Source organism: Oncorhynchus mykiss, chromosome 14 (genome assembly GCF_057628025.1).
Source record: "Oncorhynchus mykiss isolate SJ-2025 chromosome 14, ASM5762802v1, whole genome shotgun sequence".
NCBI lineage: Eukaryota > Metazoa > Chordata > Actinopteri > Salmoniformes > Salmonidae > Oncorhynchus > Oncorhynchus mykiss.
In genome coordinates, this window is record NC_143035.1 from 32509710 (window position 1) to 32580828 (window position 71119).

Below are 71119 nucleotides of genomic sequence, written 5' to 3' on the forward strand. Positions count from 1 at the left end.
TCTCCTTACTGAGCATCGGGCAGAAGTAGCCTATCCTTCTCCTTACTGAGCATTGGGCAGAAGTAGCCTATCCTTCTCCTTACTGAGCATCGGGCAGAAGTAGCCTATCCTTCTCCTTACTGAGCATCGGGCAGAAGTAGCCTATCCTTCTCCTTACTGAGCATTGGGCAGAAGTAGTCTATCCTTCTCCTTACTGAGCATCGGGCAGAAGTAGCCTATCCTTCTCCTTACTGAGCATTGGGCAGAAGTAGCCTATCCTTCTCCTTACTGAGCATCGGGCAGAAGTAGCCTATCCTTCTCCTTACTGAGCATTGATCAGAAGTAGTCTATCCTGCTCCTCTTACTGAGCATTGGGCAGAAGTAGTCTATCCTTCTCCTTACTGAGCATTGGGCAGAAGTAGTCTATCCTTCTCCTTACTGAGCATTGGGCAGAAGTAGCCTATCCTTCTCCTTACTGAGCATCGGGCAGAAGTAGCCTATCCTTCTCCTTACTGAGCATCGAGCAGAAGTAGTCTATCCTTCTCCTTACTGAGCATTGGGCAGAAGTAGTCTATCCTTCTCCTTACTGAGCATCGGGCAGAAGTAGTCTATCCTTCTCCTTACTGAGCATTGGGCAGAAGTAGCCTATCCTCCTCCTTACTGAGCATCGGGCAGAAGTAGTCTATCCTTCTCCTTACTGAGCATTGGGCAGAAGTAGCCTATCCTTCTCCTTACTGAGCGTTGGGCAGAAGTAGCCTATCCTTCTCCTTACTGAGCATTGGGCAGAAGTAGCCTATCCTGCTCCTTACTGAGCGTTGGGCAGAAGTAGCCTATCCTGCTCCTTACTGAGCGTTGGGCAGAAGTAGCCTATCCTGCTCCTTACTGAGCATTGGGCAGAAGTAGCCTATCCTGCTCCTTACTGAGCATTGGGCAGAAGTAGCCTATCCTGCTCCTTACTGAGCGTTGGGCAGAAGTAGCCTATCCTGCTCCTTACTGAGCATTGGGCAGAAGTAGCCTATCCTTCTCCTTACTGAGCATCGGGCAGAAGTAGCCTATCCTGCTCCTTACTGAGCATTGGGCAGAAGTAGCCTATCCTTCTCCTTACTGAGCATCGGGCAGAAGTAGCCTATCCTGCTCCTTACTGAGCATTGGGCAGAAGTAGCCTATCCTTCTCCTTACTGAGCATTGGGCAGAAGTAGCCTATCCTGCTCCTTACTGAGCATTGGGCAGAAGTAGCCTATCCTGCTCCTTACTGAGCATTGGGCAGAAGTAGCCTATCCTTCTCCTTACTGAGCATTGGGCAGAAGTAGCCTATCCTGCTCCTTACTGAGCGTTGGGCAGAAGTAGCCTATCCTGCTCCTTACTGAGCATTGGGCAGAAGTAGCCTATCCTTCTCCTTACTGAGCATCGGGCAGAAGTAGCCTATCCTTCTCCTTACTGAGCATTGGGCAGAAGTAGCCTATCCTTCTCCTTACTGAGCATTGGGCAGAAGTAGCCTATCCTGCTCCTTACTGAGCATTGGGCAGAAGTAGCCTATCCTTCTCCTTACTGAGCATCGGGCAGAAGTAGCCTATCCTGCTCCTTACTGAGCATTGGGCAGAAGTAGCCTATCCTTCTCCTTACTGAGCATCGGGCAGAAGTAGCCTATCCTTCTCCTTACTGAGCATTGGGCAGAAGTAGCCTATCCTTCTCCTTACTGAGCATCGGGCAGAAGTAGCCTATCCTGCTCCTCTTACTGAGCATTGGGCAGAAGTAGCCTATCCTTCTCCTTACTGAGCATCGGGCAGAAGTAGCCTATCCTTCTCCTTACTGAGCATCGGGCAGAAGTAGCCTATCCTTCTCCTTACTGAGCGTTGGGCAGAAGTAGCCTATCCTTCTCCTTACTGAGCATTGGGCAGAAGTAGCCTATCCTTCTCCTTACTGAGCATTGGGCAGAAGTAGCCTATCCTGCTCCTTACTGAGCGTTGGGCAGAAGTAGCCTATCCTTCTCCTTACTGAGCGTTGGGCAGAAGTAGCCTATCCTTCTCCTTACTGAGCGTTGGGCAGAAGTAGCCTATCCTTCTCCTTACTGAGCATTGGGCAGAAGTAGTCTATCCTTCTCCTTACTGAGCATTGGGCAGAAGTAGCCTATCCTTCTCCTTACTGAGCATCGGGCAGAAGTAGCCTATCCTTCTCCTTACTGAGCATTGGGCAGAAGTAGTCTATCCTTCTCCTTACTGAGCATCGGGCAGAAGTAGTCTATCCTTCTCCTTACTGAGCATCGGGCAGAAGTAGCCTATCCTTCTCCTTACTGAGCATCGGGCAGAAGTAGTCTATCCTTCTCCTTACTGAGCATCGGGCAGAAGTAGCCTATCCTTCTCCTTACTGAGCATCGGGCAGAAGTAGTCTATCCTTCTCCTTACTGAGCATCGGGCAGAAGTAGCCTATCCTTCTCCTTACTGAGCATTGGGCAGAAGTAGCCTATCCTTCTCCTTACTGAGCATCGGGCAGAAGTAGCCTATCCTTCTCCTTACTGAGCATTGGGCAGAAGTAGTCTATCCTTCTCCTTACTGAGCATTGGGCAGAAGTAGCCTATCCTTCTCCTTACTGAGCATTGGGCAGAAGTAGTCTATCTTTCTCCTTACTGAGCGTTGGGCAGAAGTAGCCTATCCTTCTCCTTACTGAGCATTGGGCAGAAGTAGTCTATCCTTCTCCTTACTGAGCATTGGGCAGAAGTAGCCTATCCTTCTCCTTACTGAGCATTGGGCAGAAGTAGCCTATCCTTCTCCTTACTGAGCATTGGGCAGAAGTAGCCTATCCTTCTCCTTACTGAGCATCGGGCAGAAGTAGCCTATCCTGCTCCTTACTGAGCGTTGGGCAGAAGTAGCCTATCCTTCTCCTTACTGAGCATTGGGCAGAAGTAGCCTATCCTTCTCCTTACTGAGCATCGGGCAGAAGTAGCCTATCCTTCTCCTTACTGAGCATCGGGCAGAAGTAGTCTATCCTTCTCCTTACTGAGCATCGGGCAGAAGTAGTCTATCCTTCTCCTTACTGAGCATTTGGCAGAAGTAGCCTATCCTTCTCCTTACTGAGCATCGGGCAGAAGTAGCCTATCCTTCTCCTTACTGAGCATCGGGCAGAAGTAGTCTATCCTTCTCCTTACTGAGCATTGGGCAGAAGTAGCCTATCCTTCTCCTTACTGAGCATTGGGCAGAAGTAGCCTATCCTTCTCCTTACTGAGCATTGGGCAGAAGTAGCCTATCCTTCTCCTTACTGAGCATTGGGCAGAAGTAGCCTATCCTTCTCCTTACTGAGCATTGGGCAGAAGTAGCCTATCCTCCTCCTTACTGAGCATCGGGCAGAAGTAGTCTATCCTTCTCCTTACTGAGCATTGGGCAGAAGTAGCCTATCCTTCTCCTTACTGAGCATTGGGCAGAAGTAGCCTATCCTTCTCCTTACTGAGCATCGGGCAGAAGTAGCCTATCCTTCTCCTTACTGAGCATTGGGCAGAAGTAGCCTATCCTGCTCCTTACTGAACGTTGGGCAGAAGTAGCCTATCCTGCTCCTTACTGAGCATTGGGCAGAAGTAGCCTATCCTGCTCCTTACTGAGCATTGGGCAGAAGTAGCCTATCCTTCTCCTTACTGAGCATCGGGCAGAAGTAGCCTATCCTTCTCCTTACTGAGCATTGGGCAGAAGTAGCCTATCCTGCTCCTTACTGAGCGTTGGGCAGAAGTAGCCTATCCTTCTCCTTACTGAGCATTGGGCAGAAGTAGCCTATCCTGCTCCTTACTGAGCATTGGGCAGAAGTAGCCTATCCTTCTCCTTACTGAGCATCGGGCAGAAGTAGCCTATCCTTCTACAAATCCACGTTGTCCTACTCCAAACTTCTGGCCTAGATTACTGCGGCCTCTATTGTCGGTCAGCAATCAGAGAGAATGTTAATTAGTCATTTAAGCACATCACTTCAAAACCTTGAAGGCTATTTTATGTCAACACAAACTTCACTCTTGTTGCCAACACATTACTGCAGAGAACATGGCATAATATGAACCATGTAAACATTAAACTCCTCCGCATAGGCTGCTGTTCAGCCATAATCAGGATATTTTCGACAAAACTTTACTTGCCGATACTTTCTTCGTTCTGGATTCGGGAAAATATTGTCTCTTATAAACGTCTGTGTGCAGTTGCAGGTGGTACTGCAAAAAAAAAAAAACGGAGAATGTTCTGAAAAATATTAAATACACTTTTTATATCGAGTGAAAAATGCTTCTTGCATCTTCTCAGATTTTTGGAGTACCACCTGCAACTGCACACAAACATGTATGAGACACGTTTCTTCCGAATTGAGAACAAAGAAAGTATTGCCAAGTAAAGGTTGTTGAAACAGTCCTACTGGTGCTTTGCACTAGCTACAACTAGCTAAGTACTCTTAAGGAGCATGCGGTTACTCCTCAAGGTCAAAGGACCTAATATGTTACTGAACTGACATGCTGTCCACCTAATCAAAGGATCAGATAATAAACTAGAGCTAGCTAGCACTGCAGTGCATTCATTTGGTGAGCAGTCGACTCAAAAACAGAGAGAAAGATGATAGTTGAACAGTTTTGTACAAATGTATTTATTTATTTAAAGCATGGGAGTGTGAGAGAGGGCTAGCTATATATATATATATATATATATATATATATATATATATATATATATATTTAAAAAATGTTCACTTTCAATTTGCTAGCGATTGCAGCTAGCTAGTCTACTCAGACGCCAGGCTCAAACAGAGGGATGCTTTGTTACCTAGCTGGCTATGGATATGCAACACTGGAACTCTTCCAAGTTGAGGTAAGCTTTAGGTTTTATACATTTATTGCCACAGGGGCCTGCCGGTGTAACTACTAAACTGCTTGCTGTTCACAATTGCTTGATTGTAGAGGGTTTACTAACGTGTTAGTTCTAGTAGCTATGTTGACTAGCTATGACGTTAGCTAGTACTTTTAACGATGTAGGCTGGGTGTGGCAGTTAGTGTTTATGATATGAAGGTTTGGCTTGGAAAGGTTTTTTCACCTGGTCAGAGACAGCTGATGTGTTGTGCGCTGAAGTCCACAAGTCAAGGGAAATGGTGAGAGGAGGAGAGTGCGTGGATGCGAGAAGGAATTCTACAATGAGAAAAATGATCATGCTGTGTGTATGTGTCTGCTATGAAAGTCTACTGTGTTTGTGTGTGACCAGGGGTGTATTCATTCCGCTGATTCTGTTGAAAAACCTTTCTTAAACGGAAGCAAATGTAACAAATCAAAAAAATTGATAAACATACTTCAATTTGTTGAATAGAAGCTCTCGTTTGCAACTTTTTACTAATGATTACATCCTAGATCAGCTAGATGCAGGCAAGAGAGTGCAAGGCGATATTGAATGTGTCACTGTCTATCACCTCATCTTAAACATCACCTACCACCACTGCTGTCTACTGTTTTAACCAGGCCTTATCACAGTTGCAGCTGACAGTATTTTTCAGTGACAACACGTTTCTGGCGGCCTTCAAACACACAGGTGTTCAGTGGGATGCTAGATAGCTACTTAGCGCAGGTGGTCCCTCTGTTGCTGTAACATGTAGATATGGCCGTTTGGGAAAACTAAACCTATAAAAGTGTATCAATTTAACCTTTAGTTTATTATTATTATTTTTTCTCCCCGACTTATGCTTCTAAAACAGTATTGCCAACGTTGCGTGTTAATGTTCAGACCGGGTGTCGGGGCAAAACAAAGACTCTTCTTACACTAGTCGCATTCGCATATCACGTTACAATATGTAGCTAGCATAACAAACAAAATTCAGGCTAGTTGTAAACCTAAATTGAAGTTGAAAACATATCAACAGCACATTCATTACCTTTAATCAATAGATTATCATGTAAGGATGAAGATGAAAGGACCACTATTTTTTATTTATACCTTTAGGCAAGTCAGTTAAGAACAAATTCTTATTTTCAATGACGGCCTAGGAACAGGGGCAGAACGACAGATTTGTACCTTGTCAGCTCGGAGATTTGATCTTGCAACCTTCCGGTTACTAGTCCAGCGCTCTAACCACTACCACCACTGCTGTCTACTGTTTTAACCAGGCCTTATCACAGTTGCAGCTGACAGTATTTTTCAGTGACAACACGTTTCTGACATCTACTTCATTTTGGTTATTTAGCAGTCGTTCTTACGCATAGAGACATTTCCAGTTTTCTTCATTAGTATACTGTACTGATGGGTTGTTCATGAAATAACGTATTTTTTTTAACGTCTCTTTTCGGTGAACATCGAGAATCGCCGAATCACATATGCGAAAGAGACGTTAATTTGGCTCCCTGATTTGCATACTGTTACTGTTATTGCTTTTTGAGCGCCGTACATCGATTATCTGCAGACACAAAATTATCTGAAGATGGTAATCCTCAGTGCCGGAACGATATAGTGAGGAGAGACTCATTCTGGTCCACGCTCCTTTTCTCAGTGTGTTTATTATAAATGCTTTCAGGTCTAATAATTTGGTCAGGTTAAAGTATATTTGAACTCACATATCTTGAACGACTGCTATCTGACATGCATGTAGGCAACGTTTTAGGCTTCAAATTAGAGATGGACAATTTGTTGATGGGTTTTCAATATCTAAGCCTTATGGTACAAAGAGCCATTTGGGAGCCAAATGAATAGCTATTTTAGGTGAACTGAGTCAAATGATCGGGTTCACAGAAAATACTCGGACTGCCGATCACCAGTATTCTGGTTTGTCACAGGGCTTGTGCATTCAACTAAGTATACTGATCAACAAGATAAATGCAACATGCAACAATTTCAATGATATTACTGAGTTACAGTTCATATAAGGAAATCAGTCAATTAAAATAAATTCATTAGGCCTTAATCTATGGATTTCACATGACTGGGCATAGGCCCACCCACTTGGGAGCCATGCGCAGCCAATCAAAATGAGTTTTCCCCCACAAAAGGCCTTTATTACAGACAGAAATACTCCTCTGTTTCATCAGCTGTCCAGGTGGCTGGTCTCAGACGATCCCGCAGGTGAAGAAGCTGTATGTGGAGGTCCTGGGCTGGCGTGGTTACACGTGGTCTGCAGTTGTGAGGCCGGTTGGACGTAATTCTATAAAATGACATTGGTAGAGAATGGTAGAGAAATAAACTTTTAATTTTCTGGAAACAGCTCTGGTGGACATTCCTGCAATCCGCATGCCAATTGCACGCTCCCTCAAAACTTGAGACATCTGTGGCATTGTGTTGTGTGACAAATCTGCAATTTTTTTGTCCCCAGCACAGTGTAATGATCATGCTGTTTAATCCGCCTGTTACTATGCCACACCTGTCAGATGGATGGATTATTTTGGCAAAGGAGAAATGCTCACTAACAGGGATGTAAACAAATTTGTGAACAAAATTTGAGAGAAATAAGTTTTTTGTGCTTATCTGGGATCTTTTATTTCAGATCATGAAACATGGGACCAACACTTTACATGTTGCATTAATATTTTTGTTCAGTATATGTATATAGGTATGAAGGATGTCCTCGTCATGTGAAGTGGGCGGTGTATTGTTGATGCCACCAGGGACAAGAGGCCAACCAGTGATATATGTTTCAGTAAGGTTGGCTTCTTAGCATTCATTACAATGAATGTCAAACATACTGCAGAAATAGAATGGAAATCACGGAACATAGATGTTGTGGTGGCAGCTGCAGAGAAGTGTTTGGGTGTATGAGATTTGACTTCAGAAGAGTTACAGGGTGTTTTGATTGGTGGTGTCCCGTCCTCCCAAACCATTGGCATGGTGGTGCTGGCTGGGCTGGGCTGGCTGGGCTGGGCTGGGCTGGCTGGGCTGGCTGGGCTGGGCTGGCTGGGCTGGCTGGGCTAGGCTGGCTGGGCTGGGCTGGCTGGGCTGGGCTGGGCTGGGCTGGCTGGGCTGGGCTGGCTGGGCTGGCTGGGCTGGGCTGGCTGGGCTGGCTGGGCTGGGCTGGGCTGGACTGGGCTGGGCTGGCTGGCTGGAGGAGCAGATAGGGTCAAAGTAGTGGAATGGGGTAGTGGATTTTTAAACAGTGAAGGGTTAGTTGGAAGGTTTGTTTGTTGTTCCTTTTCCCATTTTGTATCACGAAGTTTAATGGATCTATATTATAGCCCAGTTGGTGGCGGTAATGCAATATATTGGATGCCAACCTCCGTTTAACCCCAAAGAAGAAGAAGACCAGGAAAAGGCGCATGCGTGAAGAAGGGAACGATGGTGGACAGGTAGGCAACGCATCAAGCTTGATGATATCTATCGACTAGCGATCGATTTCCAACAGTTCACTAGAACTAATAGATCGTATATCACTTATTTGCAGCTACTAGCATTGTAGCTAGCTTCCGTAGAACGAAGCCCTGGAACATACAAAAATGCCGAACATTAAGATATTCAGCGGTAGCTCGCATCGGGAACTGTCTCACAAAATTGCTGACCGTCTTGGGATGGAACTCGGGAAGGTTGTCACCAAGAAATTCAGCAATCAAGAAACATGGTCAGTGTAAACTTTTAATGTATAGAAAGCTGATCTGTTTAAATCTTATGTTCGAGAAATATGTTAAAGAAACGTTATGTTTAGCGTGCTGCTTTTGATGCTGCCTCGCAAAGGTGCTTGGAACTTGTAGTTTAAGTCACGCATAACTGGAGTTTATTTTGGCGCTCAGTTTGTTGCGTATTGGGCGAACTTCTCTTCCCCATACATTTCAACTCATTTCTGAATATTGGGAGAGCTGACAACCCCTACAGGCGAGCAAAAGTGAAACAATTGTTTATTGTAACTTCTTGTGTAACACTGATGCATCAAGCTGTATACTTCTCATTCTGTGCTGTTCTTTGCTCATACAGTAATTATCACTGCATTTAGCCTACTGTGAAATATTATCTTGTCACTGCACTTATAAGTCCCCTAGCCCTAAACACCTGTAGGCTGTGTTTTCAATGTGTCATGATGAATATCCCTCACCATTAGTGCTGTGTTAGCAGAGAGTGTTGTTTACCCCATCCTCCCCTGGGCCATAACAGTGTTGAGATCGGGGAGAGTGTCCGTGGAGAGGATGTCTACATCGTACAGAGCGGCTGTGGGGAGATCAATGATAATCTGATGGAGCTGCTGATTATGATCAATGCGTGTAAGATCGCCTCGGCCTCCCGGGTCACAGCCGTCATCCCCTGCTTCCCCTACGCACGGCAGGACAAGAAGGACAAGGTGGGGGTGAGGGACAGACATCTAGTTACTCTACTGTCACACCGCCGACCGTTATACCGCATCACCAGAGTTGGGTTCAATTACAGTCAATTCAGAAATTAAACCAAATTCCAATTCCAAATGTTTTTAATTCAAAAGCATTGGAATTTCAATGTACTTCCTGAATTTAAATTGAATTGACCCCAACCCTGGCATTACACCCCATCAATGTCCAGTGTGATCTTACCAGTCATGTTGCTGTCACTGACTGTGTGGACGGACTCCAGCAGGCAGTCACAGCAGATGGATGGGACTGGGAGCATGCCTGGGTTTTGTTTTGATTTCTCCACTGATTTAAGTTAAGCAGTGAACAGTAAGCAGTGAACAGTGAACAGTGAGCAGTGAACAGTGAGCAGTGAACAGTGAGCAGTGAACAGTGAGCAGTGAACAGTGAGCAGTGAACAGTGAGCAGTGAGCAGTGAGCAGTGAACAGTGAGCAGTGAGCAGTGAACAGTGAGCAGTGAACAGTGAGCAGTGAGCAGTGAGCAGTGAACAGTGAGCAGTGAACAGTGAGCAGTGAACAGTGAGCAGTGAGCAGTGAACAGTCATTGTGTCTTCTGTTTGTATTGTTACCGTCACCTGCCTGCCTCCATTCCTTCCATGGTTTATATCAGTGCATGTCCTTGTCCTCCCAATATAATGTATTGCATGTACTATGTATCTGCCAAAAGTATACTGTTATTAACTTTTTGTACAGTATCACTTTTCTTGGGCTTCTTGAAGGAGCTGAGTAGTTTGATATCGACTTTGAGTTGTACACGTAACTGTAGTTTAGAACAGCCTATCAGCTGCCCCTTGTGGCTTTGGGAAGGAAATGTAATACGGACCCATTTTTAAGATGGAAGACTCCACTCATATCATGTGATGTGAGTAGAACAAATGAGGTGTGTGTGTGTGTGTGTTTCCTTGCAGAGTCGAGCGCCCATCTCAGCCAAGCTGGTGGCTAACATGCTGTCTGTGTCTGGGGCTGATCACATCATCACTATGGACCTCCACGCCTCACAGATCCAGGTTAGGAGTAGGGAGGACACTGGGGTCTGGCAGTAGAGGTCGGGAGGACACTGGGGTCTGGCAGTAGAGGAGGGAGGACACTGAGGTCTGGCAGTAGAGGAGGGAGGACACTGGGGTCTGGCAGTAGAGGAGGGAGGACACTGGGGTCTGGCAGTAGAGGAGGGAGGACACTGGGGTCTGGCAGTAGAGGAGGGAGGACACTGGGGTCTGGCAGTAGAGGAGGGAGGACACTGGGGTCTGGCAGTAGAGGAGGGAGGACACTGAGGTCTGGCAGTAGAGGAGGGAGGACACTGGGGTCTGGCAGTAGAGGAGGGAGGACACTGGGGTCTGGCAGTAGAGGTCAGGAGGACACTGGGGTCTGGCAGTAGAGGTCAGGAGGAGGGAGGACACTGGGGTCTGGCAGTAGAGGAGGGAGGACACTGAGGTCTGGCAGTAGAGGAGGGAGGACACTGAGGTCTGGCAGTAGAGGAGGGAGGACACTGGGGTCTGGCAGTAGAGGAGGGAGGACACTGGGGTCTGGCAGTAGAGGTCAGGAGGAGGGAGGACACTGGGGTCTGGCAGTAGAGGTCGACTGATTATGATTTTTCAATGCCGATACCGATTATTGGAGGACCAAAAAAGATTGCCGATACCGATTAATCAACCGATTTTAAAATAAAAACATAAATGTATTTGTAATAATGACAATTACAACAATACTGAATGAACACTTATTTTAACTTAATATAATACATCAATAAAATCAATTTAGCCTCAAATAAATAATGAAACATGTTCAATTTGGTTTAAATAATGCAAAAACAAAGTGTTGGAGAAGTAAAAGTGCAATATGTGCCATGTAAGAAAGCAAATGTTTCAGTTCCTTGCTCAGAACATGAGAACATATGAAATCTGGTGGTTCCTTTTAACATGACTCTTCAATATTCCCAGGTAAGAAGTTTTAGGTTGTAGTTATTATAGGAATTATAGGACTATTTCCCTCTATACCATTTGTATTTCAGATACCTTTGACTATTGGATGTTCTTATAGGCACTTTAGTTTTGCCAGTGTAACAGTATAGCTTCCATCCCTCTCCTCGCTCCTCCCTGGGCTCGAACCAGCAACACAACGACAACAGCCAACATCGAAGCAGCGTTACCCATGCAGAGCAAGGGGAACAACTACTCCAAGTCTCAGAGCGAGTGACATCTGAAACGCTGTTAGCACGCACCCCGCTAACTAGCTAGCCATTTCACATCGGTTACACCAGCCTCATCTCGGGAGTTGATAGGCTTGAAGTCATAAACAGTGCAATGCTTGAAGCATTGCGTGGAGCTGCTGGCAAAACGCACAAAAGTGCTGTTTGAATGAATGCTTACGAGCCTGCTGGTGCCTACCATCGCTCAGTCAGACTGCTCTACCAAATCATAGACTTAATTATAACATAATAACACACAGAAATACGAGCCTTTGGTCATTAATATGGTCGAATACAGAAACTATCATCTCGAAAACAAAACGTTTATTCTTTCAGTGAAATACGGAACCGTTTGATATTTTATCTAACGGGTGGCATCCATAAGTCTAAATATTCCTGTTACATTGCACAACCTTCAATGTTATGTCATAATTACGTAAAATTCTGGCAAATTAGTTCGCAACGAGCCAGGCGGCCCAAACTGTTACATATACACTGACTCTGCGTGCAATGAACGCAAGAGAAATGACACAATTTCACCTGGTTAATTTTGCCTGTTAACCTGGATTTATTTTAGCTAAATATGCAGGTTTAAAAATATATACTTCTGTGTATGTATTGATTTTAAGAAAGGCATTGGTGTTTATGATTAGGTACACGTTGGAGCAACGACAGTCCTTTTTCGCGACTGCGTACCGCATCGATTATATGCAACACAGGACACGCTAGATAAACTAGTAACATCATCAACCATGTGTAGTTAACTAGTGATTATGATTTATTGATTGTTTTTTTATGAGAAAGGTTTAATGCTAGCTAGCAACTTACCTTGGCTTCTACTGCATTCGCGTAACAGGCAGGCTCCTCGTGAGGCAGGTGGTTAGAGCGTTGGACTAGTTAACTGTAAGGTTGCAAGATTGAATCCCTGAGCTGACAATGTAAAAATCTGTTGTTCTGCCCCTGGACAGGCAGTTAACCCATCGTTCCTAGGCCGTCATGGAAAATAAGAATGTGTTCTTAACTGACTTGCCTAGTTAAATAAAGGTGTATTAAAATAAAAACAATTGGCTAAATCGGCGTCCAAAAAAACAGATTTCCGATTGTTATGAAAACTTGAAATCGCCCCTAATTAATCAGTCGACATCTAGTCAGGAGGAGGGAGGACACTGGGGTCCGGCAGTAGAGGACAGGAGGAGGGAGGACACTGGGGTCTGGCAGTAGAGGGAGGGAGGACACTGGGGTCTGGCAGTATAGGAGGGAGGACACTGGGGTCTGGCAGTAGAGGTCAGGAGGACACTGGGGTCTGGCAGTAGAGGACATGAGGAGGGAGGACACTGGGGTCTGGCAGTATAGGAGGGAGGACACTGGGGTCTGGCAGTAGAGGAGGGAGGACACTGGGGTCTGGCAGTAGAGGACATGAGGAGGGAGGACACTGGGGTCTGGCAGTAGAGGACAGGAGGAGGGAGGACACTGGGGTCTGGCAGTATAGGAGGGAGGACACTGGGGTCTGGCAGTATAGGAGGGAGGACACTGGGGTCTGGCAGTATAGGTCAGGAGGACACTGGGGTCTGGCAGTAGAGGACATGAGGAGGGAGGACACTGGGGTCTGGCAGTAGAGGACATGAGGAGGGAGGACACTGGGGTCTGGCAGTAGAGGACATGAGGAGGGAGGACACTGGGGTCTGGCAGTAGAGGACATGAGGAGGGGGGACACTGGGGTCTGGTAGTAGAGAAACCAAACAGCCAGACTATAGTGATGTAAATTCTTATTTTGCTCCCTCCAATCCAACAGACGACACAATCAGCAAACACATGGAGTTCTATAGGGGTTAAGTGACTGGCTCAAGGGCACAATGGTGAGATGGTTCCTGGGATGTGAAACCGCTAGATGGCAGCCTCTGACTCCTGTCTGTGTGTGTCTGGTATCTCCAGGGTTTCTTCGACATCCCGGTGGATAACCTGTATGCTGAGCCTGCTGTACTGAAGTGGATCAAGGAGAACATCGCAGAGTGGAAGACCTGCACTATCGTCTCTCCAGACGCAGGGGGAGCCAAGAGGTGAGGCAGGACAGAGTAGTCAGAAAGCTTTCGGTCTGAGGGCTTTTAATCAAATTTCTTATTTTGGCCAATCAGAGAAAGATGGAGAGGGGGGGGATGCTTGGTAAATATGGGAACCACTGTGTGCATGCTAGACTACTGCTTCAAGAACATCACCTCTCTCTTACGGGTTTTTACCTTGCAGCCACGTCTTTCTTTAACTCTGCTTTATCTGTGGTGAAATTAACTTTAGATTCACACGTTCGTGTGTAACTGCTGCTTCACACTAACACATCTTCATACGATAACAGTGGACCAACTGTTGTGCCTCTGTGACTTGGTCTTCCTCTTAACACTGTGTTCTGTGTGACAGAGTGACGTCCATAGCGGACAGGCTCAATGTGGACTTTGCTCTGATCCACAAAGAGAGAAAGAAGGCCAATGAGGTGGATCGCATGGTGCTGGTCGGGGATGTCACGGACCGGGTGGCCATCTTGGTGGATGACATGGCAGACACCTGTGGTACTATCTGTCACGCGGCCGACAAGTAAGTAAAGTCTCACCTTCTGACCTTGACTAACCTTAACACGTATCTATGCCCAGGCAATGGGTGTCTGGGCTGAATCTTAACCACACAAAAACAAACATTGATTATGATCCTGTACATTCAAATGGATCTCTGATTTGATGTCAAGACATTCTTATTACAGAGCTGTGGAAATACCAACCACTATTTCACATTTCACTTCTCCTTCATCCAAATGAGAGTCCTTGTAGCAAAAATCTGTGTATTCAAACAGGTAAATGTTGAAGGTGCTATAGTCCTACAGTTTTCTTAAGGAGATACTGTCCCTCCACCCTCAGGCTGATCTCAGCTGGTGCTACCAAGGTGTATGCCATCCTGACCCACGGTATCTTCTCTGGCCCGGCCATCTCCCGCATCAACAACGCCTGCTTCGAGGCCGTGGTCGTCACCAACACTATCCCTCAGGAGGAGAAGATGAAGACCTGTCCTAAGATACAGGTCAGAGGTCACAGCACTGTCCTTAGATCCAGGTCAGGTGGTATATTACTGTCCTAAGATACAGGTCAGGGGTCAGAGGTTATATCAGGGTCATTCACCTTAACATAAGTAGACTGTCATATTGTCCAATAATGTTACGGTGATTTAAGCTGAAGTTCTATTGTTGCTACTGTGATGTTTAACAACTAAGACAACGGCAAATAGTTTGAATAATCATATCACCTAAAAGGTTTGTGCTAAGATAATTAAAATAGTTCACTCTATAAATGAGGGAGCACACTTTCTGTTTATCAACGGTAAATAGCCTGACATGTTTCCGGATGTTTCCTGAACGTAGTTTATGTGTTATTAACCATCTGTTTCTCCTCTAGGTGATTGACATCTCTATGATCTTGGCAGAGGCCATCCGCAGGACCCACAACGGAGAATCTGTCTCCTACCTCTTCAGCCACGTTCCCTTGTAACATCACACACACACACACACACTGAGTCATCTGGGGCACTGTTCAGTAGGGGACAACAGAACATTCAGAACAGACACAGCCATATCTCATGCAGAATAGGGACTTTGGGGAACAGATATGATTGTCTTTCAGGTAGACTAAGGAAAGCAGAGTAGGCTCTTCATTTCTATGCCCAGTATTCTGTAATGTTTCTCATCACTGAATAGAATCCAGCCCTACTATTCTGTTACACCAGAAAGAGGAGGAGCGGGAATGTCCTATACAAACACCAGTGTTGGGCTCGATTCCATTTCAATTCCAGTCAATTCAAGAAGTATACAGACGAGAGGTCGACCGATTATGATTTTTCAACGCCGATACCGATTATTGGAGGACAAAAAAGCAGATAATCGGCCGATTTTATTAGGAAAAAAATGTTTTATGTATCTATATATCATACACACACTTTTTTTGTAATAATGACAATTGCAACAATACTGAATGAACAATGAACACTTATTTTAACTTGATACATAAATACACACACACACAGCTCTGAAGTGACAATGATACTGAAGAGTCTGCTTAGGAGACAAATACTCTCAACTGTTTGAATAAAAATAGAGTTTAAGTTACCTGTGATGAATGTTGAAAACAAAAACTAATTTCTATATGGAGGAAAGCCTATTTTAATAATGGACATGGTAAGAATTGACAACCAAAGTGCGAGTCATAATTCCCATGACACCTAGCAAAATCTGAAAATAAGCGGTTCCTTCATTTATTCCATAGGATATTTTTAGATTCACTTAAAAAAAGGTCTGTGTTTCGTGTAGGCTTACACCACGTTGCCAATTTTATAACTGTGTAGATATCCATAGGACAAGGTAACTCTGATCAATATTGGCTAAATATAAGCGAAGATCATATTTTTTGTAGAGTGGATTTATGAAAATATTTTGACAAACGTTACCTTATCCTAGTGAGATTTACACAGGTGTCAAAACGCCGAGGCGGTTTAAGTCTGCACAAAACACAGACCTTATTTGAAGTAGATCGAGACATTCTCTATGGAAGACATGAACGGTAAAATAACGAAGGAACCCCTTTCAAGTTCAGCCGCAAGTTATTACAGGAATTATAACGTGTTGACTATTTCTCTCTAAACCATATACCTTTGACTAATCCGGAAACTATCACCTCGAAAACAAAACGCTCCCCCGTTCCGTATTTTATCTAACGGGTGGCATCCATGAGTCTAAATATTCCTGTTACATTGCACAACCTTCAATGTTGTCATAATTACGTAAAATTCTGGCAATTTAGTTCGCAAAGAACCATGCGGCCCAAACTGTTGCATATACCCTGACTGCGTGGAATGAACGCAAGAGAAGTGACACAATTTCACCTGGTTAATATTGCCTGCTAACCTGGATTTATTTTAGCTAAATATGCAGGTTTAAAAATATATACTTCTGTGTATTGATTTTAAGAAAGGCATTGATGTTAATGGTTAAGTACACATTGGAGCAATGACAGTCATTGATTGCTTGTTTTTTTATAAGATAAGTTTAATGCTAGCTAGCAACTTACCTTAGCTTACTGCATTCGCTAACAGGCAGGCTCTTCGTGGAGTGCAATGTAATCAGGTGTTAGAGCATTGGACTAGTTAACTGTAAGGTTGCAAGATTGAATCGCCCGAGCTGACAAGGTTAAAAATCTGTCGTTCTGCCTCCTAGGCCGTCATTGAAAATAAGAATGTGTTCTTAACAGACTTGCCTAGTTAAATAAAGATGAAATAAAGGTGTTAAAAAAAAAACGCAAATCGGCGCCCAAAAATACCGATTTCCGATTGTTATGAAAACTTCAAATCGGCCCCGATTTTTATCGGCCATTCCGATTAATCGGTTGACCTCTAATACTGACATTCCAATTCTTTTCAATCAGGAAAATGTGGAATTGGATTTGGAATTAGGTTTACTTTCTGAATTGAGGTTTAAATTGAATTGACCCCAACTGGGAGAAACACCCCCATTATATTAGCATCGCTCTGCTGCTATTGCTAACTAACCACATAGTAATTAGGATTAATGTTTATTAATAATGATGACATGTTCATTTTGAGTCCCTCTCTCACCCGTAAACAGTGTTTGCATCCCAAATGGAACCTTTTTCCTACATAGGGCACAAGTCAAAAGAAGTTCACTATGGGCCCTGGTCAAAAGTAGTGCACTGCATGGGGAATAGGGTGCCATATGGGACATGTCTATCAGGGACAAAAGAGGTCAGTGTTGATTATTTATTGTGAGTGGGTGAACTCACCTAATGCCAACAGTTGTTCATAATAATGCTGTTACAATACTTCTGTTACAAAAAGAGGGCGAGAGACAGTTGGATGCTGACTGACTTCAGGTATTTTATTATTTTGTTTTTCTTTTTGGTTCGGTTGAAAGATGAGACTCATAATGTGTTAAGTGAATGAGTTATAGTTGACAGTGCCACTGATGTTCATCTGGGTGATTCATAAGTCTTTTTAAAGGGGCAATCTAGGATTGGTACTTCTAATTTCTGGACATAATGGTAAATAGCCCACTGATTCTTGAAGATTTTAACTTATAAATGCCTCCTCCATGATCTGCATCCCTAGCTCTGTCTAGGAATTTGAGAATGGGTACATAACTCCAACCTCATCCCTCACCTGTTGACCTAAACAAGTATTGAGGGGGGGGGGTGGCTTTTCTAATTGCAGATTGCCCTTCTTAAGACTATTGGGAATCGTTCTTTCAGTGGGTGCAGAGGAGGCAGGTTTTGGTCTTCGATGTTGCCGTCTAGAAGCTGTTGGTTTTTAGCTCTGCAGGATGGAGCTTCCTAGAAAAGTATCTTCTATTTTTATTTACTTAATTTCTTTCAATAACATTTGTATAATAAACTCTCGAAAGAGTGGTATCTGTCTGACTTTAAAGTTTCATGTATAGTTGAAGTTGTACGTTTACATACACTTAGGTTGGAGTCATTAAAACACATTTTTCAACCACTCCACACATTTCTTGTTAACAAACTGTTGTTTTGGCAAGTCGGTTAGGACATCTACTTTGTGCATGACACAAGTCATTTTTGCAGACAGATTATTTCACTTATAATTCACTGTATCACAATTCCAGTGGGTCAGAAGTTTGTAAAATTCCAGAAAATGTCATGGCTTTAGAAGCTTCTGATAGGCTTATTGACATCATTTGAGTCAATTGGAGGTGTACCTGTGGATGTATATCAAGACCTACCTTCAAACTCAGTACCTATTTGCTTGACATCTTGGGAAAATCAAAAGAAATCAGCCAAGACCTCAGAAAAAGAATTGTAGACCTCCACGAGTCTGGTTCATCCTTGGGAGCAATTTCCAAACGCCTGAAGGTACACGTTCATTTGTACAAACAATAGTTTGCAAATATAAACAACATGGGACCACGCAGCCATCATACCGCTCAGGAAGGAGATGCGTTCTGTCTCCTAGAGATGAACGTACTTTGGTACGAAAAGTGCAAATCAATCCCAGAACAACAGCAAAGGACCTTGTGGAGATGCTGGAGGAAACGGGTACAAAATTATCTATATCCACAGTAAACAAGTCCTATATCGACATTACCTGAAAGGCTGCTCAAGGAGGAAGCCACTGGTCCAAAACCGCCATAAAAAAAGCCAGACTACGGTTTGCAACTGCACATGGGGACAAGATCATACTTTTTGGAGAAAAGCAAGCCGAAGAACACCATCCCAACCGTAAAGCACGGGGGTGGCAGCATCATGTTGTGGGTGTGCTTTGCTGCAGGAGGAACTGGTGCACGTCACAAAATAGATGGCATCATGAGGAAGGAAATGATGTGGATACATTGAAGCAACATCTCAAGACATCAGTCAGGAAGTTAAAGCTTGGTTGCAAGTGGGTCTTCCAAATGGACAATGACCCAAAGCACACTTCCAAAGTTGTGGTAAAATGTCTTAAGGACAACAAAGTCAAGGTATTGGAGTGGCCATCTGTTATGAATTTTATATATAATGACTAAATTATGTATACATTTAATGTAATGATAGGACTATATCTAACAGAATTCTACCCTGCCTCTGTATAATGATGAAGAATGTTTGTCCGTAAGAAAGAGGAACAGACAAGGAACTGTGGCAGACAGCTTGTGACCACTGTGAAACTGATAACAGGGAAGGAGGTCTCCCCACCTGGAGAGGGGAGAAACCGTTGGGCTTGCAGTAGATTGTGTAACATGTTGCAGGATGTGATAAGCATTGTATGTGTAGGAGAAGACTTGTAAACTATATTGTCATTGTCTGAGAGGAGGAGGGACATTTATGACGAAATGGGAGGTATATAAACCAATGTACATAATATGATTGGTAGAGCTCTCGTAAATAAACGTTTGACTATTGTAGACTGGCCTCTGTCTTTCGTTTCATCAAGAATCTTACAAATTCTTGGTCGCAGACCAAGTAGTTTAATTGAAGTTCAGTTTATGAACATTGAGAACATAATTCTCCTAACACCATCACAAAGCCCTGACCTCAATCCCATAGAAAATGTGTGGGCAGAACTGAAAGAGCATGTGCGAGCAAGGAGGCCTACAAACCTGACTCAGTTACACCAGCTCTGTCAGGAGGAATGGGCCAAAATTCACCTCGTTTTTTCTGGTAAGCTTGTGGAAGGCTACATGAAATGTTTGACCCAAGTTAAACAATTTAAAGGCAATGCTACCAAATACTAATTGAGTGTATGTAGACTTCTGACCCACTGGGAATGTGATGAAAGAAATAAAAGCTGAAATAAATAATTATCTCTACTATTATTCTGACATTTCACATTCTTAAAATAAAGTGGTGATCCTAACTGACTTAAGACGGAATTTCTACTAGGATAAAATGTCAGGAATTGTGATACAACTTAGCCAAATACATTTAAACTTTGTTTATGTAAACTTCTGACTTTCAACTGTACGTGCTTATATTCTGATTGTGTGTGACTTTAGCGTAAGGTGAATCACTGCACCAAATATTTGATGGCTGAATGTGATCTTATTAAAGAGATGGTGAAAACGAATGGAGCCTGGATTCAAGTTTGTTTATTAGGCTATCCCCATATCAAGGGTCTGCTGCTGGTAGCATTCCAATTACTGCAGTTTAAGTTGGAAGTCAGGCCCATAGTGTTTATACTTGCGTACTATTGTTTGTACACATTAACGTGGTTACCTTCAGGCATCTGGAAATTGCTCCCAAGGATGAACCAGACTTGTGGGGGTCTACAATTGTTTTTCTGAGGTCTTGGCTGATTTCTTTTGATTTTCCCATGATGTCAAGCAAAGAGGCACTGAGCTTGAAGGTTGGCCTTGAAATACATCCACAGGTACACGTCCAATTGACTCAAATTATGTAAATTACCCTATCAGAAGCCGTGACATCATTTTTTAAAAAAAATTCCAAGGTGTTTAAGGGCACAGTCAACTTAGTGTATGTAAACTTCTGACCCACTTGAATTGTGATACCGTGAATTATAAGTGAACTAATCTGTCTGTAAACAATTGTTGGAAAAATGACTTGTGTCATGCACAAAGTAGATGTGCTAGCCGACTTGCCACAACTATCATTTGTTAACAAGAAATTTGAGGAGTGGTTGAAAAAACGAGTTTTAATGACTCCAACCTAAGTGTATGTGAACTTCCCACTTCAACTGTACATACAGGCTACAGTTGCATAGTGTTTCATCAAATTTGAACGTATGAACTCATTCATAATGAGAAGTTATCAGTACTGGACACACTGGTTGTGTGTGTGGTCTCATACTAACCACAGCTCATTGCTGGTATAGATCCAGCAGGCTTTTTAATTGCAGAAGAATATTAGGTGAAGAGAGAGATAAACAACGACTGGTGGTGGGACTTACAATTTGTTGCATAATGTAACTTTTTAAAGTGCCAATATTTAGAGAATCAACTCAATTTAATTTTATGAGTAAGGTCTCAGATATTTCTAGATTAACATAGGGGATTTGGTTAAGTGCATGTCTACCTGACTCCCAAATTGTCACTGAATTTGAAGAGAACTGGATTTGAGTCGCTGTCAGTCTGCCCTCCAAATTCGCTTCAACATTCTGCGTAGCCTAGCCAAACACCTTGCAAAAAAATCTGTGCATAATGTTAACTATTAACGACCTTATCCATGGAACTTTATTTCATGACGTTGGCCTCTTTGGGTATAGCAAGCCCATCCCCCTCTCCCTGCCTCCCCCTTTCGTCCTTCAACTAGGTTGCTGTGGTCAGAGAGACGTCGTAAATTCCCGAGAATCTCCTCATGGACACACAGTATAGAGAGAGTAGATTTTCATGGAGAACAAAGGAATTCCTTTCACCTCACAGAACTTGAGGAATGAACAAATTTCATGTTCCGGAGAAAGTATAAAAGATTGTTGAAGAATCCAGCTACGAACTGGTCCGTTTGTCACATCTTGGGGAAGCTCATGGGAGACGTGTGGCCACATTACCATAACGCTGTTTATATAATAGCCTCAGATATGAGGTTTACATCTAATTGTTGTATAAGATGAATGAGTGAGTATGATACTGTTTATATAATAGCCTCAGATATGAGATTTACATCTAATTGTTGTATAAGATGAATGAGTGAGTATGATACTGTTTGTGTAATTGTGTCATGTGATTATGCACTGTTTAATGAAGAAAAATACAATTCCCTTTTGATTTGAACTAAATCAGAGGACCGCCCCTGAGCCCAGTTAGGGTCAGACATCCTGGACCGCCCCTGAGCCCAGTTAGGGTCAGGCCTCCTGGGACAGCACTCTTCGGCCCTTCCAAATAAAACCCCCACTCGGGTTTTCGATCAGCAGACCGTGTTTACTTCAATTACGAGATGGCTAAAGGTTGCAGACCATGTTTTTGTACATTAGAGGAGGAGACAAAGGTTGTAGACCATTGCTGAATCTTTTAACCATACCACGTGGATAAACTCTTAGACTATCGATACCAACAGAATAAGAACAAGTCTTTGATATGAATTACTAGTCTGCAGCAAGGAATTCGGTATCATTGAACGCGGATAACGACAACCGCCGAAACAGCCATTCTATAATGGATGTCACTCTGAACAATCCCTTCTAACCACAACCGAGAGAGAGACAAATTTTCACCAGCGATCAAGACGACACACTGAGCGTAAATATATATATTGATTGTTCCCGAATGAGTGAGCATTCATGTGTAAAGGATTAGCATTTCAATTGTTATAATTATCACTCAGTAGTGACTTCTTAGTTGACCCCCACTTCCCCCTTTGTCTAACAAGCCACCATGCCGGTTTAGCCCACTAGGGCACATTCTCCTATCATTTCTTGTAACCATATTTACTGTTTGTTTGTTTGTTTATGCATTTCTGTGAATTACTTAGTGAGTAATAAATAAATGATGTAAGACAATTGATGTATAGATGGCTCATAGTGAAGACTGGGTTCGTGCAGATAACCAACAATTTACGACGTTTGGAATAAATCAGAGGACCACCCCTGAGCCCAGTTAGGGTCAGGCCTCCTGGGACAGCCTTTAATGAGGTAAAGTAAATAATTCATTCATTCAAAGACTAATTGATCAGATAAAATATCTGAAACGTTATTTTAGGAAATGTTAACTTTGTAATCTGAATATTTTTCCTTGGTGCCCCGATTTCCTAGTAATTACAGTTACATGATTAATCAGTCTAATCCCGTAACTAATTACAAAGAATATTTGATAAACTATCAGTCTTCAGTTAATGATAGTAAAGACACGACATTTACTATAACAGTAGTATTCCCCCCTATGTCTACTATCCTGACTATAGGCTAGTAGACTACGTGCGCACACTATAAATAATATAATAATATAATATAAATAATTATATTGGGACCCTGGAGACCGGGGGCTATGTCCCATGTCTATGTTCTATATACTATGGAGACCCCTGCCCCACCGCTCCGTGGCAAGATCATTGACATGGGGTTTGGGCGGCCCTTGAGCACCACGACACACAATCCTTCTCCACGCAATCCGTGACCTACATTCACAAGATAATAAGCATAGGCCTATGAAGCTACTTCATTGGAAGTGTAGCGTACATAAAACACCATACCATTACGCACAAATCTGTAAGTTAACCTTTCGTTCTGACATATAGGCTGCTGGCCTAGCTGTTACTCTCTAAAATACACTATTGCTCTGTGTTGGCATATGCAGGGGATTAAAGATAACATTGTTACGAATTTGAAGGGTGTCTGCGCGCAACTCCATGTCTCATCGCAGTCTGACAACGCACCATGGCTGTTAGAATGGTATTGCTTTGGGGGTACGGTGTGTGTGTGACGCCTGTTTGAACGAGTGTATTAGACCCCCAACCCTTCTCCCCACACACAACCACCTGCATACACACACAACCCACCTGTCTCTACCTATGCATTTATTAAAATATATAGATATTCTTTTCTTTATTGTTTTAATTGTTTTGATTGTTTTGATTATTTACTTTCTTTTTAATTAACAACAAAACAATACAACAAGTACATGGGGGAAACACAAGTAAAGAATATACAAAGTACATTTGTGCTAGGGAGTACAATATCACATTACACAGGGACCTTAAGTGACATACACACATTTATAATTCTAACAGCTTTTTTGTTGGCAGAGTATTTAATTGTCTTCAAATATAAACTCAGAAAAAAGAAACTTCCCTTTTTCAGGAACCTGTCTTTCAAAGATAATTTGTAAAAATCCAAATAACTTCACAGATCTTCATTGTAAAGGGTTTAAACACTGTTTCCCATGCTTGTACAATGAACCATAAACAATGAATTAATGAACATGCACCTGTGGAACGGTCATTAAGACACTAACAGCTTACAGACGGTAGGCAATTAAGGTCACAGTTATGAAAACTTAGGACACTAAAGAGGTTTTTCTACTGACTGAAAAACACCAAAGAAAGATGCCCAGGGTCCCTGCTAATCTGCGTGAATGTGCATTAGGCATGCTGCAAGGAGGCATGAGGACTGCAGATGTGGCCAGGGCAATAAATTGCAATGTCCGTACTGTGAGACTAATAAGACAGCGCTACAGGGAGACAGGACGGACAGCTGATCATCCTCGCAGTGGCAGACCACGTGTAACAACACCTGCACAGGATCAGTACATCCGAACATCACACCTGCGGGACAGGTACAGGATGGCAACAACAACTGCCTGAGTTACACCAGGAACGCACAATCCCTCCATCAGTGCTCAGCAATAGGCTGAGAGAGGGTGGACTGAGGGCTTGTAGGCCTGTTGTAAGGCAGACATCACCGGTAACAACGTTGCCTAAGGGCACAAACCCACCGTCGCTGGGCCAAACAGGACTGGCAAAAAGTGCTCTTCACTGAGGAGTCGCGATTTTGTCTCACCAGGGGTGATGGTCAGATTTGCGTTTATTGTCAAATGAATGAGCGTTACACAGAGGCCTGTACTCTGGAGCGGGATCGATTTAGAGGTGGAGGGTCCGTCATGGTCTGGGGTGGTGTGTCACAGCATCATCGGGCTGAGCTTGTTGTTTTTGCAGGCAATCTCAACACTGTGCTTTACAGAGAAGACATCCTCCTCCCTCATGTGGTACCCTTCCTGCAGGCTCATCCTGGCATGACCCTCCAGCATGACAATGCCACCAGCCATACTGCTCGTTCTGTGTGTGATTTCCTGCAAGACAGGAATGTCAGTGTTCTGCCATGGCCAGCGACGAGCCCAGATCTCAATCCCATTGAGCACATTTGGGACCTGTTGGATCGGAGGGTGAGGGCTAGGGCCATTCCCCCCAGAAATGTCCAGGAACTTGCAGGTGCCTTGGTGGAAGAGTGGGGAAACATCTCACAGCAAGAACTGGCAAATCTGGTGCAGTCCATGAGGAGGAGATGCACTGCAGTACTTAATGCAGCTGGTGGCCACACCAGATACTGACTGATACTTTTGAATTTGACCCCCCCTTTGTTCAGGGACATATTATTCCATTTCTGTTAGTCATGTCTGTGGAACTTGTTCAGTTTGTGTCTGTTGTTGCATCTTATGTTCATTCAAATGTTTACACATGTTAAGTTTGCTGAAAATAAACACAGTTGACAGTGAGAGGACGTTTCTTTTTTTGCTGAGTTTAGTTCAATTTCTTTTTGCAAGTTAATAAAATGTGGTGTTTTGTGAATATGACCATTGGCCAAAATAATAATGAAATGAATTACATAAAATGGTTTCAAATTATTTCTATCAAAAGTAAAGAACTTCATAAATGTACAATGCCAAAAAAGATGCAACACTTTGTCAGTGGTCATTACAAAAGGTACAATTTGCATCAGCATATTGATTGTGCTACCAGGGCTGGTAAAACCCTGGATCATTGTTATTCTAACTTCCGCAACGCATATAAGGCCCTCCCCGCCCTCCTTTCGGAAAAGCTGACCACGACTCCATTTTGTTGCTCCCTGCCTATAGACCGAGACTAAAACAGGAAGCTCCCGCTCTCAGGTCTGTTCAACCAATCTGATTCCACGCTTCAAGATTGCTTCAATCACGTGGATTGGGATATGTTCCGCATTGCGTCAAACAACAACATTGACGAATACACTGATTTGGTGAGCGAGTTCATTAGCAAGTGCATTGGCGATGTCGTGCCCACAGCAACTATTAAAACATTCCCCAACCAGAAACCGTATATCTATGACAGCATTCGCGTGAAACTGAAAGCGCGAAGCACTGCTTTTAACCAGGGCAAGGTGAACGGAAACATGACCGAATACAAACAGTGTAGCTCTTCCCTCCGCAAGGCAATCAAAGAAGCTAAGTGTCAGTATAGAGACAAAGTAGAGTCGCAATTCAACAGCTCAGACACAAGAGGTATGTGGCAGGGTCAACGGTCAATCACAGATTACAAAAAGAAAACCAGCCCCGTCGCGGACCAGGATGTCTTGCTCCCAGACAGACTAAATAACTTCTTTGCTCACTTTGAGGACAATACAGTGCCACTGACACGGCCCGCTACCAAAACCTGTGGACTCTCCTTCACTGCAGACGACGTGAGTAAAACATTTAAACGTGTTAACCCTCGCAAGGCTGCAGGCCCAGACGGCATCTCCTACCGCGTCCTCAGAGCATGCGCAGACCAGCTGGCTGGTGTGTTTACTGACATATTCAATCAATCCTTATCCCAGTCTGCTGTTCCCACATGCTTCAAGAGGGCCACCATTGTTCCTGTTCCCAAGAAAGCTAAGGTAACTGAGCTAAATGACTACCGCCCCGTAGCACTCACTTCCATGATCATGAAGTGCTTTAGGAGACTAGTCAAGGACCATATCATCTCCAACCTACCTGACACCCTAGACCCACTCCAATTTGCTTACCGCCCCAATAGGTCCACAGACGACGCAATCGCAACCACACTGCACACTGCCCTAACCCATCTGGACAAGAGGAATACCTATGTAAGAATGCTGTTCATCGACTACAGCTCAGCATTTAACACCATAGTACCCTTCAAACACGTCATTAAGCTCGAGACCCTGGGTCTCGACCCCGCGCTGTGCAACTGGGTACTGGACTTCCTGACGGGCCGCCCCCAGGTGGTGAGGGTAGGTAACAACATCCCCACCCTGCTGATCCTTTTGGGGCCCCAAAAGGGTGCGTTCTGAGCCCTCTCCTGTACTCCCTGTTCACCCACGACTGCGTGGCCATGCACGCCTCCAACTCAATCATCAAGTTTGCAGACGACACTACAGTGGTAGGCTTGATTACCAACAACAACGAGACGGCCTACAGGGAGGAGGTGAGGGCCCTCGGAGTGTGGTGTCAGGAAAATAACCTCACACTCAATGTCCAGGGAGGAGCGAGGAGAGGGACGGAAGCTATACTGTTACTTTTATACTGGCAATACTAAAGTGCCTATAAGAACATCCAATAGTCAAAGGTTAATGAAATACAAATGGTATAGAGGGAAATAGTCCAATAATTCCTATAATAACCTCAACCTAAAACTTCTTACCTGGGAATATTGAAGACTCATGTTAAAAGGAACCACCAGCTTTCATATGTTCTCATGTTCTGAGCAAAGGAACTCAAACGTTAGCTTTCTTACATAGCACATATTGCACTTTTACTTTCTTCTCCAACACTTTGTTTTTGCATTATTTAAACCAAATTGAACATGTTTCATTATTTACTTGAGGCTAAATTGATTTTATTGATGTATTATATTAAGTTAAAATAAGTGTTCATTCAGTATTGTTGTAATTGTCATTATTACAAATACATTTTTAAAAATCGGCCAATTAATCGGTATCAGCTTTTTTGGTCCTCCATTAATCGGTATCGGTGTTGAAAAATCATAATCGGTCGACCTCTAGTAGTGAGGTATGCACAACGCATCACCCGGGGCTAACTACCTGCCCTCTAGGACACCTACACCACCCGATGTCACAGGAAGGCCATAAAGATCATCAAGGACAACAACCACCCGAGCCACTGCCTGTTCACCCCACTATCATCCAGAAGGCGAGGTCAGTACAGGTGCATCAAAGCAGGGACCGAGAGACTGAAAAACAGCTTCTATCTCAAGGCAATCAGACTGTTAAACAGCCATCACTAACATTGAGGGGCTGCTGCCATACATGTAAAAAAATGTATCACTAGTCACTTTAAACAATGACACTTAATATAATGTTTACATACCCTACATTACTCATCTCATATGTATATACTGTACTCGATACCATCTACTACATTTTGCCTATGCCGTTCTGTACCATCACTCATTCATATATCTTTATGTACATATTCTTCATCCCTTTACACTTGTGTGTATAAGGTAGCTGTTGTGAAATTGTTAGGTTAGATTACTCGTTGGTTATTCCTGCTTTGTCGGAACTAGAAGCACAAGCATTTCGCTACACTCACATTAACATCTGCTAACCATGTGTATGTGACAAATACAATTTGATTGGATTTGATGTATGTATGTTGTTTTTGTTTTTTTACTTCTTCATATAGTGGTTGGCAGGATAATATTTCTGAATAATTTTATAAGAAACTTCCTTAATAAGGATATTTTTTTCAATTTTTGCCTAAAATGACATACCCAAATATAACTGCCTGTAGCTCAGGACCTGAAGAAAGGATATGCATGTTCTGGATACCATTTGAAATGAAACACTTTAAACTTTGTGGAAATGTGAAATGAATGTAGGAGAATATAACACATTAGATCTGGTAAAAGATACAAACAAAGAAACGTGTGTTTTTTTTCTTCTTCCAATCATCTTTGAAGTGCCAATGACTAGGAATCTAGGAATCTAGGCACAATTTAGATTTTGGCCACTGGATGGCAGCAGTGTTTGTGCAAAGTTTTAGACTGATTCAACGAACCATTGCATTTCTGTTCAGTATGTTGTATCAAGACTGCCCAAATGTGCCTAATTGGTTAATTAATACATTTTCAAGTTCATAACTGTGCACTCTCCTCAAACAAGGAGAGGGGGGGGGGGGGGGGGGGGGGGGGGGGGGCACACACTGTTAACAAGTAGGTATGTGTGTGGCAACATCCAAACTTTTTTCCAACAGATATTATCAATAAATCCATTCCAAAAGGCATGACATAAGGTTTAGATACAACATCCTGTTGAAACAAGGCTTGTATAGATCTATTGTTGTTGAATGGACCAGAAGAGAAACAGATCTTTCCTAGTGATGAGTCAACAGGGTTAATCGTAGGTATGTTCGGAGGGTCTTGACACGTTCCTGAATAATAAAGCAACACCTGAGGGAATGACATCTAACACAATTGCAACATCTTTAGGTGTTACAGGGATCTTGTAAAGTGATAAGAATTCCTTATAATTCAGTAAAAGACCCTCTGCATTTACAAGTTGGCTCATCAATAGGATATTATTTCAAATCAAATTATATTAGTCACATGCGCCTAATACAACAGGTGAAATGCTTACTTATGAGCCCCTAAACAACAGTGCAGTTTTAAAAAATACGGATAAGAATAAGAGATAAAATGTAACAAGTAATTAAAGAGCAGCAGTAAAAAATAACAATATATACAGGGGGGTGCCGGTACAGAGTCAATGTGTGGGGGCACCGGTTAGATGAGGTAGTATGTACATGTACATATGTACATTTGCTAGCAGAATTGAGGGAAATGAGGGTTTATTCAATCGCCTTCGACTTCTCACCAGGCAGCCCGCTCTCCCGCCTCTCTTTTTCCGCCTCCTCTTCACGCAGATCACGGGGCTCGGGCCTATTCCCAAGGGAGCCGTATATCCTCCTCCTCGGGCTCGTCAGAGTCGTGAAAGAAGAAGAAGGATTCTGCTAGTCCGTTGTGAGTAATCGCAGTCCTGATGTCTTGAAGTTATTTTCGGTCATAAGAGACGGTAGCGGCAACATTAAGTACAAAATGAGTAAAAAAAAAAAAAGTTACAAACAAAAAACACAATCGGTTCGGGGCATGTAAAACGTCGGCCTTCTGCTCCGGCGCCATTTCGGAACCAATATTCTAAAAACAAATACCTTTTTTTTATACAATATGTCCCGATTATTCCATATATAATATCTGTGTTGAGAAAAAATATGCTTATAAATTAAGGACCATGACAAGAACCTGCTGATGAAAAGCAGAGAGTTTCACTGGAACTTTGTCTATATTATAATTGCAAACCAACATGAAAATAAGGTCACCAAAAGTAGAGAAGACAGAGGAATAAAATTCCACATAGAAGTGGGTCTTCTTAGGATTTTTTTTATACAATTGATCTTAAAAGTATTATTTAAGGTAGTCAAGTCCATAAAATTCAGCCCACCATTTTCATAAGTGTTCATTACAACAGTTTTCCTAATGTAATGGGTACAGTTTCACCACAGAAAGTTGAAAAGCATCTGGTCTATCTCCTTGCTTATTTTACTGTTAAGATGTAAAGATAGAGTGCCATGTGTTAGTCTAGAGATACCTTCAGCCTTGGTTATTAGGACTCTACCTTTTAAAGATAAGTCCCTCTGTAGCCATTGATTTAGTCTTCTGGGGTTTTTTAATAAGAGGGTTAAAATGTAGTAAGCCTCTAGACTTCTGATCCTTAGTAATGGTTATGCCTAAATGTGTAAGTTCTTCTTTTACTGGAATACCATAAAATGAAGGTGTCACAATCTTTGACAGCTATGAGTTCACATTTATTAATGTTAAGATATAGACCAGACACATTGGAAAAGGATTGTATCACATTGATCGATATGGGAATCTGACTAGCATCTTTCAGAAAAAGTGTAGTATCGTCAGTCAGCTGGCTTATAATAATTTATTTACCAGCTATGGAAATACCTCGTACGGGACTATTATTTAAAGAATTTGTAAGAAGTTGGGATTAATAAATATAGATACAGTGAGATAAGATAACCTTGTCTAATTCCTCTCTTTGACTCAAATCTAGGTGAGGTGCCATGTTTCAGTTTGATAGAGCAGTTACCATTCGTATAGAGCCAATAGCCTTACAGAAAGGGAGTGGATGAGGAACTGATGATCTATTGTGTATTTAACCACACCGGCAACTTGGATGCAATAGGTGGTTTCCTCCTGAAAAGAATCAGTGGCACAACCTCTTCCAGATCACAATAGGCCTACTTGGATATTATGTTTAAATTGTGTTATTATGTTATCATTTGGTTATTATGAGCTAAAAGAGAAAGGATTTCCTTATTACTAAAGTAAATTCTAAAACTGCAGGCATTTCAACGGTGGCGCCCACAGCAACAGGGAGCCAGGGAGACCAAACCCCCTACTTTAATTTTGAACTACAACTGCGACTTTATTCTCAACATTTTGACTTGATTCTTAAAATTACATTTCGAGTATATTCTCGAAATATTGCCACTTTATTGTCGAAATATTGCCACATTTTTAAAGTACATCGCCTCACCTTGCCCGTATACCTATTTAAGCGATCCGCCTACAACCCTGTCTTCTGTGACAAACGCTCCCTGCACGACATTAATTGATAAGTAATGCTGTCCAATCGACGGAGACCAGCCGTAGAAATCCATCCAATGGTAATTTTAGGAGGGGCGGGATCCTCAACCCCGCAATGACAAGATTGACAGTGTTGTAATTCATTATTTTTAACCCGATACAACGCACATTTATTTTGTTTATATTTTCCCAATCGTTATTTTGGCCTTAGTCATTTTGCCTGACATTTTAAAAGAAGCGAGGTCGTTAAGGGAAATACGATTTGTTTATTTTTTTGTCTAAATGTGTTGGTTTCATTTCGCTTGCGCGGTCTTAAAACTGCATTTTTTGTAAATGCTTTCGATGGATTTGCAATCTGCAGATTGATTGATTCCGACTAGGCTAAATATAGACAATCATCTGTGGGCTAAACAGTCGTTTTAGGTGTTCTGGTAAGTAGGCTAAAACGTCTTGAAACTGTTGCTCAATACATTTATTCTTATGTGTAATTTTATCGTAGAAGTGATTCATTAGTACATATAGCTGATGAGCAAGTTTAAAGGTAGTTGATACATTTTGGATGATGGACAGTTGCTTTTTTCCACAAGCTATTATTCTAAAGAGATGTTTGATTATTGCAGTGTTATTAATGTGTTTGTTATTCATAGATTAAATGGAGTATTATTATAGGCTGTATTTGTATGATTGTATTGTTCTAGTCTGCATCTGTCTGTCTGTATCCACCCTGTCTTCAATATGGTGCATCTTGTTCTCTCAGTGATGGGGCAGGGTCCTGGACATAACCATGAAGTCCTCAGGAAGAACACTATGGTTTGGCTCCCCAGCTTCCTGCATGGTGGGACTTCCAGCCTGGTGTCCACTCTCACCACCTTCCCCATCTACAAGATCGTGTTCCGCCAGCAGCTTCACAGCACCGTAGTCAGCCAGGCGATAGGCCAACTCAGGAAGGAGGGTTTCCTGAAGCTCTACAGGGGGGTGGTGCCCCCTCTACTGATGAAAACCCTGAATGGGACACTACTTTTCGGGATACATGACACTTTCCTCCACTGTCTCTCCTCCATCACCAACCCCTGCGGTGTCATCCCTCTCCCCGCGTTACCAGCTGTGGCCGGGCTCGGCACAGGCATCGTGGAGGCCTTGGTGTTCACGCCATTTGAGCGTGCGCAGAATGTGTTGCAGAACGGGGGCAACGACCGCAGCCTGCCCACCCTGAGGAGTGTGTTGGCCCGGCTGGGGGCAGAGAGGCTGGGGTCGGGGTACTACAGAGCTTTCATCCCCATACTGGCCCGTAACACCCTGGGAAGCTGCATCTACTTCGGTCTGAAGGACCCCGTCAGTGCTGCTCTGAGGGAGAAGGGGCTTCCTCCTATGGCCTCATCCTTCCTGTCAGGAATGATAATCAGCTCCATGGCGATCAACCTGCCCCTGTATCCTCTGTCTGTGCTGGTGGTCAACATGCAGGCTGGGGTGGTGGGTGAGGCAGCGGGGGTGAGGGGGAGCTGGAAGGCACTGTGGGAAGGTCAGCTGAAGAGGAGCGTCCCCCTGCTGTACCGTGGAGGTTCCCTGGTTATCCTCAGGAGCTGTATCAGCTGGGGAATCACAACAGCCATCTACGACCAACGCTCCGCACACTGAAACACAACACCTCATTGCTCCATTCCAGACAAGGTCTGCGTCACAAATTGCACCCTATTCCCTTTGCAGTGCAATTTGGGAAGCACCCAGGAAGAACTTCTCAAACTTTCTCGTCTCTCTCTCTCTCTCTCTCTGTCTCTCTCTCTTTGTCTTTCTCTCTCTTTTGCTTCCTCTCTCTTTCGCTTCCTCTCTCTTTCGCTTCCTGTCTCTCTCTCTCTCTTTCTCTCTCTCTCTCTTTCTCTCTGTCTCTCTCTCTCTCTTTGTCTTTCTCTCTCTTTTGCTTCCTCTCTCTTTTGCTTCCTCTCTCTTTCGCTTCCTGTCTCTCTCTCTCTCTCTCTCTTTATATCTCTCTCTCTGTCTCACTCTTTCTCTGTCTGTCTGTCTGTCTGTCTGTCTGTCTGTCTCTCTCTCTCTTTCTCTCTCTGTCTCTCTGTTTCTCTCTCTCTCTCTCTCTCTCTCTCTCTCTCTCTTGTCCTTTATCTGCCTGGTGTGAAACCTGAGTGGTGGGTGGTCACCTGGTAGGCATGCACCATATTGCGCACATCCGCTAGAAATTATGAGCAGTTAAGTCAAGATCAAAGGAGCAAAGGAGAGAAGAGCAGGAGAGCAGGAGAGGAGACCACGTTTGACTATTGAAATGGTATCCTTGGTGATGACTGCTGATATCTTATGGAGCTGTTCTGTTCAGGAATGCAGCATGGTCTCAAGGATGGTCCAGCAGCTGCAGTTGGGCACCACTTTATTAGTCAGGCCGTGCACATTTTATTCAATGTTTAAAAAGTCAACAGGAAAACTTTTAATTTGACAGATTTCTATTTTGTTTTTGAGGGACAGTCGGTAAACATTTAATTACATTTGTATGGCCTCAATGATCAAAACTCTCTCTGATATCAGGTTTTTATGAGCCAAAGATTACTGTGCAATGATGTTTAATGGTTCTATTTCTCTCAGGTGCCTCACTGTGTCTTATTTTAAGTCCTGAATGTATCAAAGCCTAGGAGATCCATTTATGTTCAAGGTGCTCTAACAAGTTTCGTCAACATGGGCTTTAATATTTAAATGAACTGCATGTGAATCAAATGGGATATGTATCACTGTCACGTTCTGACCTTTATTTCCTTTGTTTTGTCTTTATTTAGTATGGTCAGGGCGTGAGTTAGGGTGGGCAGTCTAGGTTTGTCATTCTATGTTGGGGTTTTGAGTTCAGCCTAGTATGGTTCTCAATCAGAGGCAGGTGTCATTAGTTGTCTCTGATTGATACTTAGGTAGCCTGGGTTTCACTGTTGGTTTGTGGGTGTTTGTTTCCTTGTGAGTGTTTGTCGCCACACGGTATTTTGTTTTTCGGTTTCATCACATCGTTTATTGTTTTGTATTTCAGTGTTCAGTTAGTTTTTAATAAATCGTTGTGAACACTTACCACGCTGCATCTTGGTTCGATCCTTACTCCTCTTCAGACGAAGAGGAGATCTGCCATTACAATCACTCAGTATAGGCCTACCATTCTATTGTCTTATACCTGGATACCATTACCAACTTCCCTTTCTCACAAAATGGACTATAAGTGTATCTATTCTATTCTAATGTATTCTATTCTACTCTGAGAGGAATACTTGAATGATAATGTTTTGACCTCAGAACATATCCCAGACTCTGTACTATACAATGTTGATCCATCAAGCTGCACAAAACTGAACAAAAATAGAAGCGCAACAATTTCAACGATTTTACAGAGTTACAGTTCCAACAAAGTGATCAATCAATTGAAATAAATCATTAGGCCCTAGTCCATGAATTTCACATGAATGGGCAGGGATGCAGCAATGGGAGGTCATAGGTCAACTCACTGGGGAGCCAGGCCCAGCCAGTCAGAAGGATTTTTCCTCCACAAAAGGGCTTTATTACAGACATAAATACTCTTCAGTTTGCGGTTGTGAGGTCGGTGGACGTACTGCCAAATCATCTAAAACGATGTTGGAGGTGGTTTATGGTAGAAAAATTAACATTAAATGATCTGGAAACAGTTCTGGTGGACATTCTTGCAGTGAGCATGCCAATTACACGCTCCCTCAACTCGAGACAAAACTGCACATTTTAGAGCAATCTTTTATTGTCCCCAGCACAAGGTGCACCTGTGTAATGATCATGCTGTTTAATCAGCTTCTTGATGTGCCACACCTGTCAGGTGGATGGATTATCTTGGCAAAGGAGAAATGCTCACTAACAGGGATCTTAACGAATTGAAGCACAAAATTTGAGAGAAATAAGCTTTTTGTGCTTCTAGAACATTTATGGGATGTTTATGGGATGTAACACATGTTGCATTTATATTTTTGTTCAGTATATATGCCTGAGCATTAATACATGTTTTATCAAACCACACTTGACTTTCATCTTGCAAGTTATTCTGAATATGTGTATGCATTTTATACGGAACTTCGTGCTGAGGGAATTATCTTCCTGTGACGAAAATGCTTCTTGCATTGCCCTGTAGGCTATGCTGTATATATCCACAAGGTGGCGCTGTGGTATCACTTTCTGATTTATCAAACGAACACTGCACAAGATTGTTCTCCCTGAACATCTCAACTCATAGATTTAGCCTGTCCAATGATATCCCTCTTCTGGATGGATTGGGCCAATGCCGTAGCTCAGATTGGTGTCCATGGCGGTGTGACAAAGGGCGTGCTTTCCCTATTTAAGCCTACACCCAGACGTTGTACCTGTAACGGACATTCTCACCGCACATCCCCGTACCAGGTAAATATTGTTAGCTTTAGTAGACAAATTATTCAAATTCCATCTTGTTATCTCCCTCTGTTTGTTCGTTAGTTTATGGATGCCACCCCATGTTGCCATGATAGTCTAATAACGTTATTCGGATGGGTGGTGGTGTTATTATGCAATTCTAAGCATTTTTTCAGACGTTTTTAAAATGTATTTTTTTTAGACGGAAGGAAGGGACTGTCGGATGTAGGTTGTATTTACAGGTTGTATTTGATTGTCAGTAAAGAGTAGTCTATAGACTATTGGTTATTATTAGGCTATATGATTTAGTGTTAGGCTATTTAAGGATTTATTTTGTTGCTGTGTTGACAGCTCTGCAATGCATGCATTTAATGCGCCTGCACCCCTACACATCATTCCAACTAGGCTATTAAACGTGTCTGTGTTTAATTATTGTATGGTTAGGTTAGGCTAATTGTCATCATCATGGTTATATAAAATAGTTACAGGCCTTGGTGTGATGACATGCCGAATATATTTACATTTTTTAAGTTGTCGCATTGTTACCTAAAGCCCAATCAATGCATGTGATGCTGACGGCGCAATGCCATGGTTCTAGCCTACAGTCTGCTTATAGATTGGCGGTTCGTCGGGGTGCGGTTTAATGATAAAAACATGTTCTACCGGTGAGCTCAACATGCCTTAACATGACAGATCCGTCAAATTATCTTATTTTTACAGAAGATGGCGTTGACACCTATCAATTAATCTGTGCGTTTTGCGTAAATTGGTCTGGTGAAACAAAATCTAACCCGTCACACCCAGTTATTGCGCACGCGGGCACCTAGATAAGGTCTACCTGCAAGCAGATCATGAGACTGTGTTTGTGAGTTCTGTGTTTGCTAAAGTATAAACTCAATTTTTGTTCAATTAAGCACCAGTGTGTGGAGGTGGCACGTGATATGCCATTGGCCCTTGCATGTGAAATCACACTGAAATGTAGACCTTCTAATAGTATGCTAAGAATTGCATTTGTGTTGAAACGAGGTTAGAGGTCAACACAGATCTAATAGACTAGTAAATCGCACCTTTAACATCCCAATGCATGTAGGTTCATTCATTGACATCCTTTCATAGATTTAGAGAATTCAATGTTTCCATCCCAATATGCTCTTTCTGCAGCCTCTCCGGAACCAGAACGTACCAGTACACGTTCCTGTATACCAGAACCAGTGCATTGCAGCAAACCTGAGTGCTTGGGTAACTCTCAGTGAAACATAACACCATAAGACAAGCTCTCTCTCTCTCCTGACTATTTGTTCTCCTTTGTTAGATGGTAAATGGTGAAGTCATGGGAGTGGTGTGTGTTGATTCAAGTAACTGAATTACGTAACTAGCTAGAGTAGTCTATATGGATTATACAGGTGTGTGTGTGTGGGAGGGGGGGGGTAAAGTGGGTGTGTGTGTGTGTGGGGTAAAGTGGGTGCGGCTGGACTTCACCTGCATGCACTCACCTGTATTCTAGATTACATATTTGTCTAAGGACTCTCTCTCTTTCTCTCTCGACATTTACATTCTGACTCTTTCTCCCTCAGACATCATCTAAGATGGGCGACAACAACCCAGTGAAGCAGGGAGTGGAGACCTTTGACAAGAAGTGTCTAAAGAAGACCAGTACTGCTGAGAAGAACACTCTGCCAACCAAGGAGGGTATGTTTCTCCTACCCTCCTATCCTATCTCCTTTTCTGTCTCCTCCCCTTATTGCTCCTACTCCTGTCCCACCCTATACCTGTCTCCCTCTCTCTGTACCTGTCTCACTCTCTCTGTACCTGTCTCCCTCTCTCTGTACCTGTCTCCCTCTCTCTGTACCTGTCTCCCTCTCCCTGTACCTGTCTCCCTCTCCCTGTACCTGTCTCCCTCTCCCTGTACCTGTCTCCCTGTACCTGTACCTGTCTCCCTCTCCCTGTACCTGTCTCCCTCTCCCTGTACCTGTCTCCCTCTCTCTGTACCTGTCTCCCTCTCTCTGTACCTGTCTCCCTCTCTCTGTACCTGTCTCCCTCTCTCTGTACCTGTCTCCCTCTCTCTGTACCTGTCTCCCTCTCTATGTACCTGTCTCCCTCTCTCTGTACCTGTCTCCCTCTCTCTGTACCTGTCTCCCTCTCTCTGTACCTGTCTCTCTCTCTATGTACCTGTCTCCCTCTCTATGTACCTGTCTCCCTTTCTCTGTACCTGTCTCCCTGTACCTGTCTCCCTGTACCTGTCGCCCTCTCTCTGTACCTGTCTCCCTCTCCCTGTACCTGTCTCCCTCTCCCTGTACCTGTCTCCCTCTCCCTGTACCTGTCTCCCTCTCCCTGTACCTGTCTCCCTCTCCCTGTACCTGTCTCCCTCTCCCTGTACCTGTCTCCCTCTCTCTGTACCTGTCTCCCTTTCTCTGTACCTGTCTCCCTCTCCCTGTACCTGTCTCCCTCTCTCTGTACCTGTCTCCCTCTCTCTGTACCTGTCTCCCTCTCCCTGTACCTGTTACCCTGTACCTGTCTCTCTCTCCCTGTCAATTAAATTCAATTTCAATTTAAGGGCTTTATTGGCATGGGAAACATATTGTATGTTAACATTGCATTAAGCAATGTTAATAAATAAATTAATGTGAAATAAGCAATAAAAATGAGCAGTCAACATTACACTCACAGAAGTTCCAAAATAATAAAAACATTTCAAATGTCATATTATGTCTATATACTGTGTTGTAATGATGTGCAAGTAGTTAAAGTACAAAAGGTAAAATGAACATAAATATGGGTTGTATTTACAATGTGTTTGTTTGTTCTTCACTGGCTGCCCTTTTCTCGTGGCAACAGGTCACAAATCTTCCTGCTGTGATGGCACACTGGTATTTCACCCAGTAGATATGGGAGTTTATCAAAATCGAGGTTGTTTTTGAATTCTTTGTGGGTCTTTGTAATCTGAGGGAAATATGTGTCTCTAATATGGTCATACATTGGGCAGGAGGTTAGGAAGTGCAGCTCAGTTTCCACCTCATTTTGTTGGCAGTGATCACATAGCCTGTTTTCTTTTGAGAGCCATGTCTGCCTACGGCGGCCTTTCTCAATAGCAAGGCTATGCTCACTGAGTCTGTACATAGTCAAAGCTTTCCTTAATTTTGGGTCAGTCACAGTGGTCAGGTATTCTGCCACGGTGTACTCTCTGTTTAGGGCTAAATAGCATTCTAGTTTGCTCTGTTTTTTTGTTCATTCTTTCCGATGTGTCAAGTAATTATCTTTTTGTTTTCTCATGATTTGGTTGGGTCTAATTGTGCTGCTGTCCTGCGGCTCTGTGGGGTCTGTTTGTGTTTGTGAACAGAGCCCCAGGATCAGCTTGCTTAGGGGACTCTTCTCCAGGTTCATCTCTCTGTAGTTGATGGCTTTGTTATGGAAGGTTTGGGAATCACCTTCCTTTTAGGTGGTTGTAGAATTTAACGTCTCGTTTCTGGATTTTGATCATTAGCGGGTATCGGACTAATTCTGCTCTGCATGCATTATACCCGTCTCCCTCTCTGTTTACAGTAGCTACCATGTACCTATCTCCCTCTCTGTTTACAGTATCTACCCTGTACCTGTCTCCCTCTCTGTTTACAGTATCTACCCTGTACCTGTCTCCCTCTCTGTTTACAGTAGCTACCATGTACCTATCTCCCTCTCTGTTTACAGTATCTACCCTGTACCTGTCTCCCTCTCTGTTTACAGTAGCTACCATGTACCTATCTCCCTCTCTGTTTACAGTAGCTACCATGTACCTATCTCCCTCCCTGTTTACAGTATCTACCATGTACCTGTCTCCCTCTCTGTTTACAGTATCTACCCTGTACCTGTCTCCCTCTCTGTTTACAGTAGCTACCATGTACCTGTCTCCCTCTCTGTTTACAGTATCTACCCTGTACCTGTCTCCCTCTCTGTTTGCAGTAGCTAAGTGCCTCCCACTGTTTTGTACAGAGAAAAGAAGGCAACACTGCACTAGTATGACATAGGCCTATTACTGATTAACCGAGAGCCTGGTACACACCTGAGGGCAACAATAAGAGGCCTTTGTCCCTGTTCAACCTAATGCCTTTGGCTGGCCAGGAAGTCATAAAATACTCAAAGGTGTGCCCTTATACTGTAGTGTTAGTGCCCTTATACTGTAGTGTTAGTAGTGTGTTAGTGCCCTTCTACTGTAGTGTTAGTGCCCTTCTACTGTAGTGTTAGTAGTGTGTTAGTGCCCTTCTACTGTAGTGTTAGTAGTGTGTTAGTGCCCTTCTACTGTAGTGTTAGTGCCCTTCTACTGTAGTGTTAGTGCCCTTCTACTGTAGTGTTAGTAGTGTGTTAGTGCCCTTCTACTGTAGTGTTAGTGCCCTTCTACTGTAGTGTTAGTAGTGTGTTAGTGCCCTTCTACTGTAGTGTTAGTGCCCTTATACTGTAGTGTTAGTGCCCTTATACTGTAGTGTTAGTAGGGTGTTAGTGCCCTTCTACTGTAGTGTTAGTGCCCTTCTACTGTAGTGTTAGTAGTGTGTAACAGTACAGCATTGTCCCATTTTGTACAGGTACGCCCAATGCATTCCGGTTATCAAGTACACACTTGTCTTACTGCTGCGTTGCAGAACCGTGCTGATCTTTTAGTGGTGCCGTGGCCTTGTGAGCCTCAGCTATTACTGTGGTATTGATAACATTATAGTAGTCATATAGAACTGGTATTGATAACATTATAGTAGTCATATAGAACTGGTATTGATAACATTATAGTATAGAACATTAACATATAGATCTGGTATTGATAACATTATAGTAGTCCTATAGAACTGGTATTGATAACATTATAGTAGTCCTATAGAACTGGTATTGATAACATTATAGTAGTCCTATAGATCTGGTATTGATAACATTATAGTAGTCCTATAGAACTGGTATTGATAACATTATAGTATAGAACATTAACATATAGATCTGGTATTGATAACATTATAGTATAGAACATTAACATATAGATCTGGGCTGTCTTGGCCTGGACATTGAGCTTTGCAGTCCAGCTGCCGTGGAGAGGCAGTGCAGTTAGGGGGGGAGAAGATGCCTTTTGGTGCAGAAAGGGTGTGGACTAAAGAGGGTTAAGTGCAGTCAGAGAGGGTGTGGAGAGGGAGATTTTTAGTGCAGACAGGGAGTGTACTAAAGAGGAGTTTAGTGCAGACAGGGACTGTACTAGCGAGGGGTTTAGTGCAGATCTAGAGACGCCTTAGTTCAGACAGGATGAACTAGACTGAAGCCGTAGTTCAGACAGGATGGACTAGACTGAAGCCGTACTTCAGACAGGATGAACTAGACTGAAGCCGTAGTTTAGACAGGATGGACTAGACTGAAGCCGTACTTCAGACAGGATGAACTAGACTGAAGCCGTAGTTTAGACAGGATGGACTAGACTGAAGCCGTACTTCAGACAGGATGAACTAGACTGAAGCCGTAGTTTAGACAGGATGAACTAGACTGAAGCCGTAGTTTAGACAGGATGGACTAGACTGAAGCCGTAGTTCAGACAGGATGGACTAGACTGAAGCCGTACTTCAGACAGGATGGACTAGACTGAAGCCGTACTTCAGACAGGATGGACTAGACTGAAGCCGTACTTCAGACAGGATGGACTAGACTGAAGCCGTACTTCAGACAGGATGGACTAGACTGAAGCCGTAGTTCAGACAGGATGAACTAGACTGAAGCCGTAGTTCAGACAGGATGGACTAGACTGAAGCCGTAGTTTAGACAGGATGGACTAGACTGAAGCCATAGTTCAGACAGGATGGACTAGACTGAAGCAGTAGTTCAGACAGGATGGACTAGACTGAAGCCGTGGTTCAGACAGGATGGACTAGACTGAAGCCGTGGTTAAGACAGGATGGACTAGACTGAAGCCGTGGTTAAGACAGGATGGACTAGACTGAAGCCGTGGTTAAGACAGGATGGACTAGACTGAAGCCGTACTTCAGACAGGATGAACTAGACTGAAGCCGTGGTTCACCACGGAAGGCCAATACTCCATCCCACCAAAACACGCTGGCATTTCAGGTGTTCTTTTCAAACAGCTCCTACCCTAAAATGGCATTATCATAATTTTCACAATTTCACAGTATTATCCCAACCTCATAGTTTGGAAATATATACACATTGTTTGTCAGTAGCAGTGTGATTAGAGGTGTGATTTGGGTAGATATCAAGATGTTCTCTGTCAGTAGCAGTGTGATTAGAGGTGTGATTTGGGTAGATATCAAGATGTTCTCTGTCAGTAGCAGTGTGATTTGGGTGGATATTCTAGATGTTCTCTGTCAGTAGCAGTGTGGTAGGAGGTGTGATTTGGTTGGATATTCTAGATGTTCTCTGTCAGTAGCAGTGTGGTAGGAGGTGTGATTTGGGTGGATATTCTAGTTGTTCTCTGTCAGTAGCAGTGTGGTAGGAGGTGTGATTTGGTTGGATATTCTAGTTGTTCTCTGTCAGTAGCAGTGTGGTAGGAGGTGTGATTTGGTTGGATATTCTAGATGTTCTCTGTCAGTAGCAGTGTGGTAGGAGGTGTGATCTGGGTGGATATTCTAGTTGTTCTCTGTCAGTAGCAGTGTGGTAGGAGGTGTGATCTGGGTGGATATTCTAGTTGTTCTCTGTCAGTAGCAGTGTGGTAGGAGGTGTGATCTGGGTGGATATTCTAGTTGTTCTCTGTCAGTAGCAGTGTGGTAGGAGGTGTGATCTGGGTTGATATTCTAGTTGTTCTCTGTCAGTAGCAGTGTGATTTGGGTGGATATTCTAGTTGTTATCTGTCAGTAGCAGTGTGGTAGGAGGTGTGATTTGGTTGGATATTCTAGTTGTTCTCTGTCAGTAGCAGTGTGGTAGGAGGTGTGATCTGGGTGGATATTCTAGTTGTTCTCTGTCAGTAGCAGTGTGGTAGGAGGTGTGATTTGGTTGGATATTCTAGTTGTTCTCTGTCAGTAGCAGTGTGATTTGGGTGGATATTCTAGTTGTTCTCTGTCAGTAGCAGTGTGGTAGGAGGTGTGATTTGGGTGGATATTCTAGTTGTTCTCTGTCAGTAGCAGTGTGGTAGGAGGTGTGATCTGGGTGGATATTCTAGATGTTCTCTGTCAGTAGCAGTGTGGTAGGAGGTGTGATCTGGGTGGATATTCTAGTTGTTCTCTGTCAGTAGCAGTGTGGTAGGAGGTGTGATCTGGGTGGATATTCTAGTTGTTCTCTGTCAGTAGCAGTGTGGTAGGAGGTGTGATCTGTGTGGATATTCTAGTTGTTCTCTGTCAGTAGCAGTGTGGTAGGAGGTGTGATTTGGGTGGATATTCTAGTTGTTCTCTGTCAGTAGCAGTGTGGTAGGAGGTGTGATCTGGGTGGATATTCTAGTTGTTCTCTGTCAGTAGCAGTGTGGTAGGAGGTGTGATCTGGGTAGATATCAAGATGTTCTCTGTCAGTAGCAGTGTGGTAGGAGGTGTGATCTGGGTGGATATTCTAGTTGTTCTCTGTCAGTAGCAGTGTGGTAGGAGGTGTGATTTGGTTGGATATTCTAGATGTTCTCTGTCAGTAGCAGTGTGGTAGGAGGTGTGATTTGGTTGGATATTCTAGATGTTCTCTGTCAGTAGCAGTGTGGTAGGAGGTGTGATCTGGGTGGATATTCTAGATGTTCTCTGTCAGTAGCAGTGTGGTAGGAGGTGTGATTTGGTTGGATATTCTAGATGTTCTCTGTCAGTAGCAGTGTGGTAGGAGGTGTGATTTGGGTAGATATCAAGATGTTCTCTGTCAGTAGCAGTGTGGTAGGAGGTGTGATTGGGAGTGCAATAGTAAGCATCATGCATGTTCACTGCTCTAGAAACATCCGCTGCAATAACCCCCACCCCAGGACAGAGAATACTGCAATAACCCCCACCCCAGGACAGAGAATACTGCAATAACCCCCACCCCAGGACAGAGAATACTGCAATAACCCCCACCCCAGGACAGAGAATACTGCGATAACCCCCACCCCAGGACAGAGAATACTGCAATAACCCCCACCCCAGGACAGAGAATACTGCAATAACCCCCACCCCAGGACAGAGAATACTGCGATAACCCCCACCCCAGGACAGAGAATACTGCGATAACCCCCACCCCAGGACAGAGAATACTGCAATAACCCCCACCCCAGGACAGAGAATACTGCAATAACCCCCACCCCAGGACAGTGAATACTGCAATAACCCCCACCCCAGGACAGAGAATAGTGCAATAACCCCCACCCCAGGACAGAGAATACTGCAATAACCCGCACCCCAGGACAGAGAATACTGCAATAACCCCCACCCCAGGACAGTGAATACTGCAATAACCCCCACCCCAGGACAGTGAATACTGCAATAACCCCCACCCCAGGACAGAGAATACTGCAATAACCCCCACCCCAGGACAGAGAATACTGCAATAACCCCCACCCCAGGACAGAGAATACTGCAATAACCCCCACCCCAGGACAGAGAATACTGCAATAACCCCCACCCCAGGACAGAGAATACTGCGGTAACCCCCACCCCAGGACAGAGAATACTGCGATAACCCCCACCCCAGGACAGAGAATACTGCGATAACCCCCACCCCAGGACAGAGAATACTGCGATAACCCCCACCCCAGGACAGAGAATACTGCAATAACCCCCACCCCAGGACAGAGAATACTGCGATAACCCCCACCCCAGGACAGAGAATACTGCAATAACACCCACCCCAGGACAGAGAATACTGCAATAACCCCCACCCCAGGACAGAGAATACCGCAATAACCCCCACCCCAGGACAGAGAATACTGCAATGCAGGGAGGAACCTCTAGTAAAGAAATCTAGACCCCCATTGAATTTGGTTGGTTAGGCTTTCTATTTTCAGTTATCTAATTACCAGGTATTTACATCATCATTTACATGACAATTACTCTGTTACCGTTTTCTATTGTGTAGTCTTCTATTTTATTTCTTAAAGCACCATTTCCCCATAAATACCTTGCAAATATCAGACAGGACTGTACAGTGCGGTATTACCAGCAGGTATACCATAAAGCGTCACACACATTTTGAAGATTTACTGTATAAAGGAGAGGGTTATTGATAACAGGATAAAAGACACTTGACCTTGACAGGAGGTTGAGCCAGCCAAGCTGATAACAAGCCAATGACAGGAGGTTGAGCTAGCCAGGCTGATAACAAGCCAATGACAGGAAGTTGAGTCAGCCAGGCTGATAACAAGCCAATGACAGGAAGTTGAGCCAGCCAGGCTGATGTGCAGTTAGGGGGGGAGAAGATGCCTTTTGGTGCAGAAAGGGTGTGGACTAAAGAGGGTTAAGTGCAGTCAGAGAGGGTGTGGAGAGGGAGATTTTTAGTGCAGACAGGGAGTGTACTAAAGAGGAGTTTAGTGCAGACAGGGACTGTACTAGCGAGGGGTTTAGTGCAGATCTAGAGACGCCTTAGTTCAGACAGGATGAACTAGACTGAAGCCGTAGTTCAGACAGGATGGACTAGACTGAAGCCGTACTTCAGACAGGATGAACTAGACTGAAGCCGTAGATTAGACAGGATGGACTAGACTGAAGCCGTACTTCAGACAGGATGAACTAGACTGAAGCCGTAGTTTAGACAGGATGGACTAGACTGAAGCCGTACTTCAGACAGGATGAACTAGACTGAAGCCGTAGTTTAGACAGGATGAACTAGACTGAAGCCGTAGTTTAGACAGGATGGACTAGACTGAAGCCGTAGTTCAGACAGGATGGACTAGACTGAAGCCGTACTTCAGACAGGATGGACTAGACTGAAGCCGTACTTCAGACAGGATGGACTAGACTGAAGCCGTACTTCAGACAGGATGGACTAGACTGAAGCCGTACTTCAGACAGGATGGACTAGACTGAAGCCGTAGTTCAGACAGGATGAACTAGACTGAAGCCGTAGTTCAGACAGGATGGACTAGACTGAAGCCGTAGTTTAGACAGGATGGACTAGACTGAAGCCATAGTTCAGACAGGATGGACTAGACTGAAGCAGTAGTTCAGACAGGATGGACTAGACTGAAGCCGTGGTTCAGACAGGATAGACTGAAGCCGTGGTTAAGACAGGATGGACTAGACTGAAGCCGTGGTTAAGACAGGATGGACTAGACTGAAGCCGTGGTTAAGACAGGATGGACTAGACTGAAGCCGTGGTTAAGACAGGATGGACTAGACTGAAGCCGTGGTTCACCACGGAAGGCCAATACTCCATCCCACCAAAACACGCTGGCATTTCAGGTGTTCTTTTCAAACAGCTCCTACCCTAAAATGGCATTATCATAATTTTCACAATTTCACAGTATTATCCCAACCTCATAGTTTGGAAATATATACACATTGTTTGTCAGTAGCAGTGTGATTAGAGGTGTGATTTGGGTAGATATCAAGATGTTCTCTGTCAGTAGCAGTGTGATTTGGGTGGATATTCTAGATGTTCTCTGTCAGTAGCAGTGTGGTAGGAGGTGTGATTTGGTTGGATATTCTAGATGTTCTCTGTCAGTAGCAGTGTGGTAGGAGGTGTGATTTGGGTGGATATTCTAGTTGTTCTCTGTCAGTAGCAGTGTGGTAGGAGGTGTGATTTGGTTGGATATTCTAGTTGTTCTCTGTCAGTAGCAGTGTGGTAGGAGGTGTGATTTGGTTGGATATTCTAGATGTTCTCTGTCAGTAGCAGTGTGGTAGGAGGTGTGATCTGGGTGGATATTCTAGTTGTTCTCTGTCAGTAGCAGTGTGGTAGGAGGTGTGATCTGGGTGGATATTCTAGTTGTTCTCTGTCAGTAGCAGTGTGGTAGGAGGTGTGATCTGGGTTGATATTCTAGTTGTTCTCTGTCAGTAGCAGTGTGATTTGGGTGGATATTCTAGTTGTTCTCTGTCAGTAGCAGTGTGGTAGGAGGTGTGATTTGGTTGGATATTCTAGTTGTTCTCTGTCAGTAGCAGTGTGGTAGGAGGTGTGATCTGGGTGGATATTCTAGTTGTTCTCTGTCAGTAGCAGTGTGGTAGGAGGTGTGATTTGGTTGGATATTCTAGTTGTTCTCTGTCAGTAGCAGTGTGATTTGGGTGGATATTCTAGTTGTTCTCTGTCAGTAGCAGTGTGGTAGGAGGTGTGATTTGGGTGGATATTCTAGTTGTTCTCTGTCAGTAGCAGTGTGGTAGGAGGTGTGATTTGGTTGGATATTCTAGTTGTTCTCTGTCAGTAGCAGTGTGGTAGGAGGTGTGATTTGGTTGGATATTCTAGATGTTCTCTGTCAGTAGCAGTGTGGTAGGAGGTGTGATCTGGGTGGATATTCTAGTTGTTCTCTGTCAGTAGCAGTGTGGTAGGAGGTGTGATCTGGGTGGATATTCTAGTTGTTCTCTGTCAGTAGCAGTGTGGTAGGAGGTGTGATCTGGGTTGATATTCTAGTTGTTCTCTGTCAGTAGCAGTGTGATTTGGGTGGATATTCTAGTTGTTCTCTGTCAGTAGCAGTGTGGTAGGAGGTGTGATTTGGTTGGATATTCTAGTTGTTCTCTGTCAGTAGCAGTGTGGTAGGAGGTGTGATCTGGGTGGATATTCTAGTTGTTCTCTGTCAGTAGCAGTGTGGTAGGAGGTGTGATTTGGTTGGATATTCTAGTTGTTCTCTGTCAGTAGCAGTGTGATTTGGGTGGATATTCTAGTTGTTCTCTGTCAGTAGCAGTGTGGTAGGAGGTGTGATTTGGGTGGATATTCTAGTTGTTCTCTGTCAGTAGCAGTGTGGTAGGAGGTGTGATCTGGGTGGATATTCTAGATGTTCTCTGTCAGTAGCAGTGTGGTAGGAGGTGTGATCTGGGTGGATATTCTAGTTGTTCTCTGTCAGTAGCAGTGTGGTAGGAGGTGTGATCTGGGTGGATATTCGAGTTGTTCTCTGTCAGTAGCAGTGTGGTAGGAGGTGTGATCTGTGTGGATATTCTAGTTGTTCTCTGTCAGTAGCAGTGTGGTAGGAGGTGTGATTTGGGTGGATATTCTAGTTGTTCTCTGTCAGTAGCAGTGTGGTAGGAGGTGTGATCTGGGTGGATATTCTAGTTGTTCTCTGTCAGTAGCAGTGTGGTAGGAGGTGTGATCTGGGTAGATATCAAGATGTTCTCTGTCAGTAGCAGTGTGGTAGGAGGTGTGATCTGGGTGGATATTCTAGTTGTTCTCTGTCAGTAGCAGTGTGGTAGGAGGTGTGATTTGGTTGGATATTCTAGATGTTCTCTGTCAGTAGCAGTGTGGTAGGAGGTGTGATTTGGTTGGATATTCTAGATGTTCTCTGTCAGTAGCAGTGTGGTAGGAGGTGTGATCTGGGTGGATATTCTAGATGTTCTCTGTCAGTAGCAGTGTGGTAGGAGGTGTGATTTGGTTGGATATTCTAGATGTTCTCTGTCAGTAGCAGTGTGGTAGGAGGTGTGATTTGGGTAGATATCAAGATGTTCTCTGTCAGTAGCAGTGTGGTAGGAGGTGTGATTGGGAGTGCAATAGTAAGCATCATGCATGTTCACTGCTCTAGAAACATCCGCTGCAATAACCCCCACCCCAGGACAGAGAATACTGCAATAACCCCCACCCCAGGACAGAGAATACTGCAATAACCCCCACCCCAGGACAGAGAATACTGCAATAACCCCCACCCCAGGACAGAGAATACTGCGATAACCCCCACCCCAGGACAGAGAATACTGCAATAACCCCCACCCCAGGACAGAGAATACTGCAATAACCCCCACCCCAGGACAGAGAATACTGCGATAACCCCCACCCCAGGACAGAGAATACTGCGATAACCCCCACCCCAGGACAGAGAATACTGCAATAACCCCCACCCCAGGACAGAGAATACTGCAATAACCCCCACCCCAGGACAGTGAATACTGCAATAACCCCCACCCCAGGACAGAGAATACTGCAATAACCCCCACCCCAGGACAGAGAATACTGCAATAACCCGCACCCCAGGACAGAGAATACTGCAATAACCCCCACCCCAGGACAGTGAATACTGCAATAACCCCCACCCCAGGACAGTGAATACTGCAATAACCCCCACCCCAGGACAGAGAATACTGCAATAACCCCCACCCCAGGACAGAGAATACTGCAATAACCCCCACCCCAGGACAGAGAATACTGCAATAACCCCCACCCCAGGACAGAGAATACTGCAATAACCCCCACCCCAGGACAGAGAATACTGCGGTAACCCCCACCCCAGGACAGAGAATACTGCGATAACCCCCACCCCAGGACAGAGAATACTGCGATAACCCCCACCCCAGGACAGAGAATACTGCGATAACCCCCACCCCAGGACAGAGAATACTGCAATAACCCCCACCCCAGGACAGAGAATACTGCGATAACCCCCACCCCAGGACAGAGAATACTGCAATAACACCCACCCCAGGACAGAGAATACTGCAATAACCCCCACCCCAGGACAGAGAATACCGCAATAACCCCCACCCCAGGACAGAGAATACTGCAATGCAGGGAGGAACCTCTAGTAAAGAAATCTAGACCCCCATTGAATTTGGTTGGTTAGGCTTTCTATTTTCAGTTATCTAATTACCAGGTATTTACATCATCATTTACATGACAATTACTCTGTTACCGTTTTCTATTGTGTAGTCTTCTATTTTATTTCTTAAAGCACCATTTCCCCATAAATACCTTGCAAATATCAGACAGGACTGTACAGTGCGGTATTACCAGCAGGTATACCATAAAGCGTCACACACATTTTGAAGATTTACTGTATAAAGGAGAGGGTTATTGATAACAGGATAAAAGACACTTGACCTTGACAGGAGGTTGAGCCAGCCAAGCTGATAACAAGCCAATGACAGGAGGTTGAGCTAGCCAGGCTGATAACAAGCCAATGACAGGAAGTTGAGTCAGCCAGGCTGATAACAAGCCAATGACAGGAAGTTGAGCCAGCCAGGCTGATGTGCAGTTAGGGGGGGAGAAGATGCCTTTTGGTGCAGAAAGGGTGTGGACTAAAGAGGGTTAAGTGCAGTCAGAGAGGGTGTGGAGAGGGAGATTTTTAGTGCAGACAGGGAGTGTACTAAAGAGGAGTTTAGTGCAGACAGGGACTGTACTAGCGAGGGGTTTAGTGCAGATCTAGAGACGCCTTAGTTCAGACAGGATGAACTAGACTGAAGCCGTAGTTCAGACAGGATGGACTAGACTGAAGCCGTACTTCAGACAGGATGAACTAGACTGAAGCCGTAGATTAGACAGGATGGACTAGACTGAAGCCGTACTTCAGACAGGATGAACTAGACTGAAGCCGTAGTTTAGACAGGATGGACTAGACTGAAGCCGTACTTCAGACAGGATGAACTAGACTGAAGCCGTAGTTTAGACAGGATGAACTAGACTGAAGCCGTAGTTTAGACAGGATGGACTAGACTGAAGCCGTAGTTCAGACAGGATGGACTAGACTGAAGCCGTACTTCAGACAGGATGGACTAGACTGAAGCCGTACTTCAGACAGGATGGACTAGACTGAAGCCGTACTTCAGACAGGATGGACTAGACTGAAGCCGTACTTCAGACAGGATGGACTAGACTGAAGCCGTAGTTCAGACAGGATGAACTAGACTGAAGCCGTAGTTCAGACAGGATGGACTAGACTGAAGCCGTAGTTTAGACAGGATGGACTAGACTGAAGCCATAGTTCAGACAGGATGGACTAGACTGAAGCAGTAGTTCAGACAGGATGGACTAGACTGAAGCCGTGGTTCAGACAGGATGGACTAGACTGAAGCCGTGGTTAAGACAGGATGGACTAGACTGAAGCCGTGGTTAAGACAGGATGGACTAGACTGAAGCCGTGGTTAAGACAGGATGGACTAGACTGAAGCCGTGGTTAAGACAGGATGGACTAGACTGAAGCCGTGGTTCAGACAGGATGGACTAGACTGAAGCCGTGGTTAAGACAGGATGGACTAGACTGAAGCCGTACTTCAGACAGGATGAACTAGACTGAAGCCGTGGTTAAGACAGGATGGACTAGACTGAAGCCGTACTTCAGACAGGATGAACTAGACTGAAGCCGTGGTTCACCACGGAAGGCCAATACTCCATCCCACCAAAACACGCTGGCATTTCAGGTGTTCTTTTCAAACAGCTCCTACCCTAAAATGGCATTATCATAATTTTCACAATTTCACAGTATTATCCCAACCTCATAGTTTGGAAATATATACACATTGTTTGTCAGTAGCAGTGTGATTAGAGGTGTGATTTGGGTAGATATCAAGATGTTCTCTGTCAGTAGCAGTGTGATTTGGGTGGATATTCTAGATGTTCTCTGTCAGTAGCAGTGTGGTAGGAGGTGTGATTTGGTTGGATATTCTAGATGTTCTCTGTCAGTAGCAGTGTGGTAGGAGGTGTGATCTGGGTGGATATTCTAGTTGTTCTCTGTCAGTAGCAGTGTGGTAGGAGGTGTGATCTGGGTGGATATTCTAGTTGTTCTCTGTCAGTAGCAGTGTGGTAGGAGGTGTGATTTGGGTGGATATTCTAGTTGTTCTCTGTCAGTAGCAGTGTGGTAGGAGGTGTGATTTGGTTGGATATTCTAGTTGTTCTCTGTCAGTAGCAGTGTGATTTGGGTGGATATTCTAGTTGTTCTCTGTCAGTAGCAGTGTGGTAGGAGGTGTGATCTGGGTGGATATTCTAGTTGTTCTCTGTCAGTAGCAGTGTGGTAGGAGGTGTGATCTGGGTGGATATTCTAGTTGTTTTCTGTCAGTAGCAGTGTGGTAGGAGGTGTGATCTGGGTGGATATTCTAGTTGTTCTCTGTCAGTAGCAGTGTGATTTGGGTGGATATTCTAGTTGTTCTCTGTCAGTAGCAGTGTGGTAGGAGGTGTGATTTGGTTGGATATTCTAGTTGTTCTCTGTCAGTAGCAGTGTGGTAGGAGGTGTGATCTGGGTGGATATTCTAGTTGTTCTCTGTCAGTAGCAGTGTGGTAGGAGGTGTGATTTGGTTGGATATTCTAGTTGTTCTCTGTCAGTAGCAGTGTGATTTGGGTGGATATTCTAGTTGTTCTCTGTCAGTAGCAGTGTGGTAGGAGGTGTGATCTGGGTGGATATTCTAGTTGTTCTCTGTCAGTAGCAGTGTGGTAGGAGGTGTGATCTGGGTGGATATTCTAGTTGTTCTCTGTCAGTAGCAGTGTGGTAGGAGGTGTGATCTGTGTGGATATTCTAGTTGTTCTCTGTCAGTAGCAGTGTGGTAGGAGGTGTGATTTGGGTGGATATTCTAGTTGTTCTCTGTCAGTAGCAGTGTGGTAGGAGGTGTGATCTGGGTGGATATTCTAGTTGTTCTCTGTCAGTAGCAGTGTGGTAGGAGGTGTGATCTGGGTAGATATCAAGATGTTCTCTGTCAGTAGCAGTGTGGTAGGAGGTGTGATCTGGGTGGATATTCTAGTTGTTCTCTGTCAGTAGCAGTGTGGTAGGAGGTGTGATTTGGTTGGATATTCTAGATGTTCTCTGTCAGTAGCAGTGTGGTAGGAGGTGTGATTTGGTTGGATATTCTAGATGTTCTCTGTCAGTAGCAGTGTGGTAGGAGATGTGATCTGGGTGGATATTCTAGATGTTCTCTGTCAGTAGCAGTGTGGTAGGAGGTGTGATTTGGTTGGATATTCTAGATGTTCTCTGTCAGTAGCAGTGTGGTAGGAGGTGTGATTTGGGTAGATATCAAGATGTTCTCTGTCAGTAGCAGTGTGGTAGGAGGTGTGATTGGGAGTGCAATAGTAAGCATCATGCATGTTCACTGCTCTAGAAACATCCGCTGCAATAACCCCCACCCCAGGACAGAGAATACTGCAATAACCCCCACCCCAGGACAGAGAATACTGCAATAACCCCCACCCCAGGACAGAGAATACTGCAATAACCCCCACCCCAGGACAGAGAATACTGCAATAACCCCCACCCCAGGACAGAGAATACTGCGATAACCCCCACCCCAGGACAGAGAATACTGCAATAACCCCCACCCCAGGACAGAGAATACTGCAATAACCCCCACCCCAGGACAGAGAATACTGCAATAACCCCCACCCCAGGACAGAGAATACTGCAATAACCCCCACCCCAGGACAGAGAATACTGCAATAACCCCCACCCCAGGACAGAGAATACTGCGGTAACCCCCACCCCAGGACAGAGAATACTGCGATAACCCCCACCCCAGGACAGAGAATACTGCGATAACCCCCACCCCAGGACAGAGAATACTGCAATAACCCCCACCCCAGGACAGAGAATACTGCAATAACCCCCACCCCAGGACAGAGAATACTGCGATAACCCCCACCCCAGGACAGAGAATACTGCAATAACACCCACCCCAGGACAGAGAATACTGCAATAACCCCCACCCCAGGACAGAGAATACCGCAATAACCCCCACCCCAGGACAGAGAATACTGCAATGCAGGGAGGAACCTCTAGTAAAGAAATCTAGACCCCCATTGAATTTGGTTGGTTAGGCTTTCTATTTTCAGTTATCTAATTACCAGGTATTTACATCATCATTTACATGACAATTACTCTGTTACCGTTTTCTATTGTGTAGTCTTCTATTTTATTTCTTAAAGCACCATTTCCCCATAAATACCTTGCAAATATCAGACAGGACTGTACAGTGCGGTATTACCAGCAGGTATACCATAAAGCGTCACACACATTTTGAAGATTTACTGTATAAAGGAGAGGGTTATTGATAACAGGATAAAAGACACTTGACCTTGACAGGAGGTTGAGCCAGCCAAGCTGATAACAAGCCAATGACAGGAGGTTGAGCTAGCCAGGCTGATAACAAGCCAATGACAGGAAGTTGAGTCAGCCAGGCTGATAACAAGCCAATGACAGGAAGTTGAGCCAGCCAGGCTGATGTGCAGTTAGGGGGGGAGAAGATGCCTTTTGGTGCAGAAAGGGTGTGGACTAAAGAGGGTTAAGTGCAGTCAGAGAGGGTGTGGAGAGGGAGATTTTTAGTGCAGACAGGGAGTGTACTAAAGAGGAGTTTAGTGCAGACAGGGACTGTACTAGCGAGGGGTTTAGTGCAGATCTAGAGACGCCTTAGTTCAGACAGGATGAACTAGACTGAAGCCGTAGTTCAGACAGGATGGACTAGACTGAAGCCGTACTTCAGACAGGATGAACTAGACTGAAGCCGTAGATTAGACAGGATGGACTAGACTGAAGCCGTACTTCAGACAGGATGAACTAGACTGAAGCCGTAGTTTAGACAGGATGGACTAGACTGAAGCCGTACTTCAGACAGGATGAACTAGACTGAAGCCGTAGTTTAGACAGGATGAACTAGACTGAAGCCGTAGTTTAGACAGGATGGACTAGACTGAAGCCGTAGTTCAGACAGGATGGACTAGACTGAAGCCGTACTTCAGACAGGATGGACTAGACTGAAGCCGTACTTCAGACAGGATGGACTAGACTGAAGCCGTACTTCAGACAGGATGGACTAGACTGAAGCCGTACTTCAGACAGGATGGACTAGACTGAAGCCGTAGTTCAGACAGGATGAACTAGACTGAAGCCGTAGTTCAGACAGGATGGACTAGACTGAAGCCGTAGTTTAGACAGGATGGACTAGACTGAAGCCATAGTTCAGACAGGATGGACTAGACTGAAGCCGTGGTTCAGACAGGATGGACTAGACTGAAGCCGTGGTTAAGACAGGATGGACTAGACTGAAGCCGTGGTTAAGACAGGATGGACTAGACTGAAGCCGTGGTTAAGACAGGATGGACTAGACTGAAGCCGTGGTTAAGACAGGATGGACTAGACTGAAGCCGTGGTTCAGACAGGATGGACTAGACTGAAGCCGTGGTTAAGACAGGATGGACTAGACTGAAGCCGTACTTCAGACAGGATGAACTAGACTGAAGCCGTGGTTCACCACGGAAGGCCAATACTCCATCCCACCAAAACACGCTGGCATTTCAGGTGTTCTTTTCAAACAGCTCCTACCCTAAAATGGCATTATCATAATTTTCACAATTTCACAGTATTATCCCAACCTCATAGTTTGGAAATATATACACATTGTTTGTCAGTAGCAGTGTGATTAGAGGTGTGATTTGGGTAGATATCAAGATGTTCTCTGTCAGTAGCAGTGTGATTTGGGTGGATATTCTAGATGTTCTCTGTCAGTAGCAGTGTGGTAGGAGGTGTGATTTGGTTGGATATTCTAGATGTTCTCTGTCAGTAGCAGTGTGGTAGGAGGTGTGATCTGGGTGGATATTCTAGTTGTTCTCTGTCAGTAGCAGTGTGGTAGGAGGTGTGATCTGGGTGGATATTCTAGTTGTTCTCTGTCAGTAGCAGTGTGGTAGGAGGTGTGATTTGGGTGGATATTCTAGTTGTTCTCTGTCAGTAGCAGTGTGGTAGGAGGTGTGATTTGGTTGGATATTCTAGTTGTTCTCTGTCAGTAGCAGTGTGATTTGGGTGGATATTCTAGTTGTTCTCTGTCAGTAGCAGTGTGGTAGGAGGTGTGATCTGGGTGGATATTCTAGTTGTTCTCTGTCAGTAGCAGTGTGGTAGGAGGTGTGATCTGGGTGGATATTCTAGTTGTTCTCTGTCAGTAGCAGTGTGGTAGGAGGTGTGATCTGGGTGGATATTCTAGTTGTTCTCTGTCAGTAGCAGTGTGATTTGGGTGGATATTCTAGTTGTTCTCTGTCAGTAGCAGTGTGGTAGGAGGTGTGATTTGGTTGGATATTCTAGTTGTTCTCTGTCAGTAGCAGTGTGGTAGGAGGTGTGATCTGGGTGGATATTCTAGTTGTTCTCTGTCAGTAGCAGTGTGGTAGGAGGTGTGATTTGGTTGGATATTCTAGTTGTTCTCTGTCAGTAGCAGTGTGATTTGGGTGGATATTCTAGTTGTTCTCTGTCAGTAGCAGTGTGGTAGGAGGTGTGATCTGGGTGGATATTCTAGTTGTTCTCTGTCAGTAGCAGTGTGGTAGGAGGTGTGATCTGGGTGGATATTCTAGTTGTTCTCTGTCAGTAGCAGTGTGGTAGGAGGTGTGATCTGTGTGGATATTCTAGTTGTTCTCTGTCAGTAGCAGTGTGGTAGGAGGTGTGATTTGGGTGGATATTCTAGTTGTTCTCTGTCAGTAGCAGTGTGGTAGGAGGTGTGATCTGGGTGGATATTCTAGTTGTTCTCTGTCAGTAGCAGTGTGGTAGGAGGTGTGATCTGGGTAGATATCAAGATGTTCTCTGTCAGTAGCAGTGTGGTAGGAGGTGTGATCTGGGTGGATATTCTAGTTGTTCTCTGTCAGTAGCAGTGTGGTAGGAGGTGTGATTTGGTTGGATATTCTAGATGTTCTCTGTCAGTAGCAGTGTGGTAGGAGGTGTGATTTGGTTGGATATTCTAGATGTTCTCTGTCAGTAGCAGTGTGGTAGGAGATGTGATCTGGGTGGATATTCTAGATGTTCTCTGTCAGTAGCAGTGTGGTAGGAGGTGTGATTTGGTTGGATATTCTAGATGTTCTCTGTCAGTAGCAGTGTGGTAGGAGGTGTGATTTGGGTAGATATCAAGATGTTCTCTGTCAGTAGCAGTGTGGTAGGAGGTGTGATTGGGAGTGCAATAGTAAGCATCATGCATGTTCACTGCTCTAGAAACATCCGCTGCAATAACCCCCACCCCAGGACAGAGAATACTGCAATAACCCCCACCCCAGGACAGAGAATACTGCAATAACCCCCACCCCAGGACAGAGAATACTGCAATAACCCCCACCCCAGGACAGAGAATACTGCAATAACCCCCACCCCAGGACAGAGAATACTGCGATAACCCCCACCCCAGGACAGAGAATACTGCAATAACCCCCACCCCAGGACAGAGAATACTGCAATAACCCCCACCCCAGGACAGAGAATACTGCGATAACCCCCACCCCAGGACAGAGAATACTGCGATAACCCCCACCCCAGGACAGAGAATACTGCAATAACCCCCACCCCAGGACAGAGAATACTGCAATAACCCCCACCCCAGGACAGTGAATACTGCAATAACCCCCACCCCAGGACAGAGAATACTGCAATAACCCCCACCCCAGGACAGAGAATACTGCAATAACCCGCACCCCAGGACAGAGAATACTGCAATAACCCCCACCCCAGGACAGAGAATACTGCAATAACCCCCACCCCAGGACAGTGAATACTGCAATAACCCCCACCCCAGGACAGAGAATACTGCAATAACCCCCACCCCAGGACAGAGAATACTGCAATAACCCCCACCCCAGGACAGAGAATACTGCAATAACCCCCACCCCAGGACAGAGAATACTGCAATAACCCCCACCCCAGGACAGAGAATACTGCGGTAACCCCCACCCCAGGACAGAGAATACTGCGATAACCCCCACCCCAGGACAGAGAATACTGCGATAACCCCCACCCCAGGACAGAGAATACTGCGATAACCCCCACCCCAGGACAGAGAATACTGCAATAACCCCCACCCCAGGACAGAGAATACTGCGATAACCCCCACCCCAGGACAGAGAATACTGCAATAACACCCACCCCAGGACAGAGAATACTGCAATAACCCCCACCCCAGGACAGAGAATACCGCAATAACCCCCACCCCAGGACAGAGAATACTGCAATGCAGGGAGGAACCTCTAGTAAAGAAATCTAGACCCCCATTGAATTTGGTTGGTTAGGCTTTCTATTTTCAGTTATCTAATTACCAGGTATTTACATCATCATTTACATGACAATTACTCTGTTACCGTTTTCTATTGTGTAGTCTTCTATTTTATTTCTTAAAGCACCATTTCCCCATAAATACCTTGCAAATATCAGACAGGACTGTACAGTGCGGTATTACCAGCAGGTATACCATAAAGCGTCACACACATTTTGAAGATTTACTGTATAAAGGAGAGGGTTATTGATAACAGGATAAAAGACACTTGACCTTGACAGGAGGTTGAGCCAGCCAAGCTGATAACAAGCCAATGACAGGAGGTTGAGCTAGCCAGGCTGATAACAAGCCAATGACAGGAAGTTGAGTCAGCCAGGCTGATAACAAGCCAATGACAGGAAGTTGAGCCAGCCAGGCTGATAACAAGCCAATGACAGGAGGTTGAGCTATCCAGGCTGATAACAAGCCAATGACAGGAGGTTTAGCTAGCCAGGCTGATAACAAGCCAATGACAGGAAGTTGAGCTAGCCAGGCTGATAACAAGCCAATGACAGGAAGTTGAGCCAGCCAGGCTGATAACAAGCCAATGACAGGAGGTTTAGCTAGCCAGGCTGATAACAAGCCAATGACAGGAAGTTGAGCTAGCCAGGCTGATAACAAGCCAATGACAGGAGGTTGAGTTAGCCAGGCTGATAACAAGCCAATGACAGGAAGTTGAGCCAGCCAGGCTGATAACAAGCCAATGACAGGAGGTTGAGCTATCCAGGCTGATAACAAGCCAATGACAGGAGGTTGAGCTAGCCAGGCTGATAACAAGCCAATGACAGGAAGTTGAGCTAGCCAGGCTGATAACAAGCCAATGACAGGAGGTTGAGCTAGCCAGGCTGATAACAAGCCAATGACAGGAGGTTTAGCTAGCCAGGCTGATAACAAGCCAATGACAGGAGGTTTAGCTAGCCAGGCTGATAACAAGCCAATGACAGGAGGTTTAGCTAGCCAGGCTGATAACAAGCCAATGACAGGAGATTGAGCTAGCCAGGCTGATAACAAGCCAATGACAGGAAGTTGAGCTAGCCAGGCTGATAACAAGCCAATGACAGGAGGTTGAGCTAGCCAGGCTGATAACAAGCCAATGACAGGAGGTTTAGCTAGCCAGGCTGATAACAAGCCAATGACAGGAGGTTTAGCTATCCAGGCTGATAACAAGCCTATGACAGGAGAGGAACCATCTGTCTCACAAGCTGCCTTTCAGCCTGCGCCCCTCCTGATAGTGGATTCATCCTCTTTCTATTGCTCCGTCTGAGTGGATTCATCCTCTTTCTATTGCTCAGTCTGAGTGGATTCATCCTCTTTCTATTGCTCAGTCTGAGTGGATTCATCCTCTTTCTATTGCTCCGTCTGAGTGGATTCATCCTCTTTCTATTGCTCCGTCTGAGAGTGGATTCATCCTCTTTCTATTGCTCCGTCTGAGGGTTTTTATCCTCTTCTATTGCCCAGTGATAGCTCATTATTTTAACGTTCAGTATGATGATGTACTGACATTTTAGGATACAGTATCTTCCATTTTGGATTGGTTGTGGGGTCCTGTTTTGAGTGTTTTGTAATAGATTAGGTGATGAACAAATATCTGATAGTTTGATTACTCAATATACCAGATATCCATCACAACAGTGTTCAAGACATAGACGAATCACTAACTTGTCTCTCTTTCTCTCACAGATATCGAGCAGGAGAAGAAAGCTGAAGGAGGCTCCAAATGAAACACCAGGGTTCCTCTCCTCCAGTCGTCGTTCTCTCTTCTCCTCCTTTTAAGAAACAAGTCTATCATCTCTTCTTCTGCTTCTTTGCGTTTCACCATGTTAATGAATCACAATGGCATTGACTCTGATGCTGTGGGGTTAGGGGTGCATGATTAGTAAAGGGAAGGCCAGTACGATTTTAACCGTCAATGTTTTTGAATTATGCTGTTTCATGCAGTCTTGGTTGGAAAGGGGTAAACTAAGATCAAGATGGATAAGATATGGTGTTTGTTGAAAAAAAGGAAGAACTGAGCATGTTGTGTTTGTGTCAATGACATATAATACTGTCTCCATCAACAGTTAGTTCCACTGTCAACTATGCCCAATGTTCTGCCTGTACACAGTGCCATTCTGGATAAGTTCTGTAACAATAACATGAGAGAAGATATTTTTGTTTTAATAAAATGAGTGTTTTAGTCTTGTCTTATTTTTTTTTAAACTTAAGCAATAAGATAAGTGTAATCTTGTGATATTTTTGTCATTATATTGAGTATACAATCCTATTTAAGAACATTATTTTAAAGACTTATGTATGAGTGATTATTAGCTAGTTTCATGTACTGGCAGAGCTCATTCAGGACAGGTTGAAGTGTAATCTGAGGCACATACCAACCAGTGACTGTGAATGACATATGAATGGACAAAGCCATTGATCACGTGGCACTATCCATTCCTATGTGAAGAATCAATAGCGGATTGAAGCAAAATTAAGTCTGTTAAGATGGCGTCTCATGGAGACATAACATGCGCAGTTTGAGCTACTCCAGGAAGTGACTTTGCAGGCTAGCCCCCCTCTCATTGAGTAACTCAAGTTGAAGGCCGACCGGGGGACTGCAGATTGTCATTAGTAACTAAATTATCCTTATAACTTGTTCTGTGTTCAATTTTTAAATAATCAGTTCAAGGACATACATCTGGTGTATTACAAGCAATTATTTGGACCATGATTGTCTTCTAAACCTGATTTTATTTACACAAAGATTGACCACGAAAATTGAAATTTTTCCATTCACTATAATCATGGGGGATCCTGTTTACTGCAAACAATGCCTGCAGTACCACAGTCAGCCTTGAACTCCCATGGCTTCAATGAGAAAGGCCTGTCGTTCTCCCCTGATACAGTACCACAGTCAGCCTTGAACTCCCATGGCTTCAATGAGAAAGGCCTGTCGTTCTCCCCTGATACAGTACCACAGTCAGCCATTAAAATGAAAATATTTCCATTTCATTGTGTGCTACACAGGTATTGCAACACATTTTTCTTGTCAGAGTCTCAACCAAGTGTACCGTAGCTGTGGATGCTACTGTAAGGTGCTGGTGTTGCACAATACGTAGCTAATCAGCTGTGGATGCTACTGTAAGGTGCTGGTGTTGCACAATACGTAGCTAATCAGCTGTGGATGCCAACTGCAAACTCAAGCAAATCTGACGAGTCAAACACGAAACCCCCTTTATTATGATCAAACTATTACACTTTCAAAACAAATGTTACCAGGAGATGTTTCCATAGGAACAGCATTGCAGCACAACACAGGGCTGTTGTATATTCAGAGCTGTACAACATTTAGTTGCGTGTTTCCCTTGGATATTGAAATGCAGGCACTACCAAGGTTTTTTCCCCCACAAGTTCTGTATTGCTTGTGTTCTGTTTCCCTTTGATGATTTTACTATAGCCAGCCAGGTGTAGTGCCAGTCTCAGTACCAAATTGCACCCTATTCCCTATATAGTGCACTCCTTTTGATCAGAGCTCTATGAGCCAAGGTCAAAAGTAGTGCACTACAAAAGGAATAGCATGCCATTTGGGACATATCCGTACTCCTCCCTCTGCCCCTGCAACAGGACCCAGCATGCCAACAGAGAGGTGTGGTTTAGGTTCATAAAACAATAGAATGTACAATCAGTCTTGTACAAGTTATGATCAGGGTTGGGTAGGTTACTTTCTAAATGTTTCTTTAACTTTATTTAACTACACAAGTCAGTTAAGAACAAATTCTTACTTACAATAATGGCCTAGAAATAGTGGATTCACTGCCTTGTTCAGAACAACAGATCTTTAACTTGTCAACTCGGGGATTTGATCTAGCAACCTTTCAGTTACTGGCCCAACGCTCTAACCACTAGGCTACCTGCCGCCACAGGTTGCTGTTACAGTTACTAGTTACCTGTCCAAAATTATAATCAGTAATGTAATTTACGGATTACCCAAATTTAGTAACGTAATCTGATCACATTCAGTTACTTTGAGATGACTTTCGCTTTAAGAGTCATTAGAAGAAGATAAAATGTATGTTACCAATTGAATGACATCTATTGCAGGATAAATCAATGTTAAAGTTTACATAGCTGGCCATATATGGATGGTACATATTATTTTATGTGTTGGTTATATAGGCTTCTTCTAACCCATCGTTTCTACTACATATAATAATACAATTCAATTATATCTTTACATTAATATATATAATATATATATCATTCCAAAAATGGATGAAGCAACAACAGATTGCCCCTTTAAGTCTATCAGAAGTGTGCAAGTTTGAGCATGTGTCCATTAGGCATGAATTAGATTGAGCAATAAAAGCATCTGTTGTTCCACAGGCTGGGATCCACACTATGCATCTGTTGTTCCACAGGCTGGGATCCACACTATGCATCTGTTGTTCCACAGGCTGGGATCCACACTATGCATCTGTTGTTCCACAGGCTGGGATCCACACTATGCATCTGTTGTTCCACCGGCTGGGATCCACACTATGCATCTGTTGTTCCACAGGCTGGGATCCACACCATGCATCTGTTGTTCCACAGGCTGGGATCCACACTATGCATCTGTTGTTCCACAGGCTGGGATCCACACTATGCATCTGTTGTTCCACAGGCTGGGATCCACACTATGCATCTGTTGTTCCACAGGCTGGGATCCACACTATGCTTCTGTTGTTCCACAGGCTGGGATCCGCACTATGCATCTGTTGTTCCACAGGCTGGGATCCACACTATGCAGCTGTTGTTCCACAGGCTGGGATCCACACTATGCATCTGTTGTTCCACAGGCTGGGATCCACACTATGCATCTGTTGTTCCACAGGCTGGGATCCACACTATGCATCTGTTGTTCCACAGGCTGGGATCCACACTATGCATCTGTTGTTCCACAGGCTGGGATCCACACTATGCATCTGTTGTTCCACAGGCTGGGATCCACACTATGCATCTGTTGTTCCACAGGCTGGGATCCACACTATGCATCTGTTGTTCCACAGGCTGGGATCCACACTATGCATCTGTTGTTCCACAGGCTGGGATCCACACTATGCATCTGTTGTTCCACAGGCTGGGATCCGCACTATGCAGCTGTTGCAAGAGCGCATTTTCCACTGGCTGTCCACTGGTTTCAAAAACAATGATTGACAGGCAGCTTCAACTTCTTGAATTCAACCATTATTGGGTTCAAATCAAAATCAAATTGTATTTGTCACATGCGCCGAATACAACAGTGAAATGTGAAATGCTTACAAGCCCTTAACCAACAATGCTTTAATTAAGAAGTTAAGAAAAATAAGGGTTAAATAAAAAAATAAAAAAAATAAAATAAAAGTAACAAATAATTAAACAGCAGCAGCAGTAAAATAACAATAGCAATATGTACATGTAGGTAGAGTTAAAGGGACTATGCATAGATAATAAACAGAGAGTATCAGCAGCATAAAGAGAGGGGGTATCCCTTTGATTAACAAATACACGTCTATTCATAAACAGCCATCCAAAACAACCACAATACGTAAGGCGCAAATAGCTAAATGAGAGAGCAGCAGTTTGATTTACTTCAGTGTGCTATGTAGATATCAATAATAAGTGATATCCGTGTCGCCGTAGACTACACAACTATGGACTGCTGTCATCCTTACCTCCAAGAGTTTATTCAAATTGGATTTTCTTTGGATGCCGACAGCAGTCGTACCACTGAAAGACACAACTTGGACTGTAGCCTACAAAAGCCGATTCCTGCTCTTTTCCCGCGATCCATCAAACACATTTGGTGTGTCATCATAGTGGTCTCTGACGTGGTCAGACTCGCTGAGGTGGAACAAATTTATACGTGTGCCTTTTTTTCAATTGTGATTTGAACTGTCATTGGGAAAACAGAGAAGTGTCAAATATTTTTTTCGCAAACATCCTTTCTGAATTTAAAAGTAATCCTCGAAGTAATCATCTAGTTTTTCAAAAGTATCTTTAATCTGATTACAATTTTTTGGCTGGTAACATAATTGATTACAGTTAGTTTTTTTAATCCTTTACATGTAAACCGTTACTCCCCAACCCTGGTTATTTAATAGATACATATATAACTAGGCAAGTCAGTTAAGAACAAATTCTTATTTACAATGACCTACATGATGCTAGGCAAATTGTGCACTGCCCTATGGGACTCCCAATCACAGCCGGTTGTGACACAGCCTGGAATTGAACCAGGGTGTCTGTAGTGAAACCTCAAGAACTGAGACGCAGTGCCCTAGACCGCTGCGCCACTCGTGAGATTATAAATTCGTTAGCTCAGTTGAATTTTCTGGGGTCTTCTTCTGCACAATTACACAACACAATTACACAAGATCGTGTTACTAACAGCTCTGCATGTTCTTTTGGGTGAGAAAGGAAGGAATCGTGTCTATGAATTTAGCAGAGGAGATTTAAAACAACTGCGTTCCACAATTGATCATGGATCATGCCTCCACTTGCCAGATTTTACAAATCTCTCCTATTGTGAAAGTGCCTTAAAAGGTATTCACACCCCTTGACTTCATCCAAATGTTGTTGTGTTGCGGCCTGAATTTAAAATAAAATTTTAATTAAAATAAAATTGAGATGTTGTATCACTGGCCTACACACTATACTCCATAATGTCAAAGTGTAATTACATTTTTACAAATGAATTAAAAAAGAAAAGCTGAAATGTCGAGTCAATAAGGACCCAACCCCTTTGTTATGCCAAGCCTAAATAAATTCAGGAGGAAATATTTGCATAAATCAGATAATAAGTTGCATGGACTCACTCTGTGTACAATATTAGTGTTGAACATGATTTTTTTTTAACCTTTTTAATCTCTGTACCCTACACATTCAATTATCTATAAGGCCCCTCAGTCCAGCAGTGAATTTCAAACACAAATTCAACTACAAAGACCAGGGAGGTTTTCCAATGCCTCACAAAGAAGGGCACATATTGGTAGATGTGTAAACAAAAAATAATTCAGACATTGACTATCCCTTTGAGGATGGTGAAGTTATTAAGTACACTTTGGATGGTGTATCAATACTCCCCGTCACTACAACGATTCAGGCGTCCTTCCTAACTCAGTTGCCGGAGAGGAAGGAAACCGCTCAGGGATTTCACCATGAGGCCAATGGTGACTTTAAAACAATTACAGAGTTTAGTGCTTGTGATAGGAGGAAAATGATGAGTAACTAGAAAGTTGTAATTACTCCACAATACTAACCTAATTGAAAGAGTGAAAAGAAGGAAGCCTGTACAGAATACAAATAATCAAAAACATGCAATAAGGCACTAAAGTTAAACTGCAAAAAATGTGGCAACGAAATTAACTTTATGTCCTGAATACAAAGCGTTATGTTTGTGTAACGGATGTGAAGCGGCTAGCTTAGTTAGCGGTGTGCGCTAAATAGCGTTTCAATCGGTGACGTCACTTGCTCTGAGACCTTGAAGTAGTAGTTCCCCTTGCTCTGCAAGGGCCGCAGCTTTTGTGGAGCGATGGGTAACGACGTTTCGTGGGTGACTGTTGTTGATGTGTGCAGAGGGTCCCTGGTTCGCCCGGGTATGGGCAAGGGGACGGTCTAAAGTTATACTGTTACAATGATGCTGTTGACCCGGATCACTGGTTGCTGCGGAAAAGGAGGAAGGTCAAAAGGGGGGTGAGTGTAACGGATGTGAAACGGCTAGCTTAGTTAGCGGTGCGTGCTAAATTGGAGCTAATCCAATACAACACATCATTGAGTACCACTCTTCATATTTTCAAGCATGGTGGTGGCTGCATCATGTTATGGGTATGCTTGTCATCGGTGGGGACAAAGGAGTTGTTTAGGATAAAAAGAAACGGAAAAGAGTTAAGCACAGGCAAAATTCTAGAGCAAAACCTGTTTCAGTCTGCTTTCCAACAGACACTGGGAGACAACCCCTTTTAGCAGGACCATAGCCTAAAACACAAGGTCAAATATACACTGGAGTTGCTTACCAAGGTCACATTGGATGTTCCAGAGTGACCTATTTACAGTTTTGAATTAAATTGTCTTTAAAATCTATGGCAATACTTGAAAATGTCTGTCTAGCAATGATCAACAACCAACTTGACAGAGCTTGAAGAATTTTAAAAAAGAATAATGTGCAAATATTGTACAATCCAGGTGTGCAAAGCTCTTCGAGACTTACCCAGAGACACTCACAGCTGTAATCACTGCCAAAGGTGATTCTAACATGTATTGACTCAGGGGTGTGAATACTTCTGTAAACTTGATATTTCTGTATTTCATGATCCCATATTTATGGGGGTTATCTAGCCACATTAAGACATGTTCTTTACTTTTGAACAGAAAAGTCCCCCCTCTCATCTTTACTTTGAATCCAGACCATAACAGCTCATATAGTGAAGAATAGGATGGGGTAAACTGCCTGTTCACCCCGCTATCATCCAGAAGGCGAGGTCAGTACAGGTGCATCAAAGCTGGGACCGAGAGACTGAAAAACAGCTTCTATCTCAAGGCCATCAGACTGTTAAACAGCCACCACTAACATTGAGTGGCTGCTGCCAACACACTGACACTGACACTGACTCAACTCCAGCCACTTTAATAATGGGAATTGATGGGAAATGATGTAAATATATCACTAGCCACTTTAAACAATGCTACCTTATATAATGTTACTTACCCTACATTATTCATCTCATATGCATACGTATATACTGTACTCTATATCATCGACTGCATTTTATTTATTTATTTTTATTTCACCTTTATTTAACCAGGTAGGCTAGTTGAGAACAAGTTCTCATTTGCAACTGCGACCTGGCCAAGATAAGGCATAGCAGTGTGAACAGACAACACAGAGTTACACATGGAGTAAACAATTAACAAGTCAATAACACAGTAGAAAAAAGGAAAGTCTATATATACATTGTGTGCAAAAGGCATGAGAAGGTAGGCAAATAATTACAATTATGCAGATTAACACTGGAGTGATAAATGATCAGAAGGTTATGTACAGGTAGAGATATTGGTGTGCAAAAGAGCAGAAAAATAAATAAATAAAAACAGTATGGGGATGAGGTAGGTGAAAATGGGTGGGCTATTTACCAATAGACTATGTACAGCTGCAGTGATCGGTTAGCTGCTCAGATAGCAGATGTTTGAAGTTGGTGAGGGAGATAAAAGTCTCCAACTTCAGCGATTTTTGCAATTCGTTCCAATCACAGGCAGCAGAGAACTGGAACGAAAGGCGGCCAAATGAGGTGTTGGCTTTAGGGATGATCAGTGAGATACACCTGCTGGAGCGCGTGCTACGGATGGGTGTTGCCATCGTAACCAGTGAACTGAGATAAGGCGGAGCTTTACCTAGCATGGACTTGTAGATGACCTGGAGCCAGTGGGTCTGGCGACGAATATGTAGCGAGGGCCAGCCGACTAGAGCATACAAGTCGCAGTGGTGGGTGGTATAAGGTGCTTTAGTGACAAAACGGATGGCACTGTGATAAACTGCATCCAGTTTGCTGAGTAGAGTGTTGGAAGCAATTTTGTAGATGACATCGCCGAAGTCGAGGATCGGTAGGATAGTCAGTTTTACTAGGGTAAGTTTGGCGGCGTGAGTGAAGGAGGCTTTGTTGCGGAATAGAAAGCCGACTCTTGATTTGATTTTCGATTGGAGATGTTTGATATGGGTCTGGAAGGAGAGTTTAGAGTCTAGCCAGACACCTAGGTACTTATAGATGTCCACATATTCAAGGTCGGAACCATCCAGGGTGGTGATGCTGGTCAGGCGTGCGGGTGCAGGCAGCGAACGGTTGAAAAGCATGCATTTGGTTTTACTAGCGTTTAAGAGCAGTTGGAGGCCACGGAAGGAGTGCTGTATGGCATTGAAGCTCGTTTGGAGGTTAGATAGCACAGTGTCCAAGGACGGGCCGGAAGTATATTGAATGGTGTCGTCTGCGTAGAGGTGGATCAGGGAATCGCCCGCAGCATGAGAAACATCATTGATATATACAGAGAAAAGAGTCGGCCCGAGAATTGAACCCTGTGGCACCCCCATAGAGACTGCCAGAGGACCGGACAGCATGCCCTCCGATTTGACACACTGAACTCTGTCTGCAAAGTAATTGGTGAACCAGGCAAGGCAGTCATCCGAAAAACCGAGGCTACTGAGTCTGCCGATAAGAATACGGTGATTGACAGAGTCGAAAGCCTTGGCAAGGTCTATGAAGACGGCTGCACAGTACTGTCTTTTATCGATGGCGGTTATGATATCGTTTAGTACCTTGAGCGTGGCTGAGGTACACCCGTGACCGGCTCGGAAACCAGATTGCACAGCGGAGAAGGTACGGTGGGATTCAAGATGGTCAGTGATCTGTTTGTTGACTTGGCTTTCGAAGACCTTAGATAGGCAGGGCAGGATGGATATTGGTCTGTAACAGTTTGGGTCCAGGGTGTCGCCCCCTTTGAAGAGGGGGATGACTGCGGCAGCTTTCCAATCCTTGGGGATCTCAGACGATATGAAAGAGAGGTTGAACAGGCTGGTAATAGGGGTTGCGACAATGGCGGCGGATAGTTTCAGGAATAGAGGGTCCAGATTGTCAAGCCCAGCTGATTTGTACGGGTCCAGGTTTTGCAGCTCTTTCAGAACATCTGCTATCTGGATTTGGGTAAAGGAGAACCTGGAGAGGCTTGGGCGAGTAGCTGCGGGGGGGGGGGAGCTGTTGGACGAGGTTGGAGTAGCCAGGCGGAAGGCATGGCCAGCCGTTGAGAAATGCTTGTTGAAGTTTTCGATAATCATGGATTTATCGGTGGTGACCGTGTTACCTAGCCTCAGTGCAGTGGGCAGCTGGGAGGAGGTGCTCTTGTTCTCCATGGACTTCACAGTGTCCCAGAACTTTTTGGAGTTGGAGCTACAAGATGCAAACTTCTGCCTGAAGAAGTTGGCTTTAGCTTTCCTGACTGACTGTGTGTATTGGTTCCTGACTTCCCTGAACAGTTGCATATCGCGGGGACTGTTCGATGTTAGTGCAGTCCGCCACAGGATGTTTTTGTGCTGGTCGAGGGCAGTCAGGTCTGGAGTGAACCAGGGGCTATATCTGTTCTTAGTTCTGCATTTTTTGAACGGAGCATGCTTATCTAAAATGGTGAGGAAGTTACTTTTAAAGAAAGACCAGGCATCCTCAACTGACGGGATGAGGTCAATGTCCTTCCAGGATACCCGGGCCAGGTCGATTAGAAAGGCCTGCTCACAGAAGTGTTTTAGGGAGCGTTTGACAGTGATGAGGGGTGGTCGTTTGACTGCGGCTCCATAGCGGATACAGGCAATGAGGCAGTGATCGCTGAGATCCTGGTTGAAGACAGCGGAGGTGTATTTGGAGGGCCAGTTGGTCAGGATGACGTCAATGAGGGTGCCCTTGTTTACAGAGTTAGGGTTGTACCTGGTGGGTTCCTTGATGATTTGAGTGAGATTGAGGGCATCTAGCTTAGATTGTAGGACTGCCGGGGTGTTAAGCATATCCCAGTTTAGGTCACCTAACAGAACAAACTCTGAAGCTAGATGGGGGGCGATCAATTCACAAATGGTGTCCAGGGCACAGCTGGGAGCTGAGGGGGGTCGGTAGCAGGCGGCAACAGTGAGAGACTTATTTCTGGAGAGAGTAATTTTCAAAATTAGTAGTTCGAACTGTTTGGGTATGGACCTGGAAAGTATGACATTACTTTGCAGGCTATCTCTGCAGTAGACTGCAACTCCTCCTCCTTTGGCAGTTCTATCTTGACGGAAGATGTTATAGTTGGGTATGGAAATCTCAGAATTTTTGGTGGCCTTCCTGAGCCAGGATTCAGACACGGCAAGGACATCAGGGTTAGCAGAGTGTGCTAGAGCAGTGAGTAAGACAAACTTAGGGAGGAGGCTTCTGATGTTGACATGCATGAAACCAAGGCTTTTTCGATCACAGAAGTCAACAAATGAGGGTGCCTGGGGACATGCAGGGCCTGGGTTTACCTCCACATCACCCGCGGAACAGAGAAGGAGTAGTATGAGGGTGCGGCTGAAGGCTATCAAAACTGGTCGCCTAGGGCGTTGGGGACAGAGAATAAGAGGAGCAGGTTTCTGGGCATGGTAGAATATATTCAGGGCATAATGCGCAAACAGGGGTATGGTGGGGTGCGGGTACAGCGGAGGTAAGCCCAGGCACTGGGTGATGATGAGAGAGGTTGTATCTCTGGACATGCTGGTTGTAATGGGTGAGGTCACCGCATGTGTGGGGGGTGGGACATCCTTATGTAATACATGTATCACTAGCCACTTTAACTATGCCACTTTGTTTACATACTCACCTCATGTATATACTGTACTCGATACCATCTACTGTATCCTGCCTATGCTGCTCTGTACCATCACTCATTCATATATCCTTATGTACATATTCTTTATCGCCTTACACTGTGTATAAGACAGTAGTTTTGGAATTGTTAGTTAGATTACTTGTTGGTTATTACTGCATTGTCGGAACTAGAAGCACAAGCATTTCGCTACACTCGCATTAACATCTGCTAACCATGTGTATGTGACAAATAAAATTTGATTTGATTTAATTTGGGTACACACACAGTAACATGTGCTGAAGCCTACTTATTAGTACATGTTCTCACAGGTTTCACCCTCTCTCTCTGCCTTCACTTTAGGAACCCAACCCAGTATTCTTCCACTAGATCAACATCAGGTCTCTGCCCAGGGCTTGTTTCTGGTCGTAGGCTACTAACTCATATAGCTCTATTATCTACAGGTACAATTCAATAAGTGAAGCATGTTTATTACCATGAGAATCACTGTTGCAACAGAAGTAAGGGTTCTGCAGAACTTGAGCAATGATGGTATGTGTGGGTCTTGGCACAGATAAAGAGAGGTGTTGCATCACAATACTACAGAGGAGTTATTTTATTCAGTTAGTCTATGTTCCCCATTCACAGCTCATGTAGTTTGTTATGTCGAAGACAGGTTATTTGGATAATTATAAGTATTGTGGTAGATTAGATGTCTTGGAATGTTTGGTGTTGTACTAGGTATGCAATCTACCATGAGAGTAAATGAGATGTCTTGGAATGTTTGGTGTTGTACTAGGTATGTAATTTAGTCTCATGTTGACTGACAATTTTGTGGCCAAAGAGTGTATAGTACTGATGACAGGGCTGCGTTAAGTATGCCAGAAAGGAAACTGTACTGTACTGAATGACCAGTTGACAAACGCTGTGATTATGGTGGCTCAGAGGGCGATTACTCTATAGTGTGCTGCAAGTGTTCTGCAATTTGAAATATTCACACCCAGAGCAACGTTTTTATTTATTTATTCTAAATACATGGCTCTGGTCATGCCCATATTGATCAGGCCACACCTCGCCACACCCACCAAACGGGAGCAAACGTACCTCAAATGCTGTTGAAGAACGGTTCTCATCGTTTTGGGGAAACGTGTCGTTTCATTTCAAATCGTCACGCAACGTAGAAAACGTTGAAGCGAACTCTATGCACCTCAGCTGTGACATTGGGTTAGTTTTTCTTACCCCTTTTATTTTGCGACCTCTAGCGCACGAGAAGAGAACGACAGGCAATACCTGGAGTCGCCTGTAGGTGGCAGCAAATACCGTGTTAATGTCAGTTAGGGGGCGGGATCAATGCTCTGATTGGGTCAACTCGAGTCCCTCAAAGCTGGCAAAACATAGCTGCTTAGTTACCTATCTTTACTAACTAGCCAGTTACAGGCTAACAGGGACATGGCTTAGCGTGCTTCGAGCTATTACATCGATAATCAGATATTTTTCTTACATACATCTCATTTACTTAAAAAAAAAAATGTATTCCTTGTAAACGTACTTGATTAATGCAAACTCGTGCATTGGATTTATCGGGCTAATTCGAGCATTTCTTGAGAACACGGCTCA

The 71119-nt window shown here is 44.1% G+C and overlaps 4 protein-coding genes across 31 annotated transcripts in view; all 4 read left to right on the forward strand.

The window, feature by feature from the left end:
- Positions 1 to 8135: 8135 nt before the first annotated feature.
- LOC110489146 (ribose-phosphate pyrophosphokinase 1) lies at positions 8136 to 20055 on the forward strand. Of its 10 annotated transcripts, none has more exons than XM_090198758.1 (8): positions 8136 to 8246; positions 8342 to 8515; positions 9043 to 9226; positions 10178 to 10276; positions 13387 to 13511; positions 13864 to 14037; positions 14355 to 14514; positions 14886 to 17903. In XM_090198758.1, the coding sequence occupies exons 2-8, from the start codon at positions 8394 to 8396 to the stop codon at positions 14976 to 14978; spliced, it is 957 nt and encodes a 318-aa protein (XP_090054884.1). In that variant the 5' UTR covers positions 8136 to 8246; positions 8342 to 8393; the 3' UTR covers positions 14979 to 17903. The 10 variants fall into 10 exon arrangements, 9 of the variants coding, with proteins under 9 accessions (XP_090054884.1, XP_021417423.1, XP_090054890.1 ...); XM_021561748.3 differs by having other exon boundaries at positions 8170 to 8246; positions 9043 to 9232; positions 14886 to 20055; XR_016486363.1 differs by having other exon boundaries at positions 8208 to 8515; positions 9043 to 9232; positions 14355 to 14546; positions 14886 to 14984; positions 15031 to 15051.
- Positions 20056 to 28996: 8941 nt separating this feature from the next.
- Positions 28997 to 34076, forward strand: LOC110489145 (solute carrier family 25 member 53). 2 transcript variants are annotated; one of them, XM_021561744.3, is made up of 2 exons: positions 28997 to 29390; positions 31783 to 34076. In XM_021561744.3, exons 1-2 carry the CDS (start codon positions 29168 to 29170, stop codon positions 32658 to 32660), a joined length of 1101 nt encoding a protein of 366 aa, XP_021417419.3. In that variant the 5' UTR covers positions 28997 to 29167; the 3' UTR covers positions 32661 to 34076. The 2 variants fall into 2 exon arrangements, with proteins under 2 accessions (XP_021417419.3, XP_021417421.1); XM_021561746.3 differs by lacking the exon at positions 28997 to 29390 and adding an exon at positions 31102 to 31456.
- A 1218-nt stretch (positions 34077 to 35294) lies between these two features.
- Positions 35295 to 59336, forward strand: LOC110489144 (thymosin beta-a). 2 transcript variants are annotated; one of them, XM_036943330.2, is made up of 4 exons: positions 35295 to 35417; positions 36567 to 36644; positions 36980 to 37094; positions 58841 to 59336. In XM_036943330.2, the coding sequence occupies exons 3-4, from the start codon at positions 36992 to 36994 to the stop codon at positions 58879 to 58881; spliced, it is 144 nt and encodes a 47-aa protein (XP_036799225.1). In that variant the 5' UTR covers positions 35295 to 35417; positions 36567 to 36644; positions 36980 to 36991; the 3' UTR covers positions 58882 to 59336. The 2 variants fall into 2 exon arrangements, with proteins under 2 accessions (XP_036799225.1, XP_036799224.2); XM_036943329.2 differs by lacking the exon at positions 36567 to 36644 and having other exon boundaries at positions 35321 to 35417.
- Positions 59337 to 70419: 11083 nt separating this feature from the next.
- zgc:66447 (SLAIN motif-containing protein-like) overlaps positions 70420 to 71119 on the forward strand; it is a 21212-nt gene continuing 20512 nt past the window's right edge. For 8 of the 17 annotated variants that reach the window (XM_021561738.3, XM_021561740.3, XM_090198773.1 and 5 more), the window contains exon 1: positions 70423 to 71119. This exon is cut by the window's right edge and continues 20 nt beyond it. The gene's annotated coding sequence lies outside the window, so the exon portion shown is untranslated. The other 9 variants (XM_090198768.1, XM_090198772.1, XM_090198774.1 and 6 more) reach the window with 6 other exon arrangements.

Coding starts and splice junctions, on each gene's coding strand:
- LOC110489146 (XM_021561748.3), top strand. CDS start 8,394: ATGCCGAACATTAAGATATTCAGCGGTAGCTCGCATCGGGAACTGTCT. Junction 8,516..9,042: donor TTCAGCAATCAAGAAACATG/GTCAGTGTAAAC, acceptor GGGCCATAACAG/TGTTGAGATCGGGGAGAGTG. Junction 9,233..10,177: donor ACAAGAAGGACAAGGTGGGG/GTGAGGGACAGA, acceptor GTTTCCTTGCAG/AGTCGAGCGCCCATCTCAGC.
- LOC110489145 (XM_021561744.3), top strand. CDS start 29,168: ATGTACATGTACATATGTACATTTGCTAGCAGAATTGAGGGAAATGAG. Junction 29,391..31,782: donor AAGGATTCTGCTAGTCCGTT/GTGAGTAATCGC, acceptor TTGTTCTCTCAG/TGATGGGGCAGGGTCCTGGA.
- LOC110489144 (XM_036943330.2), top strand. CDS start 36,992: ATGGGCGACAACAACCCAGTGAAGCAGGGAGTGGAGACCTTTGACAAG. Junction 37,095..58,840: donor CACTCTGCCAACCAAGGAGG/GTATGTTTCTCC, acceptor TTTCTCTCACAG/ATATCGAGCAGGAGAAGAAA.